This window comes from Anomalospiza imberbis, chromosome 3 (assembly GCF_031753505.1).
Source record: "Anomalospiza imberbis isolate Cuckoo-Finch-1a 21T00152 chromosome 3, ASM3175350v1, whole genome shotgun sequence".
Lineage (NCBI taxonomy): Eukaryota > Metazoa > Chordata > Aves > Passeriformes > Viduidae > Anomalospiza > Anomalospiza imberbis.
The window spans coordinates 47742877-47814965 of record NC_089683.1 but is presented as its reverse complement, the minus strand read 5'-3'; the positions used below and the strand labels follow the sequence as shown (position 1 = coordinate 47814965).

At 38.0% G+C, this 72089-nt stretch overlaps 1 long non-coding RNA gene across 1 annotated transcript; it reads left to right on the top strand.

Annotated features, from left to right (window-relative positions):
- Nucleotides 1–19524: 19524 nt before the first annotated feature.
- Nucleotides 19525–57920, top strand: LOC137469899 (uncharacterized). The gene is made up of 3 exons (XR_010996770.1): nucleotides 19525–19665; nucleotides 43324–43401; nucleotides 57654–57920. It is a non-coding gene; the product is annotated as an uncharacterized lncRNA (long non-coding RNA).
- Nucleotides 57921–72089: the final 14169 nt, after the last annotated feature.

Genomic DNA, 72089 nt, shown 5'->3' with positions numbered 1-72089 from the left:
CCTCTGAGAGGAGCAACGCTGAGAAAATGTATGTGTGTTAAAAATGTGTAAGTGCTTTACTGTTGTCTAAAATTGAATTAGGTTCCAAGTGATTGAAGGGAAAATAAGACTGTTTGGAAAAGAGCAGTCAGTCATACTAGTTGATGTAAGATCAAAGAGGGAACGTGACAAATTGTGGCCCTCCTTCACCCAAAAATAAAAGGGCACTGTGTTCAAATAAAGTCATTAAAGAAATCTTCAGAATAACATCCAAGGAATTTTCACATGTATAAATCATAGACTCCTAAGAATCAAAGAATATCTCAAGTTAGAAGGGTTTAATACAAATAATTGAGTCCAATTCCTGATCCTCGCAGGACTACCTACAACTAAACCATATGACCAAGAGCATTGTCCAGACACTCCTTGAACTCAGACAGGTTTAGAGGTGTGCCTATTTCCCTGGGGCTCCTGTTCCAATGACTGACAGCCCTGATGCACATCCTGACCATAGAGATGTGCAAATACATCTTTGACAGGGAATTATCTTTGCTACTTGTGAGGAGAGTTGACATGAGTTACCTCATTTCACACTGATGCCTCACAAAGTTTTATTAGCAGAACAGGAAATTCTGTTTGGAAATCATGTCATACAATGAGATTCCTTATGACTAGATTCAATTCAGAATTAAAATGCTTTAGTAAGTGCTTCTATTTACTGAATGAGTCATAAATTACATGTCTGTTTTCAACACTATTTCAAATCAAGAAAATAAGGCAGGGAGCTGTTAAGCCTCTATCTATCCCATTTGACTACCATAATACAGGCCCTAGAACTTAGGTACTGTGATAAACTCATCTTGTAATTACCCTGCTCCTGCGATAGCATTCTTCCACTTTGTAAAATTCTTCAAAATCCAAGCAAAAAAGTAGCAAATATAAAAGTAATAGCTGGCTAGTTTATTTTCTGATGTAACACGTGGGTTTCTGTTATCCAAAATGCACTTATTGAAAGAGGAAAATTAAGAGAAAACACCAACAAATATTCTACAGCTTAATGGCCAAGAGTCTTTCCTGAGAGAAAAGTTAATAAGACCCAGATGCCATAAAATGTCTTCTTCAGTCTTGTTTTTTCCTACAGCATTTTTTTTCCAGAAATGTGGTGTATTAGCTTGCTTAGTTGGAAAGGTAAATAAAACATGTATTACAAAAACAATTTTTTTTTCTTTATTCTTTCCAAATGGCATTATTCTCTCTTTCAATTTTCCTAAGATCAATGAGTTTAAAATCTCTTCTTTGCAAGTTCCTCTTGCTCACAAAATAATTTGATCACAAAATAATTTAGGTAATAATTGACCTCTGGGGGCCATCTAGATGAATATCTTTCATGAAGCAGGACTAACTTTAAAGTTATGTCAAGGAGGTGAGGTCTTATATCATGCCACTCTATCTACTCAAGTTTTTAAAATCTCCAAGAAGAGAATTCTACCTTAATTGTTAGAAAAGACTATTAACTCCTGTTTTCTTTATTCTCATATTTTACATTTATGCCTGATAAAAAGCTGTAGTGAAAAGACAATCTGACTTAAATGTTAATCATCAAGGACAAATTTCTCTTGAAAAGGCTTGGTTCTCCAGACAATGAAGGAATGAGATGTGCTTCATGTTTTGAATTTCAGGATAGCAAGCTTCATCAGCTTCTCTAGGTCATCCTCTGAAGGAGGCTCCCTCTGAGCACCTGAAGAACTTTCCTACTTTTGGATTATGCTTTGATTTTCTATATATGCCAACTGTTCTTCAAAACAAGCTTGCAAGCAAAAATCTGTTTCATTATTCTGAGGTGTTTTGATTGTTTTTATTCTTGTACAGGAATGCTTGTATGACTTCACCACATAGATTCCTTTTATGCTTACCATGTAAATTAAGACTCATTTTGATTTTGAGCCAGGCAAGTTGCTGTTTATTTGTGTGTCACTATATATTCATATGTGCTTCCAGAATTTACACTGTAATCAGTTCCACTGTTTATTTTGAAGTTCATTCTTCCTTCATTGGTTGCATCACTAAGAAAACATAAAAACAAATCTGAACAAATTTTACAGACTCCTGTGAACATTTACAAGAGATAAGTGAGATAGTGGTTTGTCTCTGCCTTACAATTAGAGCTTTATTCTCCAGTTTCTGTTCTTAGACAGATTGTGATTTTAATCTCTGTTATTTTTGCAGAAGATCATATGGACTCTGCAAGACATTTGCTTTCTTTATAAGACATGATACCTCACAGCTTGATGCCCTTGAGTTGTGACTGCCCCTACATTTATTGTGTTTGCTGTTGCTGTCTCTACAGTTTATTTATCCTTGCATTCAGTCTTTCTGACCTTGCATCCACTTTCTATCAATATATCTCAGTCCTTTGACTGTTTGAAAGCATGGTCATTTCTAGTTCCACTTCACTGAAAACATGCACTCATCATTTTAAAAAATCAGGTAAATTTCTGTTGGTGACATTTCCTTCAACAATGTTGCTCTCACAGAACTTGTCTGTAATTAAGCTCTTTGTTAACCATTTTGTTAACACTGCTTAGTTCAGTTGGTTAGATTTGCAGTGTAATTGCCAACAGTAGCAGCTTCCTGTTTTTGCTTTTAGCAAAGCTATGTCTTTCATTTTTGATTTTTTATTTCTGCCTTTTCTCGGTAAAGGGGACCCTAGACATGAATTATCTCTCACAATTTGCTGTTACCTTTTCTGGCCAAGGGGATACATCTTCAATCTTCTTGTAGTTCCTGGTTAGAGCAATTGAGTTACGCTTAACATTATTTCTTCATTGGCTCTTGAATCATTCAAGAGGACTAAACTGCAGGTATAATTTTTCTAGAGATTCCTATTTGGTGTCTGTCATTTTCACTCAGAGGCCCACCCCAAAGACACTGAGACTATCCGCTATGCTCTATGTTTGAGTTCTCATAGATTTCATGTAAATTCTTTTTAGGCTATCTAACATGGTTAGATAGGCTATTTAAGTTCTTTGTGTTCCCATAATACTTTGCTTTTAAATGTAGTAATTTTATTCCATTTTATTATTATTTTGTGTATTTCTATTTTAATCTCTAACCGGTTCTCAAGTTTACATATAGAATAATATACTTTTACTGTCTCAAATTTTCTATACCTTGGTCTTAGAATATGGCTCCTAACAACAAAATCTAGAACTTCTTTTTACCTTCTCTTGACAGTCTGTGCCATCTGTTTCTAGTTTGTTACTTGATTGATGGATTCAACTGATTAAATAAGCTAAACAACCATATTTTTCCAGCTTCCTATTCCTTCATCTTAATGATTTGAATTGACTTGCTGAATTATGAGATGAATACTGGATCCAGGGAAAAGGAGGAGATATAAACCAGTGACAAATTCATTAGTCTGCCTCTGTAATACTGGGGAATTATTGCAAGATGGATCAAATGTACTTATGAAACCAAACATTTCTTAGCTTTTTTAAGTTAGGCACTCTCCCTATCAAAATGTAACAAGCTTTCCTGACCTCTCCTGTACCTTAATTTCTTGCTTCAAAAAATTTGTTGTGCTAAGATTTCTTGATAGTCCCAGTCTTAATATATTGACATCTATGATATCAATAATGATGACAGTTCATAGGTCTTCAAATTCCATATAAACCTGTGCATTTGATTTTATGCACATTTTCCAAAATCTGTGTTTCTCGATACTGCTTAACACAGTGCTAGTGAACTTTGTTAAGTCAACAGATTACCAAAGATCAGTTTTTGTGGGTTACAATCATTTGATATCTTAGAATTCTCTTCTCCTTGGAGCCTTTCCAAATCTCTTTTTCCTCCTGTTATTTAGTTTCTCAAGTCTTTGTGTTAGGTCATTCCTTACTTCCTTTCCATGAATAAATATCCAAGACGAATATTAACAGTTCTTTATATGATGTTCTTGACCATTTTGACTATAGTCCATGTACTGTCATTGTCTGAGTCTTTCACAGATAAAACCTCTCTCTGAAGGTTAACTGTGCTTTCATTTGTTTGGTTTTGTCCTTGTCTAACTCATTATATTACCCCATAATTATAATCTAAGAAACAAAGCTTTATTTTTTAGTTTATCTTACTGTCAACCTGATATCTTTTTTCCCCCGTATAGCTGTCTTTCAAAAAGCATTTTCAAATATGAAACCTTTTATCTCATCTACCATGTGTCATAGTGCGACAGCCATGACATATGAATATTGTCCTTTATTTTAAGAGACTTTTGGCTCTTTTTTAGTTTGGTTTGGTTTGGTTTCGGTTTGGATTTTTTTTAGGGGTTTTTTTGTTTGTTTGTTTTGTGGGAGTTTTTTTGGTTTGTTTTTGTTTTACCAAGACTCTCACCAGAACACTGGCTTAAATTCTGAAGGCATCTGGTCTTTGATGCATGTTCACTCTGGGTCATTTTCCTACCTTATTGATCGCATTACCTTGTGAATTATATTTATAGTCTCTTCGTCAGCTATCCTTATCTTATCTCTGGGAGTTGTCTCTCTGGTTTTAACATGATCTTTTAAAGTTTCAAGCTTGTTAATCTGCTACCAGCCTTTATTTTGGCTATCTTTGATATCCTATGTTATAATTGACTCATGCCTCTTTTGTGTGGTTCTTTCATGCTGCAATACTTGCTTTCTTGCACTTTCTTATTTGCTTTTATGAAAGAGTGGCTAAAGTCGCTGCTGGCTTTTGGTAGTCAGATGTTAGTCCCGTCTCCTGAATCAATAAATACACAGGACTGATTTTAGTGCTTTCATTCTTTTTCAGTGACTTTGTTCAGCACTTTCAGATCTTCAGTGAGCTTATTGACTCCAGCTTCTGATCAATAAAATGTGTTTCCAGGAAATTCTGGAAGTGTTACAGACAACTCTATCACTCTCCACCACATTCCTCCCTCATAAAAATGTCAGATTTTTTGCTATGATTGTTCTCTTTAGCTATTTAATTTTCTTAGGCACCATGGCTATGGTGAAAAGGGCTATTGCTAGGAGACTGTTCTGTGTTTCTTGGCCACACTAACCTGACATGGACCAATAAGATTACCAAATGTCATATTCCCTCATCATATGACAGGAACCAGTATCCACTTGAAACAAATGCCTACGAGCTGAATGTAGCTCTTGGCAGCATTTGATTTTATAAGTGGAAAACCAATTCTTTTTCTCTTTTTATTTATTGTAGTAGCATAGAATATGAAGGTTTTTTTTTTTCTTTTGGCATCCACTGAAGTTTTATGGAAGCCATTGCAATTTAGAATTAATTAATATTTGCATATAGCAAAGTGTTGACAATGACTTTCCAAAACTGTAAATTTAACATTTAGTAGCATCATTTAAGAGAGCAAGAGCTTTCCAAACTACAGTTGAAATTAAATTAACTGTGATATAAATGTTTATAACTTTAGTCACTTACTGAGTGGCTAAGGAAGTTTGTGTTACAACTGGAGACTTCCACATGGATGTTATGAGATACTTCCTCCCCAGTTACCTTGCCAGACATTATGTTATACCTCAGGTATTTCTATTTAAAATGCTCATTATTTTATCTTGCACAATACAAACTACAATTTCGTGTACCAGGACCAGTTTGCTTTAGTGATTTCTTATTTCAAATGTTTTAACAACAGACTACTCCTCTAGTTCACAGCCTGTGAAGTGTTCCAAAGCAAGATGTTTGAGGAAATCATACTCAAGTAACAGCTATCTGCCTCCATCAGACCTTGTGTTCATTTACTAGATCAAAATGATTCAGTTGTCCTACCCATAATTTACATATTTACCCAGCAAACAAATTAGTTTTTAATGTACTCAGAGAGAGCCCTCTAGACTATTTCCTGAAGAACCTCTTGAAATGGCTTTTGCCTGAGCTGTGAAGAGTTCTAAAGTTCCTCCAAATCCTTCCTTTTTTAGAAAAGGGATTTAATCCTTTCTACTGACTGAGGGACTTGTCTTTCCCTATCACATTCCAGGGAGAGAAGCGTGCATCAGATGCTTAGCTTTTTACATCCACATTAGTATTTGAAGAGGTATGAGGCAATAGTTGCTCTGTTAAGGCATTCCCTGATGTCAGTAAACAAGAGTCCACAGTTACACTAAGTGATTAAGTGAGAAGCTGCCAACACTTGTTTGATGAAATTCATAAAGCCATTTCTGAGGCAGTATATGTTGTAGAGATGAGCATGAGCTTCAATCTGGGAAGTACTGATGTATGTGCTTGCATCCATGACAGAGGGACTAATTTAAAAAGTAAAATTTAACTCTTTTATTTCATTCTGGGCAACAAGGGTGGAGGAATGCTTTATTTAGTAAATGACCAGGACATGAACTCTTGAGTTTCATTGTGCATTACAAATATTGGGAGTTTATCTTTCTTCCATTTAAGAAGACCACATATATGATATTGCTGTGATGATGATCTTTCAACATACAAGATGTGTTTTCATCAGTACCTGAGCACTGCTAAAAGTGTTATCAATAGACATTTATGCAAGACTAACTTGTATTTTAAATAAAGCCTGAGCTAGATCCCTTCCTTCCTTCCTTCCTTCCTTCCTTCCTTCCTTCCTTCCTTCCTTCCTTCCTTCCTTCCTTCCTTCCTTCCTTCCTTCCTTCCTTCCTTCCTTCCTTCCTTCCTTCCTTCCTTCCTTCCTTCCTTCCTTCCTTCCTTCCTTCCTTCCTTCCTTCCTTCCTTCCTTCCTTCCTTCCTTCCTTCCTTCCTTCCTTCCTTCCTTCCTTCCTTCCTTCCTTCCTTCCTTCCTTCCTTCCTTCCTTCCTTCCTCCCTTCCTCCCTTCCTCCCTTCCTCCCTTCCTCCCTTCCTCCCTTCCTCCCTTCCTCCCTTCCTCCCTTCCTCCCTTCCTCCCTTCCTCCCTTCCTCCCTTCCTCCCTTCCCTTCCCTTCCCTTCCCTTCCCTTCCCTTCCCTTCCCTTCCCTTCCCTTCCCTTCCCTTCCCTTCCCTTCCCTTCCCTTCCCTTCCCTTCCCTTCCCTTCCCTTCCCTTCCCTTCCCTTCCCTTCCCTTCCCTTCCCTTCCCTTCCCTTCCCTTCCCTTCCCTTCCCTTCCCTTCCCTTCCCTTCCCTTCCCTTCCCTTCCCTTCCCTTCCCTTCCCTTCCCTTCCCTTCCCTTCCCTTCCCTTCCCTTCCCTTCCCTTCCCTTCCCTTCCCTTCCCTTCCCTTCCCTTCCCTTCCCTTCCCTTCCCTTCCCTTCCCTTCCCTTCCCTTCCCTTCCCTTCCCTTCCCTTAATACAAAGTAAGGGAAAAAAATGTTAAAAAGAGTGATTTTAATCAGATAGCCTTTTCTGCAGCCCTCTGTCAGTCAACACTCACTCCACCCTGCCCAGAGAAGGGACCCTGACAAAAAGTGTGTCAGGTACTTCAGATCCTTCAGTATGTGGCAGAGTTAATTAGGTCTTTTCTGTGAATTGCTTGTTTGTCCAGGTGTAGGAAAATGACCCCTTATCGACAACTCACGGCCCTTTAACAGCGGAATGTGCAGATAGACTGCAACAGGGGATTTATCTGGCAGTGCTACTTCCATGGAATGTTTCTTTTCTGCCTGTAAAGCAGATCCTCCCTCCCCACACCCTGCCATCCCTCCACTCGGTACATGTCACTGCAGTCCCCTGAGCCCGTGATTTACTACCTTTTCTGGAAACAGGAAGACTAAATCTATTTTCAAGTATAAAATTATATTCATGTCAGAGTTAGGAAATGAACATTTATTTTTTTCCTAGATCCTTTTTTGTTGTTGTTGTTGCTTTGTTTTCCTCCGGTTTATGTGCAAATTTTCGTAGACTTGCTGTTGTAGGAAAGATACCTTAAGAACATATACAATCAAAGTCAAATGACAAATTTTGTGATGGGTTATACAATTCTAGTATCAAAATCAGAACCCTCTTGCTTCATGTCTGTCCAGGTAAGTCTCCAAGCCAGCCTGGTCTCTGTGCCTATCATTCTGTAGCTAACAATTAAGGTATCAGTGGCATGAAAAGAATTTTATCAGCACAATAGCAGATCTTTATATCACTAGGGATATCTTTAAAAGAGTCTGTTCTAGTGGTCATTACGTGTAAATCTTACATGCAGAATGTTTCACCAGTGATGAATTTGACTGTCCCCTTTGAATGGAGTGGTATTTGTTTGCTTTGCAGAGACAATGACTGATAGACAAATATTTCTGTCTCTTGTCTGGATCAGATGAGTTATCAGAACTATTCAAGTATCGTTGAATAATCAAGGATAAGAATGCTGAAGGATTAAAGACAAGTTGCTGTGGAAATTAGAGAAGACATGAACTGTATGTGACGGAATGAGTCAAGGCCTTTTTAATGTATAGAGTCTTCATTCCTGCTGAGAAGGGAATTTGTCAGTGACAATCTAGAGAGAGGACCATCCTTGAACCTCTCTTGACGTATTTTTCTCTTTCCCTTTTGCTTTCTGCTACTCTCCCCTTGAAGGACTATATAATATTGCTCATGTATAATATGTACCTCTACCTCCAGTATTTGCAAGCTATTTATATGTGCTGCTGCTCAGTAGAATGTGTAGCTGCCCAGTGCTCTTGCATCATGTTAGCAGTTCTGTAGGAGAAAATGAAAGATTTCACTTTGCTTACAAGCTGACATTTGACATATGGTCTGTACATGTTTCATCTTGGTTTTTCAGACATCTGTAGAGGTGTGCACAGAAGCCATTCCCATCGCATGTCTGACAGCTTGCGAATGCACACTGTCTGTGCTGATTGGTTCCTCTCCCCATGTCCTTGGGGGTTTTCTTACACTGGGGGGCCGGGCAGCTCACTCTGGCTACCAGCTTCTTGTCAAATGCAGTTCAAAGCATTGACCATCAGCTGTATACCTTCCTCCTGTATAAAAACTGAAATGCCACCCCCAATAAAAATATGCATTGTTATTTTTTACAGGAAAAACTTAATTGATTTTAACTGTTTAGTTAATTGAATAAACACTAGTGCCTCATCTGTCTTTGGATGCTGACCTTGTCATGGATTACTACTGGCCTAATTTTTAAATTATTCCAAACACACTTCTAATCTCAGTCATCCATGTTAAAATGTGGGATTTGGATGGCAGGAACTTCATTGTCATACATGATTTATGTAGCTGTGTGCTGTTTCTGAAACTCCAAGTTATTGTTGTCCTTTGTCCTTCCTCTGCCCTCACACTCACTGGAAATGGGCAAAATCTCATGACATAGTATGAGAGATGTGACCTGAATAAAAAAAAAAAAATTGTATTGAGAGATATTTTGTCCAGTGTAGTTGTCTCAAGCAGAAATGTCTAAATTCTTGTGGTTCTGAGAAGGAAAATTCATCTATCCAATACTGTCCCAAATCCAAATAGAAAAGGCTCATATTTCATCATTCCATTAACATCTCTACCTAGTGTTATTATTTGCTTATGCCAGATTTTTACACAAAACAGATGAAATGTGACACGTGAAAGTGACTTATTTGGCATTCAGTGTGTCAGATCTTTGGTGTATATAAGAGCTATATACTTCTGGGGAGCTTCAGACCCACCGTGTGCTTGCTGTGGAGTCAGTCACTGCACACACAGTTCACTGCACACACACATCTGGTGTGGAGCTCTAGGCTTTTTCTGTATGCACTGAAAGCTGATGCATCAGTGTGCAGGTGATGTATCCAGAATCTCTTCTGTATAACCTAGAATCCCAGGCCAATATAGGAAACTCGGCTTGGCAGAAGTTCTAAACATAAGAAAGAAAAAGGCAGAAAAAAACAGTGACATAATAGGTCTCATACTCCAAAGAGCTGCCAACCTCATCTCACAATGAATCTCCATTATGGGTCATTTTTCATCCTTCCGTGGGCAAGGACCATGTCTGTATGTAAGTCTAAACTCTGAGCCTGTGTATTTCCATCAGCATCAGGCTGGTTTACTTCTGCTCCTGATATGGCCCCATTCTCTGGCTTTTTATTAACTGATTCTTGGTTGTTGGGGTTTTTTTTTTGTTTGTTTGTTTGATGGGGTTTTTTTTCCTTTTGATTGTATTTTAACAGTCACAGGATAGTAAATGATAATAATAGATTGCTGCACGGATGGGTGTATCAGCATATGTCTGTAGGGGGATGTGAGAGACTGAACTGTAGGACGACCTCCCTGACATTCTCCAAAGCCTTTTTTCTTTTCCCAAGCTTTTTGGGAGGGTTTTTGTCTGAGGGGGGGAATTCATTAGGTATGCTAGAGAAGAGATTTCTTATGTTTGCTTGCAGATCTTTATAGCTTTCATGGAGTGGGATGCGCAGTTCCCATAAATATGTGATAATGATCATTTGGAGTGTGAATGTTAATTTGTGTAATGGGTTCCCAAAATATGGGCCATATGCCTGCTGAGTATGTCTTATTTTAAAATAAATGTGCATACATAATACACACACAGACACATGCTGCCTGCATATGCATCCATAATTTAAAATCTAAAATTATAATTTGTTTCTGAAGGAGACAAAGCAACAGCTCCCCCAGTACACCCGTAGCCATTGAGCAGGAGCCCAGCCGTCAGGATGGTTTTGCGAGCCCTGCCGGAGATCACAGTCCCACACGGACAGCTGCAGCTACAAAGCACCCCAGTGACCTAGATTCAGCTCTAGATTACTGTGTGCTTTGGCCTCTGCCTCCCGTCACTGCACCAGGAGTTTGATTTTGTTGCACCAGCTAACTTGCTTACTGCTCTGACCCATTTTACCATAGCAACCTGGTTTGCTGTACCAGAGGCCAGAAAAAGCACACAGGCGACTTTTTCAGGATTCTAAGATTAAATTCACTCTCTGCTCTTTTTTTTTTTCTTTGCTGCCCTCCTCCCCCCCACAAGAATGTGCTTAGCAGACATGACGAAGAAGAACTAATGCTTTCCAACAGCACTGGAAGCCAAGAAAAGATTTAGGCGAGGTATTACTTATGTACTTCTAATACATTGCTTATCCTGATGAATGTTTTTGACTTATTTTGCTTTCCTTGGCAGAATTAACCAGATTTTTCCCTTGCCCCAGATGTCTTGTTCTTGATTTTCCCTCATTCATCCCCAACCCTTTCTCCCAATATCCTGCCATTTTTGGTTTCATAAATATATTTCATTTTGTCCTATTATTTTGATTTTTTGATAACACAGGAATAAGTGCAATCAGATGTGTGGGACTAAAGCTGCTCTCACTGCAGTATCCTAGCTGTTGTCCATGCATTTCTACAATGGTCTATGTGTTAGAAACAGGAGGAGGTGATTTAAAGACAGCTCTTCTCAGACATTAATTTAGTCTTTTACAGACGTAATAATCTGGGATGCGTTGGGCACAGCATCACCAGCTGGGCAAGGGAGGGGATTGTCCTTCTCTGCTCTGCACTGTGGTGGCCTCACCTGAAGTCCTGTGTGCAGATTTGGATGCCACAATATAAAAAAGATATCAAGCTATTAGAGAATGTACAAAGCAGGGCTACAAAGACGGTGAAGGGCCTTGAGGTGAAGCCATATGAGAAGCAGCTGAGGTCACTTAGTCTGTTCAGCCTGGAGAAGAGGAGACTGAGGGGTGGTTTCATTACGGTCTGCATCTTCCTCATGAGGGGAAGAGGAGGGGCAGACACAGATCTCTTCTCTGTCATGACCAATGACAGGACCTGAAGTTGTGTCATGGAGGTTTAGATTGGATATGAGAAAAAGGTTCTTCACCCAGAGGGTGGTTTGACACCGGAACAGGCTCCCCAGGGACATAGTCACGGCACCAGCCTAACAGAATTTGAGAAGCATTTGGTCAGCATTTTCAGGCACATGGTGGATGTCCTGTGTTGGACTTGATGATCCTTGTGAGTCTTCCAAATCAGAATTGTGATTCTGATTATGACTAAGAAAAAAAAAGATAACCCAAAATGCAATGTATAAGAGTGGTGAGATTTGAGACAATCAGATGATGACGATTTTTAAATATTTTGTCCTTTTTTTAATGTTGTTGAGGTCACACTTTATGTTTGCTAAGCTTGGAGATGTGCACATAGATATAAGAATTGCAAAAAAATATGCAAAATCACAAGAAAATCAAAAGGAGATAAGTGTTAGGAAAGAAATTACTTTCCCCTTCATGTGTCACGTATTTCTGAAATGCTCTTGAAGTACCTGAGCATTTTTGCTAGCCAGCCAAAGGAACTTTGCTCAACACCTCCCAAGCCTGTCTGTGACTGTTCCTGCCCTCATGGGTGCTGGGAATGGTTCAACCAGGCTTCCAGGCTGACAGGCACCAGAAATACATTTCATTTTGCAAAATAATTTGGGAATCTGTTTTGCAAATCACACAGAGTCCCAGATATTCACAAATCACAAAATTCTGGAGTCTGCTTTTTGGCAGTGCTGCTCTGGGTGAGCCTTTGATTTAGATTTCTTTCTGCTGTAGACACATAACTCCTGGTTGTGTTGTCTCATTTATTTTTAGCTTCAAAATCTGTTAAGTGTCTTCATCTTTTGCTAATCAGCACCAGTATTGTAAAAGGCTCAAGCTCCATATCTCTCCCAGCTGACTAGTAAAAAAGGGAATAAAAGTGGTACTATGTAAGGCTCTCAAAAAACAGTGCAAGGTGCCAAAGTGGTTCTGCTGAAATTGAAAAGTACATCTCTCAACATTCCTCCTTCAGAAGAATTGTCCTTATCTCCAGGTACGTAGATATTTGAGCTGTTTGAGCTGAGCACCTTTTCAAACATTTTTGGTTTTCATACAGGTGGGAACTTTCTGAGACAGCTAATGGCCAATGACTTGAACTGTGACTAGCAAGAAGCTGGTAACCAGTGATCCTTCTAACCCCACACGTAAGAAATATCTTCAAAGACATGGTCAGAAAGAGCAAATCAGCACAGACTAAGGGATATTGTGTGTTTGTGAGGCCTGCCCACATAGCTCTCCTTCCCAGTGTGTTTTAACACCATAACTGGGCTTACCTCAGTCGTGTCTTGTACCATATGCTCAGTGGGGGACAGAAGTTGAATTCTGTGTAAATGCATTTCTGAAAAGGTTTCAAATTGTAATTGCAAGATTGTACGTGAACAAACCACTCTGGAGAGGGGAGAGGGGCAAAGAGGACTACATCAATGTCTGTTACACTCAGAAAGTTTCAGACTTGTAATCAAAAGGCTTCTAATAAATCACACCACTGGTGTCTTTTAACCCTGCAAAAACATCCAAGAACCTCAAACCTTCTACCTTATTGACAACCCCTCCCCAAAGAAAATAAAAAAAATTTTTGAAAAAAACCCTTAATAGCTGCCACTTACCCACCTCAGCATCTGGGTATTTGACAGGATTTCCACTTACTTGGACTAAAAGTCATCTGCTAGTCCTTATGAAGAGGTTGTAGATCTGGCTTTTGCTGCAGAGAGGTCTGACAGATGCCTGGGCCAGAAGACTGCTCTTGGTGGGCAACACTTATGCCTAGACTAGCTGTAAACTTTCCTCCTCTCTCATGTCCTTTGACAGACCAAACTATCAGTAGCCTTGCCACAATAGTGTGGCAAGGCTACTTGTAATCGCCATTATTGTAATACTTGCTTTCAGGTGAGTAAATATCTCTCTTCCTTTATTAGTGGAAAAAAATTTAAATTCTCCAAACCTAGTCTTAATTAAGTCAAATTAATGAAGTAAATTTGCAGCAGGGTTTCAATATAAATAGAAAAGATGCTGTGTTGACAGTCATTGTTGTGCTCATGGAACAGTAATTCTAAGTTTGTCCTCCAGGCTGGCCTAACCTGCATGGTGAATATGGAAGTAAACAAGGAAGTAATTACAATGCACAAGACATGACAAATTCAAAGAAAAAACTTACCCTTCTCAAAGGTTTCAGAGACCCAAAAAAACATAGTTTTCTTGATAAATTCTATCTTCTAAACACTGGTACTGAACACAATTTTCTGGGCTTCCTGAAGAATTTAAAAATTTTTATATGTAAAGAGAGAGAGTCACTCTCATATATCCACTGTTATATGCCCTTCAGTTATTTCGTAGACTGCATGGGAGTCATTAACTTGTGGATGGACTTACCTTAGTGAACTGATCATTTCTTATTGCTTCCTGAGGCTCTAATGTTCTTAATCATGGGGATTATTATACTCCTTGCAAGATGAAGAGCCATCAGAGGTGCAATTTGCCAAATGTGGGGTTTAAAGTAAGAAATGGTGTGTAGCCTGAGCAAAATGACAATGGTCCTTTGCACTGTAGGCTTTGTCACTGTGCAGAACCATGAAAACCACCCAAAATTAGGTTTTTACAGGCCTAAGTGTTGTCTTTTCTGTCATTTCTCATGTAAAACCGTTACCAACTGAACAAGGGATATTCCAGACCCTATGACCTAATGGTCCATGTATCAAGTAGAGGGAAGAAGGAGGAGTGGAATATTTGGAGTGATGGTATTTGTCATCCCAAGCCATTGCTACATGTGATGGGGCCCTGATCTTCAGGAGGTGGCTGAAAACCTGCCCCTGGGAAGCAGTGAATTAATTCCTTGGTTTGCTTTGCTTATGTGTGTAACTTTTGCTTTCGCTATTAAACTGCCTTCGTTTCAACCCATGAGTTCTCTGCCCTTTGCCCTTCTGATTCCATCCCCAATCCTGCTGGTGGGGACATGAGTAAGCACCTGTGTGGGGCTTGGCTGTTGACTGGGGTGAAACCTTGACAACCATAAACTGCAGATGCTGTTTTACAGATCCTAATTTTAGTGTTCTCACATACCACAGAAAAAAAACCAGCAATCTGCATTCTCCAGTACACATCACCTTTGATCTGGCACAGTCTTTTAATCGATGTATACTTCTATATTCCTACTCATCATTCCAACTCATCTTTAGAAGCCATTGTGTTTAACTTACTATTTTGCATGCTTCCAAAGCACCTAGAAGTTCTAGCTGAGGTTCAAGAATGTACAAATGAAGTTTTCCATTTTTCTGTTATATATTGGTGAAAGATAGGAAGTCCTTTTTTTATTTTTTTTTCTGAATGCATAGCTACAGATATGTAAATGGTAGCTAGAAACAGAACAGAAACAGTTTATTTAGTTAGAAAAAAACAGAAAGTACTAGAGAGCTATGGAAAGATGGAAGCATGTAAAGCAGAAGTAATGAAGCTGGCACAAGAGAACTTGCAAGAGAGCTGGGAGGGGATGGAAATACAGGTCTCAAGAGCATGGGTAGGAAGTTCCTCAGCTGGGAACAGTGAAGCCAGATTTGGAAGACAGCGCTAGTGTCCAGTGTTTATGAAGACATGCAGCTGCTTCTGCTTTGGATGAAACTTTTTTGCAGCTGCTGGCTCTGCTTAGGAATGTCCTCTGCCTTTGGGGCCATATGATACACATCAGTGTTGGAAAGAGATGGAGCACTAGCAAGCCTTTAATTCCATCCTAAACTGTGCTGTCACACAGGATGAAGAGAAGCATTTTGTGCTTGAATAATAATTTAAACTATGTATTTTTATAATTCTTTAAGTAATTAAAGATTCCTCAGGTTTTTTATTTGTGCCCACTCACTTTTCCGAAAATATTTTCACTTTAGGTAGGACTGTAAACAGGTACATTTAAAATCACATAGAAACAAGAGTTTCCTTGATTAATATTAATGCAGCAGGAACTAAAACAAAAGGAGAAAAAGAAGAATTAAGGTAATTTTCAAAGACAGTGCTTTTGGATAAGTGATAAAATATCACTTCATTTTTATGTCAGATAATGGTGTTTGGGACCTGGATGGTCTTACCAAAAGAGGAGAATGTGGTGAGAAAAGGAGTCTGCAAGACTGAGACTTGAAGTGCTGGGTTTGCTTTAGTTGCCTCTCCTGAGAGGATGTGAGAGATGGAGATTGTGACATGCTGTGCTTTTCCCTCACCTCTGGGTTACTGATAGCAGTAAGATTGATTCTGCTTTTCTTAGGAGACAGAAGTTCACATCTCTTTTGAGCAGGTTTTGATCTGTGCAGACACTCCAGTAATATTTGGATTAAATCTCAGTAGCACTCTTCTGAGTATCTCTGTTCTTTGTGTAATAGGTGCAACAAGAAGGGTACTTTGAATGATGCATTACATTAATTAAAAGAAGAATGGACTTAAAGGCAAGAGACAGAGGATACAGAAAGCAACTGAAGTGAAAAGAAGAATGGCAGAACTGAACCAGCATATGTGCTCCACAAAGGAAGCAAGGATTTTGTTTTTCTTGGAGTCAAGTTTGTGTTGATGAAGGAAATGCAACTGAATTTGAGTTCAAGAATGTCTGCTCACCGATTAGCCCTTCGTGGTATGCATACCTTTCCAGATTCAGCACCACTGAGTGTACTGCTAAATACTGAATGCCTGTGAAAAATGTCTTGACATCTGATTAGGAAGAAGATTCCCGTTTTCACAGTGTTGTGCCATATTATTCATAGGGTTGTGAACTAGCAGCATAATGGGCTTTAAAGTTTATTTTTTGTGTTGTAGGAAATTATCTATGGTCAAACAAATGCTTCTGATTTTACAAGTGTATGATATTATACCATTTAAGGCTTTTCAGATATTGTGATATGAGCCTTATATGAAAATTCTTATAGAGAAAAACAAAAATAACAATAATTTTAATTTTTAATAGTTCTGTACATATAGCATAATAAGCAGTCTAGTCAAATAAGACCATATTGAAGGTATTAGACTCCTGTAAAGCAGATGAAGCTGTGCTACCTGAAAAGTGAAAAAAAATTTAGTGTCATAGTTATAATGTCCAGTGCTTTCTAGTAGGAGAAATATTCGCAAGAAAAATAAAATATTCAATATGTGACAGAAATACAAGAACATCAACAGGCAAATTATATTCGTATGCCTACAGTCAAAGGTTCCAACATTTTGTGACAATATTATTTAACTGCTTTGGATATTTTTCCCCATCACACCATCTTTAGAGTTTTCAAATTCAAGCAGATATATAACTGTGGTGCTTAAAAGTGCATGAAGTTGTTCACAATAAGTAGACATTTCATTTTTATTAAAGCTTATGTGCACATTAGCAAGTGTGCAGTCCTGTCCAAATGGGTGCATGAAATGAACAGAGAGCTGAACACCAGGCATCTGCGCTACGCATTTTTGCAGCGGGAGTTACTTAGAACTAGCTGTGTCTAATCCTGTGGATCAATTTTCATTGTAATTTACAAAACAGGAGAGGAAATCCTGAAGAAAACCTTTTGTCTCAGCTTCATCCAACCCCAAATTTAGTTCAGATACTCCGAGTCTGCTGTGATACAAACAAACAATTCATTGTAGCTCAGGACGCACAAGCTATGCCTTTAAAAAATGCACTAACATGCTAATGTAGATTGATCCTGTTTTACTGAGCATTAGAAAATTTGTTTCACATGACACAAGAGTCAAAGTTTAATTTCTGTCAGTTAAATTCTTAAAGCTCAGATAAGAAAATTCCATCCCACTGTAGGTATAACAAAGCTGTCATGCATACAGGGCACGTAAGACAAGTTCCAGATAATAGTATTGATGGCTGCAGTCCCAAGAAAGCTAGATATGCCTTCTAAAGGTGAAGATGTGCCATGTTCTGAATAATCTGGTCTCATTTACAGTGTTCTGATTTGTTTTTTGTGGTAATTGCGGTGAGGCTAGAGGTCTGGTCTCCAGACAACTGCAGTTTAATGATGTTTGGTTGCCAGTGAGTTATCTTCAAAACTCTACTTAGCACAGAAAAGGATATAAAAAGATGATTTTTTTTTTCCATTTTGTGAGAAAGAAATCATAGAATAATTTATGTTTGAATGGATCTCAGGAAGTCATCTGGACTAGATGCCAACCCTCATATCCACTTGTTGACCTTGCCTCTGATTCCAGCTCACGAGTTTGCTCTCTGTCCCTCAGCCATTCCATAGTTTTGCCTTTTCAAATAACTTCTCTGTTCGTGTTTCATGATTTTCCAGTATCATTTTACATTGCTTATGAAACATTTTGTCTCCAGCTCTTCACTACTGCAGGTACAGTCAATGATAGCAAAAAGCAAAGAGCTTCTGACAGTGTGCTGGAGATGCACATAAGCCAAGTCATTACCCTCTTTTTCTGCTATGCTTGGAGAGTAAAAAACAGGAGAGACATTGAAATTCTCAGCAGAGAAGAAAAAAATCAGAAAACACAAAATCTTGATGTATATGTAATTAGAATGCAATGTAACTTTCCATTTTTTGCCAGAAAGTAAAGTCTGTTGCTGGATACTTGTGGAATTATTTGAAATAATGTGAAAGGAATGAAACAAAGAAAAAAAATATGGCTTCAATAGAAGAAAAGGGACTGAATAAAGTTTAGGGAATAAGATTATGCATTTTGGGTGCCTCTCTAAATATAATTCCAGGGAGATTAATATATATACATATGGAATATCTAAGTTTATATATTAGTAAATAGCTGTTCATCAGAGTAGTTCTGTCAGAAAAGTGTGACTTTCTTAACAATTTTTTATTATTCCAAATTTTCATCACCATTGTCTGGGTAGACATTAGGGAAGAGGGTGCAAAAATATTCTTACATCCTTTCTGTATACACATGACAGTATCATATATGCTCAAAAGAGGTTGCAGGGATGTGGGGAATCGTTCTAGTTTTCTTATGAAAAATCCTGATCTTCCTGAAGTTAGTAGAATTCAAGGAATCAGAAATTCATTCATTTACATCGTGATACATTGAGGTGTTTATATAATGTTGCCTTATCAGTTTTTGGAGGTATTCTTATAAATACACATTATGAGTGGTCTTTCAAAACAAAGCTTCTGTTTTATATCAAAGCCTTGAGATTTAAAAAAAATTCTTCTCTTTACATCTTTTATGCTGAAGTAAACGGTGAAACAGCAGAAATTATTTCATAGCTCCATTATAACTGGAGTGGGATTGCTCCAGCATATTGCCTTCATGAATGAGGCTGGGCTTCATTGTTTAAATGTCTATATGGAAAAATGTGTCTTTTCCCAGGGTATCTCATCCCCAATAACAAATACATCTTCCATTTATAGCAAATTAGCAGTTCTGTAATAAAAAGAAGCTTGTATACCAAGGACTTTGTGTTTATTCTCCAGTTTTCAGTAGTTCTTCACGTTTGTTTTGAAGCCAGACTCTGGGAATGGGACACTGAAATCTTCAAGTCAAATGCATGCTAAAACAGGACAGCCTGCATAACAAATTAGACATGAAAAATACATGGCTATCCCTTTCCTTAAGAGGCAATTAAACCACTTTCGTGGATAAATAGCCTGTAATTGTTATGGCAGTCAGGAAGAAGATCCAGTAAGGAGTTTATGTAGCTAAAAATGAAACAGGAATCAAGTAATCTCTAAGGAGAAAGACGGGAGGAGAGCTAAACACAACTTCTGCCTCAGCGACCATTTCCCTTCCAGACATTTTTTTTTCCTTTTACATGAAAATTGAAAAGTGTTCATGGCTTTAGCAACAGGCTTGTGGTTGTTTTGTGTGTGTATGTGTGTGTGTGTGTGTGTGTGTGTGTGCGTCTTTTCATATGATAATGAGAGATTCTATGGCAACCATTGAAAATGAAGGCCTGGAAACAAAAGCTGAAGCAGCAGAGGATCAGTGCATATTCACTGTGTCTGCAAGAATAACGTTAGGCAGAGACTCCCTCTTCAGAAAGGTATCTGATGGCAGCCTCTAAAAGGGACTTTGTTTTAACTCAGGCACAGTTAACTCACTCGACAGTTACTGACAGGATTCCATTACTTCCAAGTTTCACTATAGGTTGTTTTTGTTTGGTTGGTTTTTTTCCCACAAAAAAAAACATATCTATGGTAGATATGCAGTTAATAAGTGGTTAATGCTGGTCTCATCATACTTCAGGGGTGAACAACAGAAATGAGAGACAGAAAAGAAGAGGTTTAGCAGCCAAATGCTGCTAACTTCCTCATGACTCTTTACAGTCTCAGAAAGAATTCACATATAAATAGTATAAGCAGGATTGAGTCTCTATAGGACTGATGTAATGTGAAATCAATGCTTAATTGCAGGTTATGAGTAATTACTTATATTTTGGTCCAAAAAAGGGTTTGTCATCTGAGCAAATGGAGATATGAAATATCAAGCCCAGTTGTTTGCAGAACAGCAAATTACTGTTTTGGTGATTGTGCTTTCCCACAAAGATAAAGCATCAATCTATGTTGTGTCATGTAAAGTGATAGTGCAGACATGAAATAGCCTGTAGGACAAGTTACTATAAGTGTTCCTATTATTGACTGCAGGAAGAATATAATTTCATTCAAGCCTGACTTTGGAATAAAGCAAAACAGAAATATTTAAAGTGAGAACTGATGAAAAGTACAAAATAAGTTTAAGAGCAAATGAAAAAAAAAAACCAACATTTCTATTTGCTCTGTAATGTCACTATTTTTGTGCTACTTAGTTTAGAAACCATCACAATGCAGAGATACACTGAACTGATGATTACAGGTGATCTTGCTATTCTTGTTTCAAACATTTTCTTTTTCCTTAACTATATTACATTTTTTTAGTAAATTATTTTATTAAAAAAGTCAAATAAAATTTAGTAAAAATTATAACCAGGAAAAATCTTGCTAATAAACGTGATAATGCATCCTCTGCTTAAAGTGATACTGTGACTTCATTAGCATGAGTTTCCAACAGAATTCTGTATTACCAGAATAGTGGACAAATTGAACACCCAGTTCTTCATTTTTGCTCCTAGATGACTAACAGTCATAATATCTCATATGAGATTTAGAATGATATGCCAGCTGTTGAAAAGTATTGGTATAGATAATTTTCCTGTCACTGGTTTTTCAAAACTACTGTATTTACAAATAAATTAATAAACTCACAATGAATGAGTTCCAGGCTTCCAAATCAAAGACAGTGTAGGATTAGTTTCAGATTCATTGATAAATTCTTTTGGAAGCTTCAGGCCAACTTACAAAGATTCCAGGTGAAAAGATAAGAGTTGAAAAGGAAGGATGAAATGATAAAGAACAGTTCTCTAAATAACAAGGTTCTATTATCAAGGAAGGATGGTTCACACTGCAGATTTATTTCTCAGATCTTACCAGTTTATCTAAATATTTATTTTCCTCATACTGATATGCTCTTAGACTTTCATTTGAGTCCTGTAAATAGGTACAACATACACTCTTTTGCTCTTGTTTGTGTGATTGTGTCTTTTTTGTTCTGGATGCAAGTTCACTCCCGTCTGTTACCCTTTCATGGAAAGTTGATCACATAGCACTGTAAAAGCACACGGGCTCCAGCGACCCAGGCTTCCTTGCATGCCTCAACACCCTGAGCTCACACTCCAAATATCTCCTTTACACTCAAGATGTGTTTTGTTTTGCCAGGTAGTGGAAGCAAGCAAACAAACATGTATGTTTTATAAAGTTTCCAGAATAGCTTCTAATTCTATTTTTAACACAAAAAATGTATAGACTTAGTCAAACCACAAAACTTTCCACATTTTCCTGAGTAATTTTTCTGCTCAATCTCAAGTTTCTAACTCTAAGTTTCTTTGAACCTAGGGAAAGTCTCTAGCTGTTCAATCTTCTCCTTTCCACACTAGCCTTCTTCAGACATTGAATTCTCTCCCTCTTCCTGATCTTTCCTGTTGACAGGGGATCTGAAGATGTTGAAGAATTCAATATAAAATAATTGCACCAGATAGAAACAGCAGGAGCAAAACACCGTGAGACTGATGACTAGCTGTAAAATATTGTGTTTTTTTCTTCAAAGAAGTCTTTAATAGCAGCTTGTTCCACTGCTGCTAGGAACAGCAGCACAAAGGAAATTCCACTTTTTCTTTCTTCCTTTTTTCATGTCAGATACTGGATTTCCCCAAATAAATTTCTGAAATACAAAAGCAGAAATGATGAGTGAGGGCTTATGAAGAATTCTGACACAAATATGAAAAAAATATTGTTGCTCCTTTATTAACAAAGAGTATATTGTGTGCCCTGTGCCTCTGATTCCCCAACAGATTTGGACTTAAAATGCTTAGTTAAACTTCTAAGTTAAAATAGAAGGTCCAAAATATTTCACTGCAATTTAGTAGAAGACTACTGCTCCTCCACCAGTAACAGCAGATGTGGACACAGTCATGTCACAAAACATTTTAATTCCGGACTTGCTCTTTGTTCAGTGGGAGTAGATTTCATTTCTGCTGAGTTAAATGAAGCTTATGAAACAATGTGGATTTGATATAATTTTCATGTAACTTTGATGAATATGGTAAAACCAGTCATGCCATGTCTGGTCTGTGGTAACTGGATGTGAACATAGAAGTCTCAACTCAAGTCCCTGAACAAAGAAAGATGTCTACTGTCACTGGGGATATTCAATGATACATGGAATTATATTCTTCTTGGGCTCTATTTCTTGGCCCATGTCGTGGTTTGACATGGAAGTGATTTTTTTCAGGAAGTTGGGTCAAACCAATCAGTGGTCAAGTTTGGATATTGGCACCTGAAGTGACCACTGAAGATAGGGATACGCCTCTGAGAACACAGGGGGTTAAAAGCAAGAACTCCCAAGAGCTCGCTCTCTTTGGTTCCGGTCAAGGTGCTGTGCAGACCTCCCCTGCCCAGCCATGGGGCTGGGTGGGGGAGGGGAAGCCATGCGGCCTGGTCGAGGTGAGCTGAGGGGTAGAAGGACTGGAACTGAGCCAGCTCCTGTGGACGGAAGGGTGGAGAGAAGCAGAGATGCCTTTGTCATCCCCCCCCCAGAGGGAAGAGACAGACAGTCCGGACGGCACCTGTAACTTTGCCGGCACAGAAGAGAAGGGGTGGGGGGGGAAGGCGTCCAGCCTTGGCCTTGGGAATCAGCTGCTGGGCAGAGATATCAGCTGTCCAGGGAGTCTGAACTTTTAACCCTTTCCTGAGAAATGAAGGCTTTGTAAAATATTACTCCTCCTTGATTTGAAGTAGAAGAGAGATAGTCTGGGATCCAAGATGATAGAAGAGGAAATTGTTGAGTTAGAAGGAGATGATGGAGTGGCTTGTGGCTGGACTTTTCTTGTTAGCCATAGACTGAAACAAATTCTCCTGACAGAAGCTGCACTTAGGGGGGTGCGTAGGTGAGCCAAGAGAAGCCCTCTGTCTTCGAGAAAGAAGAAGAGGAGAAGAAGACCTCTGTTCTTGGACCCTCAGCCCCAGGGGAAAATAGGGGGGACTGTAGTCCCAAGATGAGAAACTGAACTGTTGTCTCTTTTTATCCATGGCAAAGCATCCTTAAAGGAGCCCTATGAGCAGTCTGTCCATGCACGGTAGTGAGAGCACTGTGACATGGAAAGGAGAGTGTCACACTGGCAGATTTTCTCTGGGTGGTTGCCATGTGTGATATGGAAACACAAGGGTGGCAGTTGTGTTTCCTGGGGGGTCTGTGGCACAGGAAAGACTCCTGTCTCCCTTGAAGGACTGAGTATTTGATTATCTGAAGGGTAGCAACTTGATCAGGATCCTGGGTGTTGTCTCACTGTTGGGTTTGTTTGGAAATTAGATGGAAGAAGGAAGGGTGTTTTGGAAGGTCTTCATCCAGGATTTAATGTTTGTAGTTTTTATAGTAGTAGTAGTTTAATAAAGTTCTTTTCTTTGTTATTAAGCTTGGGCCTGCTTTGCTCTGTTCCTGATCACATCTCACAGCAATTATTTAGAAAAGTACATTTTCATAGGGGCGCTGGCATCGTGCCAGTGTCAAACCGTGACAGCCCAAAAGCATGTGTTTTCTTTGCCAGTCTGCAGCTTCTGGCAATAAACCTTGGAAATGGTATAGTGTGTCTCAGAGAGAACTAGATGCCTTACTTTTCAGTAATTTATATTGAAACAGATCAAAAACTATCAGAGAACATTCCTGGGAACTGCAACTCAGTCCTCTGTAGTGCTAAAATCTTGCCACAGCAAAAGGCATGGTTTGGGCTCACACCGGTAATATTCCCAAAATAAAATTTGGGCATAATTTTGCAATTAGTAGCAGCCGAAAGCAATTCCAATAAGTGTTTGGACATCATCACTTTATTTTGGAAGGTAATAGGGTTTAATTTAATTTGAAAAGGAATTTTGCTGGGCTAAATTCCCTAAATTCCTGGGAAGAGGCAATATGTGAAGCAGCTTATTGAATCTTGCCTTCAGTTTTGGGCCCCACATTGCCAGGAAGATATTGAGGTGTTGGAGTGTGTCCAGAGAAGGGCAACAGAGCTGGGAAAGAAGTGGGAGCACAAGTCTCACATGAAGCATATGTGGAGCTGGATTTGTACATCTGGAGAAAAAGAAGATTGGGGGAACTTTATCCCTCTCTCCCAAGTACCTGAGAAAAATCTGTAGTGAGATGGGGGATCAGTGCCTTTTCCCATGTAACAAGAGATATGACAAGAACAGACTCAGGTTGTGACAGAGAAGGTTTTGATTGGGCATTAGGAAAAATTTCTTCATGAAGAGGGTTGACAAGCATTGAAACAGTGCCCAGAGAAGTGATGGAGTCATCATCCCTGTAAGAATTTAAAAGATGTATAGCTGTGCCTCTTGGGGACATGGGGGACTTGTCAATGCTGGGTTAATTGTTGAACTCAGTGTTCTTAAAGGTCTTCCAACCTCAATGATTCTATGATTCTATGAAGAGGAGAGACAAGGGAAAATCCAACATATAGGGGAATAACAAAACTGAGAAGCATTTCTATTTAGAAAAAAGTGACAAAAGAATAATGAAGAGAAAAGGAGAAGTAAAACTACTGTATTCAAGTGTTACAATGGTTAGTCTCTGCTTACTTTATGCTAGATATTGCCATCAGGCATTCTGTCGTGGGGGAAGATAAGACACTAACATTAAAGAAACAGAACCTGATACTCTTCAAGAGAGCAACATCCCTGTTCATAAGAGAAAATCTATTCTTCTCACATAAGAAGTTTAGAGGCCAAGAGCTGATTCAAATGTATTAATGATGATAAAAATCATTAAAATAATATTACGATGATACAGAAAAGTAATTTTTTAATGAAAGACAGTGTAAACAATATAAACCAACCACCATAAAAACATTGAAAAAATGCTGAAAACAACACCCCTAGCATATAAATGTAGCATATTATCACATGCTTTATGCTTTCTTTTAAAACAGCAAAACAATGCCTCTTGGACCAGATGAAAGATAAGGAGTGAAAGAGGCACTTCTAGTGCTCTGGCATGATATTTAAAGGTTGAAAACATTTTGGCTTTGACCCTTTCTGTGTGAGTCATTTGAGACCCTCTGTATCACTGTACCTTGCATATCAGGGCAAAGAGGCAGAAGGTCATAAAAATGCATTGTGACCTTTATTACAGGCAATGTGGTTGGAAACACTGTCCCTAATCCTTTACTGAATGAAAGCTTTCTAGCCAAAACCTGTCTATTAACCTAGTAATGTTAGTCTGAAAGTCTTAAAAAAAAAAACAAACCTATTAGATAATTATATCTTCTGGGTAATAGAAATAAAAAAAAAATCACTTTTCCCCCTTAAGCTGTGTGTTTTTATTTAATGTATTAAATGTGCCATGTCTATAGGCATCTTGGACTAGTATTCAAAATTCCCATAAGTTAAAGCATCAGCTTTGGGAGGATTTATTGCTCAGGTAAATTAACCTGTTGAGTTTTTGGTTTTTTCTCCCAGCATTCAGAGGGATATACAGGCTGAAATAAAAGTACTGATGTGCGTATACCTAACTTTCATTGGCATTGTATTCTGTGAAACCATAGTCTATTATTAAAAAAACCCCTAAAAAAAAAACCCCAAAAAAACCCAAAAAACAACGATAAAAAAATGTTTAAATGGCAAAAAATTGTGCCCAAAGATACAGACTCAGATTTATGTTTTCACAGAACTGGATTTTGTCTTCACATGATACATCATTTAATAAAAATGTGTGCATGTGCTTAACTTCAGGAACGAAAGTATTTCTCTTCAGGCAGGAATTTTCAGTCATTCAATGTTAAGTATGTGTTTAAATGCTCTGCTGCATGAGGTCCATCAGGATGTTTTCTTGAAAGCACCTTTTGACACAGATTTAATTATAGACACCTTATTCTAGAAGAGGAATGGGGAAATTTTCTGCTACAGTAAAATGGCACTGACTTTCCTGTGATAAATCCCTGTCCTATTGAAAATTGCAGCTGATTCTATAATCTTAGATGCTTCAGTTTTTCACTTCATATGTCATGGACTGAATAGGTGTAAAGGCAAAGCAGAGAAAATAGAAATCTTACGGCTCTGCTTTAGCCCATTTCTCTGTGCCTGTGAATCCCAGTTAATTATATAATGGAAAGAAATAGAAATTGCATGATAAATATTTGCAAGGTCTGAATCTGTTTCACTATTTCACTAGTTTTTCATTGGCTTCCCATCAGTAAGTAAAAACTGATGTACCCTCTTGACAAAAATCACATTACATTAACGTCAGTATGAGGAGACATTTGTAGAAAGGTGTACAGAACATTTTGTTACCTTGCACACTGCTGCTGGTATCACCAACAAGCGTGCTGCAGGTAGAGGTGATAACAGTAAGTATCAGAAAAAAAAAAACAACAAAAAACAGGTTAAGTATCAGGTCCCTGCTTGAGTTTGCAGTGCTAGTGTATAAAAAATTCTTTGCCAGCAAACATGGTATGGCTGTTGCTAAGAATAAAATGTGAATCTATGAAAGTAGCTCTGACTCCTCACAGCAATATTGTAACACTGACACTGTCCACAGAGCATGTGAGAGAAAAGTTGTTTCCTGTGAATGCTCATGCTAGCGAAGTGTTTGGAAAAAGAAGCATGAGCATAAAAAAGCCAATTAGTTTTTTTAATTCAGGTTAATACTTTGCAGACCCTTTTCCTCCTAGAGTTTTCACAGCTCCAAATAACACTGTTCTAATGACAAGGTTTCACATTTTTATGCTCTTGTAATTGATCTCTCCAGTACACATGCTATGACAGAAAAGTTCCCTGTGGATTATTTTTTATCTCTTAAATCTATTTCTGGAACCTGAAAAGCACCCCCCAGCCATTACATACCTTTTTTAGAAATGGAAGTTTTGAATTTCGTCATCACCTTTTAATGATCAGCCCTTTGGAGAAAGAGGTTTTGGAAGATGGCCATTATAAAATATACTACAAATACAATTCTAGCTTGTTGTATAGATTGGAATGGGGGCATTCTGTTAGAAGAAACATGTTGCCAGGTTTTACTGATCATCTCTTTAAACATATATTCACTTCTTTTCACATTTCCTGGCACTGAAACTGTTATGCAGACAATGCAGGAGACATTTCAGATTTGAGGTGATCAGTTATTCTGATTGTCAGTAGGTGGGGAGACTCCGTGTAGTGAAAACTGCTTTGTAGCACCAAAGCTAGAGATTCATATAAAACAAAACAAAAATAAAAATATATGCTAGTTTTGTCTGGGGTAGAGTTAATTTTCTTTGTAGTAATCGGTATGCGTTTATGTTTGGGATTTGTTCTGAAAACAATGTTGATAATGTAGAGATGTTCCTCTTGGCGCTGAGCAGGGCTTACACAGCATCAAGGCCTCTTCAGACATCACCCCACCAGAGAGGGGGCTGCTCAAGAAGCTGGGGGGGGGACACAGCTGGGACAGCTGACCCCAACTGACCACAGGGACATTTCATTCCATATGGCATCATACTCAGCACTTAAAGCTGGAGGAAGAACAAGGAACAGGGATGTGCAGAGTTACGATGTTTGTCTTCCTAAGTCATGGTTACACGTGTTGGAGCCCTCCTTTCCTGGGGATGACTGAATACCTGCCTGCCCATGTGAAGTGGTGAATGAATTCTTTGATTTGTTTTGCTTGTGTGTGTGTGGCTTTTGCTTCACCTGTTAAACTGTCCTTATCTCAACACACAAATATTTTTCACTTTTACTATTCCAATTCTCTCTCTGATCCCACTGCTGAGGGTGTGAGTGAGCAGCTGTGTGTTTCTTAGCTGCCAGTTGGGGTTAAACCACAACAAAATACAGTAACTGAATGTGAAAAGAAAGAAACAAACTCTAAAGAAAGTGAAGAGAACTGTGAGACCATGGCCATAACTAACTCAATCTCCACTGACATCAGCAGCTCTGGGGTTTTTAAAATTGATTTTAATGAGATTTGGACTGGATGGCAGAGGGTAAACATGTAGAACTCTGAATTAGGTTGATACATAATTGTGTAATAGGCAATTGTATGTAATTGCCATATCCAGTTAGGTTGACTCTGTGTCTAGAAGACAGAAAGTGACCAGACTGCCAGGAGTAGAAGCAAAACTCGAACTGCAAAGAACTTGTAGAAGTTTACTGAAAGTTTGTCTCGATAGAACAGGAGATTTTTGGCAGGTTCCACTTTACTTGCATGCCAAACAAGTATAGAAAGCTATTACTCAATGTGAACAAATCCTAATTTTGTTCTAAATAATGTAATGAATAGCATTTAATGCTGAATATGTCCTAAAGGGACTTGCCTAGCTTAAATTAAAGTGCTTCTATTACCAGGCATTTCTAATATTCAGGAAAGTTATTCCTTGATAAGAAAGTATTGATTGCTGTGTCTTTTGTTACCTGAGTCTTCCCTAAAATGCAAATAGTGAGCAGAAAATGTAAACATTGTACTGGCTCTGTTTTAACAAGGTGCATCTTTGGCCTGTTTAGCTCTCATGAATTGGAAGGCAGATCTTTAAGGAATACATTGTAAATTATTCTTTGAAACTTTTCCAAAATATTTTGTCTTATCTAGAAGTAAGTCTATTTCTTTGGTTTACCTGGGCATAAAGGGTTGCTATTATCTACTAATTATAATCCACTGATTGCAACATAGAGTTTTGAGTTCAATTTTATGTTATTTGTCATTAGTCACTTCCCAGGTACTATGAAATAATTTTATATTGGTAGTAAGGATATACAGAAAACCAATTTCAATTATTCAGAGGGATTTTTATTATGAATGTTTTTTAATGGAAGATGTCAGATTAGGGAATTTTATTGACAGGATTCAGTCAGCTAGTATTAGCCTAATTAATGTCTGCTGGTGTATGTCTGAGTATGTACGTGTACTTCAGTGAACATTTGCATGTCCAGGGAGGTTTTCATTGGAGTCTAGACATGCTCACATCCCTCCAAAAGAGAGAAGTCTGGCAAAGAAGCCCTCGTAGCTGTGTTTTTAGCACTTCCTGGTCCCAGTATTAACCTTCATGGGCAGCTTATACGAACCCCATCCTTTTCACTGGGGAGCTGAGATGACCATTTGCTCCTATCTCTCACAGGTGTAGTAACTCATAGGTGCTGTTTCAGCACTCTTCCTTCTAACCATGAGAGGCGCTGGACCGGACAGAAGTGTAATATATCTTGACATTTGTTCTTTAACTTAGCTCAGCCTCACAGAAGCTTGGCATGGGGTTTGCTGTAGTAAACAGACCACATTTCCTTCAAACACTTTCGTTTCTGCAATCCTGGGTGTGTGATGTGCTGCCCTGAAGGAAGCTTGCTGCTGTTGCCGTGCTTCCAATTGAACTGCCATGGCAAAACACCTTCTGCCAGAGAGGCTTCAGGGAGGGTTAGGTAATAGGCCTGGGTTAGTGAAACAGCCACTTTTAAAAAGATGTGCAATTAGGCCGTTCAGATGCTGCTTCAAAGCTGGGGAACTTTCTCAATAATGGGGAGATGGGAATATCATGCAGGAAAATTTCGGTGACCTGTATAGCAGGTAAGACAGAAATTTGCATTATGGTAGACAGGGTCATGCACTGAAGGATTACTAAGGCTCTGTGTGTCTGCAGGGGGCAAATAAGGGAAGAAGAGAAAATGGGTGCATTAGTCAGCTGCAGGATGGCTATAAAAGAGCCTTGGAAAGAGTCAATGGCAATCATAGAATGAAAACTGGACAAAATCTTTCCAGTTGAGGTAAGAAAGTATGACTACACCATGCAGGACTCTGAGGAAGTAATAATCTAAGTATTCTACATGGCTTTAGTCGGCCAAGCTCCAGCAGAATAAATTGAAATGAGAATGTGTGTAAAGAGGAAATAATGTATCAGGCAAGTGGAATACCCATGTTGCGGTCAAAGTCCAAAGTAACACAATTTAACTAAGTGAATTCTTCCTATCAGAAGGTTAAAGTGTGAAAAAAGTAGGGAAGAAAGAACAATTTAAGGTAAATGACAATGCGGGCACAAGACCAAGTATGTATAAATGTGCAAGAATTCCTTGCATTTTGGTGGAGAAGCAGCTGAACTGACCCCAGCAATACTGCACACCAAATGAGCTCAAACCAAACTTGAGCATTCCTGCACAACACATCAACAAGTGTCTGTGGGATTCCTTCCCATGTTCTGCTCAAAAAACAGTTTTCATGAGCTCAAGAATCAATCAAATTAATACATGGGGGACAAAAAATCCCAGTGAGGTCTATTAAACAGCTTTCAGCTGAAGAGGTTGACAAGCTGGGAACAAGTAAGGAAGTCCTTGAGCTAAGAAGATATGAAAGTCTCAGGGGTTGTTGCCACATGCTTATCCCATTGTTATTTTCTTCCATGGACATTCATTATTGATAGCACTTTTCAGTGTGTTTTCAGTAGTTTCTCATAAAGCAGAAAACTAATCAAAGAGAGAAACAATGGACTTAAAACCAGCCCTCTGTCAATCTTTCCCCCACCAAAAACCACCAAAGAATCCATATCCCCCTAGGCTATTTTCTTTCTACTAAACATAAATGCATGGGATTTTTGGCATGATCTTTCCTGCCTGTAGCCTGGAGAAAACAGAAGTATCCATCAACATAGTAGACAGTGACTTCAGTGTGAAAGGATAGGCTGTTTTTAAACTTGTGATAAGAAGAGCAGAAAACAGTAGACTTTGTCATTTGAGAAAGCATAGTTCAGAGGGCCTCTGAGATGCAGCGGAATAGGACAAGATGAAGGAGTATTATGAAATTGCCACTTTTTGAGGACTGAAAATTGAAAGCTGTAGCAGAAATTATTTTGGTGCCTTTGCTGCAGAAGTGACTGCTGCAACACCACAATTGAGTGTGTTCATGGATGAGATTTGTGCACGTGAAAGGGTAGCTGGGAGTCAGTTCAGTAACATGAGCAGGTGATCAGTCTCTGTAACAAATCTTCCCTGTCTCCTCCCCTAGGGGATACCTATCCATTTCTGTATAACCTGTAGTTCTTGTTCAAGAATAGAGTACAGAATTGAATCTTTCAGGAGTTTTTGGGGAGGGTTTGTATTTTTTTTTTCTCCGTCTCTATTTCTATTTTTTTTTACTCTAGTAAGGCAGGGGTAATTATTTATTTCTGTACTACATCAAAGTGGGGCACTCATATTTCTGTCTCCCAAGTACTCTGCTCCAGCAGTGATTGGCTAATACTATCTGCACCACAAAAAGGTGAAGAGAAAAGAAGTTTTACAGGAACAGTTGGAGAACAACCTGCTTCCAGAAAAAAAAGCTCCTCTTTTCTCTCTGTAACTGGAAAAATCTTTTCTGCAATTTATATTATACTGTTCACTACTGTATTTTTAGATATTCTAGTTATTTATGCAATAAATATTCTTTCTTATTGGAAATTATTTACATTAACATTAGACAAAAGTGTAGCAAGATTACCCACACCTTGCTCACTGCTTATTAGTTATGAATGTTTTTCACTGCTTGTTGCAAGGGCACATTCCACTATATGAGTTAAGGAGAAGAAAATTCTGGTCTCTCTGGTCTCCACTGCCTCAACCTCTGTCCACTCCCATAAGGCTTTTTATTTCTTCTCAGGGTGCCCTGACCATCATAACTTTGTTAATTTTTTTATACCTAAACACTGATCATGTCTTGTCTACAGCTGCAGTAATTTCTGGTGTGAAAAGCTACAGTCAAGTCCAAGTCAGGTAGCACCACTTCCTTAATGCAGTAGCATCTCTTTTAATCATTGCTTTTGTCCCTTCTGTGCTTTGCAATTATCATTCATAGTCATGTTAAGCTGACTTTCACTACTGATAGAAAAAATATCTTCACTGCCTGTTGTCAAACCCAGGTCCATTTTAATAACTTGAGGCAGCAGATGTGAAATTTTGCCCACAGCTGAACTGTGAGAACAGGGAGCATTCTGGCTGCATCCTGACTTCATGCCAGGATCCCTGTCCTCCCTAAAAAGGAAACCTGGAAGCCATGGACCCAGATCTGAGGCTGGGAGGAAACAGCGCCCTGGGGAGTACACAACTCTTCCCAGCCCATGAGGTGTTCAAGCAGCACGAAAGGCTTCAGCCCTGGCATCAGGTTCCTTCTTCCCTTATGCTGATGGATAAAACCTGCCTGCACTCCAACTGCATCTAGAATGCTCCTATTCAGAGGACATTGCAAAACTGAGGGCAAGAATCCAATGGATTGCATAAGGCTTGCAGCAGAATTTCTGGTCTTTACTGTGGGATGTCATTTATTACTTGTTCTTCATGTTGTTATTACAGGAATCATAAGATATGTTTGAAAACATATATTAACAATTTTGTTACATGGTTTTGATTTTGATAATTAACTCCTTTTAACTTCGCTGGTTTAATTCCATTAACTTTTCTTTGGAGATTTTTTTCATCAGTAAACTTTCTGTAACAGAAGTTCTTCAGATAACGTATTTTTTTAATCAAGCTACTATGGTTACTGACTATTCTGATAAAGACTTAGTATCCTGAGTGTGTAAACCTATTATTATTCAGAAAATTTCAAGAAAATATATTTTACCTTAATTATAATGCAGATATATTGATTTATGAACAATTGCTTAAAATTTTTAAGTTTCTATGATATGATATTGTTCTCTTAATAAATAACTTTAATAAACATGTCCAGATTTCAGTAAACATCAGAGCTTCCATTTAAAGATATTCTCTGCTCTTGGGTTCTTTATTAAAAAATAATTTTCTTTCTTTTGTATGACAGCTTTAATTACAATTACTTTTGAAAAAAATATATTGCAGGCAGGTTCCATGCTGCCTCACCCATGTTTGTTTCTGCAAATCACAAAGTGGAAGGGCTTATGGATTTCATTTTTTCTTCTTTTTTTTCAACATATATTAATTTCCAGTCATAGAGTATCATGTATTGTCTCCAGAGTACAATACAAGATGGTGTCTTTTTTATATAGTTTGCAATATCATCCATTATTAGACTCATTCAATTAAAAGTTGCTTTACTTATGCAGGAATTATGTCTATTAAGTAATTATACACGATGTTCATAAATAGCAAAATGTTATGAAAAGTCACATTTTTTTTCTCTAAATTTATTTCACCTGTGAAAAACTGACCTCAGACTCTGATGTTTCTTTTTCTTTTGTTTGTTTTGTATCTATTAATGTCTTCCTCCTCCTTTTATTTTCCTAGCAACACTGGCTCAAGAATGACTACTGAAATTGAATATAAATATGAAAAACACATCTATTAGGTTTAAACATAAATTACCTCATTCTATCCCTGGCCTGTGATTCCTTTTCCTTTAGCCTGCTCTGTTTCTCTGAATGCATTCATTTTTGGAACAGTTAATTTCCATACCAGATTCTCATTTAGAATGTAAGAGCTTTCAAACAAAATAACTTCCATACTCAGACATTAGCAGCAAAGCGCATCTGGATGGCACAGCCAAATGAGAGATGTGCAGCAGCACAAGTCCAGACCACAGTTTTTAGAGAAAAATTAATTGATTCTTCTCTCCTGTCTCCAATCTGAGCAGGGCAGCTGTATTTTCCCTTGCACTGCGGATGTGTGACACAGTGCAAAGGTTGACACAATGCTGGGAAAGCAGAAGAAAAGTGAATGGGACTATAAAACTCCCTCTTTTGGCTCAGTGGGGAGTCTTCAGAGTTTACTTCAGCAGGGAGGAACTCATTTTGAGTTTTCCTTAAACAAAGCAGCACAGTAAGAGGAGCAAAACTGCCTCCTCTCTCTTTGTGTGCATCTGTTTCTACTTTAATCACTCTTAGCAGGAATATTGTATGGTTTCTCATCCCTTGAATATAAACAAATCTGGTACTCTCTTCCTCGAGGATTTTAAGCAGTTCTCCAATATTTTTCTATTAATGTCTGCATGTGTCAGTCCATGATTCAACTGGTCCCCCAAAACACGCGTGCACATAGGCACACATACACTTTCAGCAGATAATCACAGGAGTAATCAAAAGCTACCAGAAACTAAGTTACCCTGTCCAAATAGCTATATGCACTTTCCTAATTTGCACTTACACCCTTTTATGGCAATGACATTTTATTGCACCATCACATCTCTAGTATCTATGGCCCTAAGTTGCCCTTCCACTAATCTACAGTCTCTGTTATCACAGATAAAAAATCTTTTGTGTCTTGAGAAACATATACAGCAGTCAGTCTCAAAGGATACCTATTATTTCATTAGGACTTTTCATTAGTGTGCTTTATTTTTTTTAGTTTTGTTCATGTTCTAAAACATCATGACCATTTATAAAACTAATCTCTGAAAAAAATAGGTTTAGCTTGGAAATCTGTACTGAAAACAGTATACGAGTGGTCATGCGTGTACTTTTCCAGTGCAAGTAGATACATTTTACTTTCAGAATTCCTAGTCCAGTTTACTGAGTCTTGTTGGATTAGCCAAGCGAAAGAACCATGTTGTCACTACAGAAGGCGTCGATTTGTTGAACCATTCAACCAGGATCCTAGCCCTAAAAGCATAGTGAGAAGCAGATTAGGCCTCCCAAAGCTTTAAGCTGCTGTCCTCAATAAGCAAGGAGGTCACTACATGTCTGCCACAGATCATAATTAGCCCTCAAACATGACTTCATTAGCTACCTACAGTGTAACTGCTAAGTTCACCACAAGTTGGAAGTCACTCAAAGAGCAATGATGCTAACAGGAACGAACTAAATTATAATCACCAGTTAATGTGACAGTGGTCTACAGTGATTATTTTGCTGTTAAAAAAAAAAACACCCCAAAAAAACCCCCAAAAAATCCCAAAAAGTCGGCAAGCAAGCAACCAAAAAACACCCAAAAAACCCAATCCCACCAAGGGAAAAAAAAAACAAAAACAAAAACAAAAAAAACCAACAAACAAACAAACAAAAAAACCACAAACCACCACATTTGTGAGAAATCAAATGCATGGACCAAGTGTCTCTCAGGACTCCTCATGCCCAGTTACCCACATGCTCAAGCGCTTAGTTGTCTCAGTGTTAACAGTGACAAACATTGCCACTGAAGTATCGCTGAAAAATTTAGGGTAAAGCAAGAACTTCTTTGACAATGTCTGCCATCAATGAAATGTTTCTTCTCACCAAAGTATTGCTCATATTGTTTCTCTTTGTCTCTGAATTACAACAGTTGTGGACTTTGTGTGGGCACAAATGATGTAGATACAGGGCCCAGAAAAGGGCTTGACTGTCTGTGCTCTTTGATTGCTAGCACCCTCCCCTGCAGTTTTGATCTGCATCAAGCAGCACTCCACGGGCAGTGCTCTGGCATGAACAGGAAATAAATCAAGGGATGTTTCAATGGACAGTGTGATGCAGGTGAGACCAGGGCAACCGTGTCCTGGCACCAACCTTATGGGCCAGGAAACAGTCCCTCAATCTCTTTGCTTGGTAGTATATTTGCAGAAAAAGCATACTCTGAGAGTGTAGGTTTCAGCATGAGCTAATCATCAGGTCATTTGAAGAGGTTACCTTTTGTTCATCAAAGCAGCTGGGACACAGTGAAACTGAAAGCCTTGGCATGGATCTGACTCTACTGCTGCCCTTGGTGCCCTGCTCCCCACCTGCCCAGGCTCCCTGTCACTCTCAGCTCCTCTTCTTCTCTCTGCAACTGGGCAGGAGACTAATTTGGCTGAAACTGGAGAGGCACAGATGGTACCAAGGTACTGTCTCCAAACATACCAGCTGCTGTAAACCTTGGAGTTTTTGTCAGCATCCCCAAAATGGCTCTGTTAATAGTCTGTGCAAAGGAAAGAGAAAGAGAGGTGAGACAGACTGATTTCTCAAGTTCTTAGTATTAAGGCAGTGAAACTTTTTTCACCTTTGTTTTTAAAAATAGGGAGTTAGTAGATTCCCAAGTTCCCTGCAGTTCTCCTCTGAGTTACAGCAGCACATTAAAAGGAGCTTTCTGAAAGGTAACCTTAGAATAAAAGAGGAGCTGGCATTTTCTTGGTGTCAGAATGGGTGGAATGATTCATCAGGAAAGAAAATATGTGGCAAAAAGTGAGACCTTTCTAAGACATCTGGTGTTTGTAAACAATGATACATAATCAGAAAGCAAAAACAAAGCTTTTCCCAGCATTGAAAGCTCATTTATTCCACCAAGTATGGTTACTGCTCCCTTCCCTATTCCTTGTATTCTCTGTTTCAGAGGAACAATAGTTTCTATAACATTCAGAGTTTAGCCTGAGAGATGAAAAAATTAATTTTGTACAAAATTAATACTGACTTTAGAAGAAAGCAAAACTAAATCATCTACATTTTGATTTTGACTCAAGAAAGCAAGAGTTTTTAAAATTCTTACCGTAACCTCTCACATATTAAATATAAAATAAAAGATCAGATAAGGAATGTAGTTGTCTTAGGGCACACAAGGCTTATATTTTCTCATACTGTCCATGTCTTTGCTCTTGTCTACATTCCTGAGGTATATCATGGGTCATAGATCCAAAAGTTGCTTCTACTGTTATTATAAGTAGATTGCAAAACCTCGTATAAAAAGTAAAGAATGTATGATATGCATAGTTTACTTCTACTACATATGCATCTAATCAGCTAAGCATATATTTTTATATTTCCTGGAATATACAATTAAAATGTAACTTTATTTTAGCAGGAAAAAAAAAACAAGCAAACAGTAAAACTCATTCTCCACCCTGGTTATGAGCATATTTTCTTTCTGTGAAAATATAAGCAACATGAAAAGGTAGTATTTTAATATCTCATTTTTGTCATACTCAAATAGCAGAAATATTGCTTTCCCCTTCCCTACTAATGATGAAACACTCATTTCATAAGTATGCAAAATCTCAAGAAATTCAGTATTTTCTTTGTAATAATTGATTTGACAATCCTTTTTAAATACAAACTACTTTATCTATCCATGCATGCATGCATCCATCTTTTTGCTATGTTTTATTTCTTAGTTCTATATTTTGTGTAGCTTCCAAAAATATGGAAGACCCAAATGAACAATTTTGTTTATAAATTGTCTCCAGGAAAGCTTTCTACTAGAATTTCATATCAAGGCCCAGTAAGAATCTATAAAACTCAGAAGTTCATAGGCATTAGAATACTTGTTATTGATGGGTCTTGGGGTCAGATTCAGCTAATGCTAAGGGATCCTTCTCCTGGGAATGAGTTTCTTCAATTATTTGGCCTTCTTCCCCAGCTAAAAGTTTTATGGGCAAATGTTGTTGCAATATCTATCTCTGAAATTACACCCTGACCATGTTAAAATGATATCATGATCTCAGGCCCTGTAAAGCCCTGTGCTAACCTGCTACACTCACTGATTAGCCTGGGACTGCTGCAGGATATAAATAAAGCTGGCAGTTGGACTAAAAGGCAACTGGTAGGGCCTGAGCAGGCTGAGAAATTTTGGCCTTGGTTATTTGTTTTCTTGCCAACCTTCAACAAGCATGATGCTGCCACTCTGTCCCAGAAACTTTGCTTTAGCCTGGTGTGAGAACAGTCAAGCAACTATTTATCCTTCTTTGAGGAGAAATGGAAGAATGGATAAAGTGTATGGAAAAACAGTGTTCAGACACTTTCAGAGAATAACAGGCTGTTAAAAATGCCTGTTTCCTGGAACCAATATATTTTGTTTTGTAGATGCTCCAACACAGCAGTATAAATACTCACATTTTCCTCTGGTTAGATACCATCAGGAAAGTAAAATTCAAGTGAAAAAAAGTGAAAGTAAAATTTAAGTATTTCTGAAACAGGTATCCTTTTCTTTGGTGGTCTGCCTGCATGTTGCAACTCTCAGCATGGAAAATTGAAAATTAACAAAAGCATTCTATATGCACAAATAAATTCCATGGGCATTTACTTAGCTTTAAAACCCCCAAAATTGATATGTACTCCTAATTCTAACAGGGATGTATGGTAGAAAATTACACAAAAGGGCATAAACACCAGATTGGATGGTCTCTACACTCCCCAGAGATAAACAAGCAAAGACCAAAGCACACAAAAAAAAAAAAAAAGCCAAAAGAAAACACAGGACAGTAATCACAAAATGTCATGTAGATGTGTGTATTTATTTCACAAAATTCAGAAATTGGAAGCACAGGACATTCCACTAGAAACTCTTTCTAAGAGATTTCTAGTATGATTTCCCAAATCCATGAAGTATGGCTAAAATTCTACACACTAGAGGGTTTTTTTGTCTTGTGGTTTACATGACTAGGTATTCTAACAGTCCGTCGTAGATACACACAAACCACAGTGATGAGTCATACAGAGGAAACTAATTCATCATTAATGAATATTAATTCACTTGAGAGTCATCTTAGCAACTGAGACGGGTTAAAATGTGTCAGTGTTGCCAACAAGGAAATACATGAGAAGTAGGCATGGGAGTATTGCCCATATTTAGCTGGCTCTAGAAATTTTTACCAAAGACCTACACTTCTGTGTTAAACATGTCAGATGCAGCCAGCTGGGAATGACAATAACACCTCAAACCTTTCCTCACAATTGAAAGGTAAAATCCAAACAGAATTAGTATCTGTAAATCCCCAAGTGTTTTAACAGCGCTTTCTGTCTTTGATTTGAAATGCATTTTGTGCAATTGATATAGAATGAAGGGGCCAAGATAGATAGACTGTAAAAGCATTCATTTGTCAGCCATGAAGATGGAGTTCAGGATTAGTCTCTAGCATTAAGCTGCACCATCGTTTGGGGTTTTTGGTCATGCAGATGTGAGGTATACATTTCTGATTATGTTTTATAACATTTTAAACTGCCCTCCCTGAAGCATTACAGTATACAAATCTTCCTAGGTCAACCGATATTTTATGGAAAGCAAAACCCTTCATACCTCCACCCTCAAGGATAGATTATTATTTTGGCAGAAAAACTGAAATATTTGTTGTAAGTAAAAAGAAAAAAAAAGAAAAAGAAATTATTTGGCCATGCTGACATGAACAATTTTAAGCTAAGCAAAACACTGTATTTTTCCCAAATGACTTTAGATTGGTCTGTTAATTGCTGCTCAGTTTGGTAAATGTGAATGAAGATGAGAGATTGTGGTGGAGAATAGAAAGTGAAGTTGAAGAGGATGTTATGATCACCAGTTAGGAAAAGGCCAACTGGGTCCACGATTCTGGTGACTGTAAAAACTCTTTTTATTCCCTTTAACCTAATTTTCAGTTTAGCTCTGTTTGTAGCTAATTTAGACCCATTTGGTCTTGGGTCAACTTCATGTCTTAGTTTAAAATATTTGTTTCTAGGCCAGCTATTTTTCCCATCTTGCATGTAACACATGAAAAAATTCCACTAATCTGAATAAGGCTTCCCACTATATGACCATAGATAAACCTTGCTACCTTTTCCATTTCCCATAAAAATAGTTTTTGCTTCACCTGATATTCCAGATCTATATCTGCTCCACTCGAACATAGATGGACAAGAACAACAAAATTTTTTTCTTCCTTTATATCCCAATGTTTATTTCCACCATGCAAGGTTGTTGTGCTTCACCCAGAGGAGACATTTTGCACCATTTAATGGCATATTTTATTACTTGTTAATGCTCCTTAAAATTGTTGCAGGCCTTGAGCTGAACTCACTGTATCAATGCAATTTCAAACTGGTCTCAAAGACTGGGGCTTGGAGCCACAGCTGAGTTGTAAGTGCACAGTCCTCCACAAGGCTAAGGTTGACCAACAGAAATTATGCACTCAGCCTTATATCTCCTGGCTAGCATACAAAAAAAATAACCCATTTGGCCTTTTCATTGTCTAATAGTTAACATTTTTTTAGCCAATTTTGTTGAGTCAACACTCAGACTGGAGTGTCAAAAAATTGTCAACAAGTTACTTTAAACACTTTTAAAAAATTACTTTGTTATGGCTTCCTGGTGTGTGGGTTCACAATACAGTAAACTTTTTGTGTGCAAGTGTAGCCTAAATTTGGTGGTTAACCAGAGGGTACTGGGCTTCTTGTTCCTGTGTTTAGATTTCCTCTGGTGCCTAAGCTGGCCAGCTGCCTCTGAATTTTCCTGAAGTAATTTCTCTGATCATGGTGTGTCTTGGTCATCCTCTGCACAGGAAAACACAAAAACCCACTGTTTTGCAAAAAAAAACTGTGCTGCTGTCTGAGGCAATGGCTTTTCAGGTAGTTGACTATCTCAGATTCACAGAAAGTAACTGGATTTGTCTGGGTGGTGAGATTCAGTTTCCACAGAGAAATTTATAAAGACTTATTTTAATTTTTTTTTTTTCTGTTTTAATTCAGAGAAGGTGCACTTAGAATTTTATATAATGCCTCTAATGCCACCACATACAGGGGACAATTAAGGTGATCCTGGTAGGAAATACAGCAAGAGAGAAGTTGCACTACAGCAATTCCTCGCCTCTTCTTTGCCCGGAGACTGCTACATTAACGTCCAAAACATATCTGAGTTTTCGTGTACAATAGAGAGCTCTTCACAGAAAAAGCTGTTCACAACTGAGGTCTGATGTGGAGGGAATAGCAGTTTGAGATTCACTTATTTCAGAATACTCCAAAAGAATATTTTATATTAATTTGTCACCAAAACAAAGACATAGCACTTCAAGGATTGTGGAAAAAGAAACTTTATTTTTTCCTATATAATTTTATTGTTGTCTCGTGAGAATTTCTATGGCCAAATCCTGTATGGAAGGTTAGTACAGAATGCTAGTCCAGAGTTTATTGGACTAATAATGTGTATAACAAATTGATAATTCTCCTCTAACTGCCAATACCCGAATACATGCAGAAAAGGTAGCCAAACTACCTTCTTCATAAAATACATGAAACTAATAAGAAATCATAATTGAAAAAATACCTTATTTAAAAAATAGTAAAATAAAGTCTACAAGAGAGAAAATTTATCTAATTTTCATGAAGAAACAATTTTTTTCTTCTTCGATAAGATTGAAGAATTCAGGTGTATAAGCAGAGATTTCAGAGAGACATTAATTCTATCAATATTTTGTAGCAATATCTTTATTTCATCTTTCCATGGTGAGAAGACTGCCATGAATACTTTCAACTGGGTTGCCTGTGAAGAGGCATCTACTGAGATTTTTGCGGCCACAGAGTCCAATCTCCTAGGACAAGCAGTTCTTCTGGCAATTGTGTAGTTGCTCTGGGAGTATGCTGAGGCCTATCTTGTACCACCTCTTTTCTGAAGGACAATATGGAAGAAATGATCTGGGGAAAGGCTGGATTGATCTATACCCGCTTTGCTGTGATTTGCAGAGCCAGCATACAGATGAATGAGGGAAGAAGTGAAAATAAAAGTCCCATGAAACAAGGGAAAGTGAAGGGAAGGAATGTGTAATCCAGTCTTTATAATGGGCCAGCACAGCTTAATAACAAGCAGGGATGTAATGCTAAACAAACCACACAGCACTTTTTTTTTTTCCTTCTTCTTTTTACCAAGGCATTTGAAAAGAGAAAGAAAAAATTTCAGGCTTTAACAGGGATCTCTGAAAACACCTTGCTTCTCATGAGAGGCCGTCACAGCCCTCCCACACCCTTTGCTGTCCAAATAAACATTGCAAGGGAATGTTCTTTACATTCCCTGTTGAGCATGTATAGAAAAGATTGCTCTGGCACAGCCTGCTCTCTGTTGACAACAATGTTTCCTGTTATTGTGAAGGACTCACAGGCCTGCCTCCAGTCCAGATCTGGGGAGCGGTGGTGTCACAGATGTTTTTTCAGGTGTAAAATTCCTGTTGGCCACACAGGCCGTTCACACAGGATAAAATGGATGTCTTCAGCTTGGCTCAGTGTGTCTGTTTGCTCAGTACTGCGCTGAACCAGCTACTCTTTGAGGCAGTGATGAAACTAGGGAATGTGGAAGGGAGTTTAAAACCCTTCCTGTTGCATATAGGAAATGTTCTGAAAACCTTAGATTTCACTTTTTGTGTTTTTTGTGGGTCAGCTAGGGCAGGGGGGGAGAAGAACAGGGAATTGTGAGTTCAAGGACTACATGATAGGAAAGACTTTCTTTTCGCTGGAAGGATGTGGTTGAACTTTCTCCCTGAAGAAGATTTATCCTGTTGTGATTTCAAGGACCCTTGAAAAAGCCAGACTTAGAGAGCCACCCACACAAGACAGCAGCATAGCAGCTGCATAACAACACTATCATGGTTAATGACTGCAAATACAGTGTAGTATTATGGAAAGGTCACTGTGAAAGGGTATCCTGCTGTGCTGGAGCTTATGCAGGTGCTGTGGGTGTATCCATAATCGTATCATATCACTGGTGGCAGGGAAATTTTAGATACCAGCCTTCTCCTTATTAACCTGGAGAGAACTCTGCATTCCATAAACTTATTTAACCCAGACATGAGTGGTTTTACAGTACAGTAGCTACTTCACTGAGTAGAAAACTCATTTCACTGTCACTTTGATGTGCTGTCAAAATGAGTTTTTTTTTTCTTTCCAGTACAAAATCATTCTTACTTTATGAACACTTTGTTTGTATTAGATATGCAAGAATATTCCTCCTTAAAATGATTGTTTTGATGAAATGTAGACTTGCCTGATATTACTTTTCCAGTAAAATGTGGAAAGGAAAACTGTGGTCTTCTGTAAAAGTGAAAAACCGTTGCTGAACTGTGTTTGTTTAAAAGGAAAGTTGCAAGGCCTGCAACCTGCTATTGCAATGAGGGCATTCTAAGAGTTCAGATGATCCATTTCTTCATTCTTTCACTCAATTGTTTCTTCACAATGGTTCTTCAGTTTTTGGAGACAATCCTGAAGCTGACAAAACAGCCAATACTTTGTATTAATAATCAGTTGTTAAATATTTCACGTGGGAAAATAAATGGTTATTAGGCATGTATCTAAAACATTATCAACTCTTCTTTGCTGTTCAACATATTTGCATCAATTTTTGGTGAATTCGTAAGAGCAGAGGCCTAAGATCAGTGAGAAACCCCAGAAAAAATATGCAGCAGTGCTGAAGAGAATCATAATATTTTCCAAATATTCCCCATGTTTATCTCTCATTTTAAAATTTCAACACATTCTGAGTGATACTATAGGTGTGGAAAAGAGGTAATGATGACAGTGCAGTTGCACTTTTACTTTTTTTTTTTTTCACCCCAGAGAAAAAACAACACAGAAGGAATAAAATCCTTGGTTTTTTATCTGATGTATCAGGACAGCCACCACTAAGCTCTTCAGGTAAAATATTTCTCAGCTCATACCAATGCATACATAGATACACACAAATATACATGGGTGTGTGTACACTTATTTATGAACAACCATCACTAAAAGGGGGCTTTTGTCTCCTTCAGTGATAACAAATGAAAATACTAGATCTGATTGAGTTGGTCAGACAATGAAACACTTTGTTTTTATGCACCACCTTTCATGCAAGCATATCATGAAATTCTTCAAAGCCAGTTTATCTACACATTCCTGAATGGTGCAACTAAAGTGCTCAGCTTTACAGGAAGCATCTGTACATGTTGCAGGGCAGGGGTGAAGATGGAAACAATGGCCAAGTTTCAGGAGAATGATTGACTGCTAGAAAACTGGGAAGTTCATGCAGTGGGATGAACACTTTTTTTTAGGCAGTTGGAGAGGCTCTGCCCACTGAGCAGATGACTCCTGGAAGGAATTTGAAGAGAATTAGTGGGAATGGCTATTTCAGATGGCAGAAGGAATCAAAATAGAAAGCCAGTTCCTTAGGCCTGGACTGTCTCCTTTCAAGTCTGAAACATATTTCCTTTCTGTCTTGAATCTTTTGTATCCAAGAGCTTTTATCCTGCTTTGGTAATAACCCAGAAGGAAGGCTCCAGGGGAAAGAAACTGGGGTGAGCTCTGCTTGTGACCCTTTCATCACTCAGGCTGATGTGGATAGGACTTGCAAACTTTCTGCCTACTGTTGATTCATAATGTTTGGATATTTCTTCAGCACACCCCAATTTAGCCCCCAAACTCCCTGCCTGCTCTCTGGCAGCAGTATTCAACCTGGTACAGGATCCTCCAGTTTGTAAACAGGCCCTGGCCGAGTACTGGCTATCAGCAAAAAAAAAGGAACATGTGACAAATCTTTGATAGATTTTAGAAGTAGATTGGAGTTGAACTTGGACAAACTGACATTATTTCTGTTTTGGGCACAAGAAGACTCTCATTCACCCGATAAATATCAGAAAAATTGGCTTGATTTGACAAAATCATCATGTGGAACAGAATAAATTTAAATTATAGAAGTTTGTACTTCAATTCTTTTCCTTATAAGGTCTCTTGCTATTAATAGGCAAAACTACACACACAGTGTATGTTTAATAGATGTAATTTTAAGAAATTATGAAAATCTCCAGTTTCCACTTGAAAATTATAAGTACAGCAAGAATCTGAACTACAGATTTTATTAATGCTGACAAGTTTAATCATTACATATAAAATGCAATTTTGAATTACATGGTGGAAATCCCTTTGGTTTCACTCAGGCAAAGTTCTTATACTGATCTTGCTATTTCCTATTTTTTTCTCTCTTTTGGGCTGTGATGCCCCTTTTTTCCTCTCATCTCTTTTGTAGAGTTTTTCTTCAGCTTCATCTTATTTTCTAATGCATTATTGTTAGTAGTTCTTTCAGGGGATTTGGGGCATGGCTGTTCCATTTGTAGTAAAAAAACACCCCAACACTTCAGTATTTGTGTAAAAAGGGGAATTTTCTGTTTGCATAAACAGAAGTTATGATACTAATAAGATTTCAGAATCAACAAAAATCAACATCTGTAATTAAGAACATAAACATAGAAACAGATTTCAGGATGGGTCATAAGTGGTCTTCACATCTTGCTGTGGGTCAAAAAATCAAAGAAAAGCAAAGTTGAGTGAAGTTGGTGTAAGGGCCTTTGGTCTGCTGTGCTTCCTTGTGTGCTGGGTTAGGTGCTCAGGAATACAGGTGGCAGCTGAGACATTCTTTCACTCTCAGAGGCTGTGCTTAGCTACAGGCAAAAAACAAGGGACCTGGCTGTGTATAGCTTTATGAACTCAGAACAGGCAAGTAATGACTTACTGGTGCTTATTGGGTCAAGGAACTTGGGGCATGATAAATTGAATTTCCAGTTATCTATTCAAAAACAGATGGTCACATTTCAAAACACTTTGTTGCCAGCATGCTAACTTAAAAGGTCACACAGTGCTCTCAGCTGAATTTTTCTATTGTTTGAGGTTTCTGCTTGCAGGCTGAGCGCAATATCCTGCCCATTTTTTTAGCCTGTGGTGATACTAGTTACTGCAATCTGACATAAGTATGGCCTGCCACCCCCAACTGGATTTTCTCTTTACTCTTTAGGGTAGGCATGAGATTTGTGCAGCTGCTTGGTGATGTGACTCACCCTACAAATACTAGTTCTGGTACAGATGATGATGGTGGGAATAGGCAAGCTGGCAGAATATGGGTTTATCTTTTCTGTCAGCAGGCAACAGCTACATCAGTTCACAATATCTGATAGAAAACATTGAAGTAAAATCATCTTCAGATTCATGGATGAATTTGAAATATTCTGTAGCTTGGGTGCAACTCCCATGTGTTTGTTGTATTGCTGCCAAGTATAATTAAATCTGTAGAAGAAATTTCACATAATGAAATGCTAAATCAGACAAACCAAACTGTGACATCCTTAAAAAAACTATACCTGAGTCTCGTGGCAAAGGCTCTTCACACTGGCAAATAATTGAATGCTAAATGGAAGGATTTGGAGAAGCTTCAAGTTTATTGTTCTCCTTGGTTTGTCTGCCAAGGCAGCAATGAAAGTAATTAATTGTTCAGTCACATCTAAACCCAAGTAGCAAGGAAAAAAGGATAATAGAGGGTAATAAATCTGTTTATATGTACCGTCTGATTGTAGCCTACCACATTTCTAATATCTTAAAATATTTATATCGTAACACAGACGATAGAGATACAGAGACTCTTCTGCAGTCATCTGTTTCAAACACCATTTCTCATCGTTCATTTATACTCCACCACATCAGTTTTCAGTTTTTTACCTTTTCATATTCATCTAGATAGTTCTTCTTTCTTTTTTTTTTTTTTTTTAATATAACCACGCTATCATTCTTCATCACATGATTTTTCCAGTTCTGTCCAAAACGCTTAAGTTTGCACCACTGGCCAGCTTTTAAGGGTTGCTTCTCAGTCTTTTCAGTTAATGAAGGGCCAGGCATTCAAAAGGGAAGAAGAGTCTCCTGGTGACACTAAGCTACAGTTTCTGAGTTTGTCTTATATCAGCCACTTCCTCTCCAAGGGATATGCATACACAGATTATGAAGGAAAAGGTATTTAAACTGTAACCTCCAAAGAATTAACTGTGAGACTGTGATCTGAAAGAATTAGCTCATTTTAATCAAAGGGCATTTTTGTTGCATGATCAGTGGCACTACTTTTTCTCTTTCTCACACAGACTTGCTAGATCCTTTTTAGTAGGTACTGTTCCATATACCCAAGTGGTAGTGAATACCACAAGAAGCAACTGTGGCAACACAAATTGCTTCAATTTTCTCCTGGCTCCCAATACAGGTGTTTTTGGGTGTTGTTGCTGGTGGTGGTGCAGTTAGTTATTTTTGTAGTTGTAGTGGTTTTTTGTTTATTTGGGGTTTTGGGTTTTTCTGGTTTTTGTTTGTTTGTTTTGTTTTGTTTTGTTTTTTAAAACTACGTCTTCCAGTAGCTGTAGGAATATAAAAAGGTAAAAGACACTTTCTAAAGCTGAGAAAGGCTGGGAAATTTCTAAACCTTCTCATGGGAAGCTGGGAAGTTAAGAACCAAGTGAATACATTTATATTTGTCATAAGGAACAAGAAAGAACAAGAATTTATTGATAGTTCAAGATGTGAAAAGTCCTAGATATGTGTTTTGCAAAGACAGAAAAAGTTTCCATCTTAAATAATGAATTATTGTCTATTGTTTGAGGTTCATAGAAGTCCTTTTGTTAACGTTAAACCCACGTGAGTCCTTTTCTAATTGGTTAGAGTATAATGACTTTACACCTTTTCTTTTATGATTTGGTTCAGAGAATATGTAGAAAAAGGCTTTGCATGGGCTGCCATCTTGTCTCTGATCTGGAGTTGCATGGATGTTGTTATTTTCCTGTGTCTCTTGCTTTTTGCTTGTATGATACAGACAGATAATAAATCCTGAGTCTCCAACCAGTCAGGGTCCCATCCCATTTGTGAGACACGGACCGATCCGGCAGAAGCAGCAATCATAATATTGCCTATTTGAGGCAGTATTGCCTATAATCAGTGGTTCTAGGAGTAATTGTTCAACTATACTGAGCACTGTTGCGATGCCACCTGTCAACACGCTCCAAGAGAGTACTGTAGGCTTGCACCTCATGCCACCATGTACAAGCCTGCTAAGGCTCTGCAGTGCTCTCCAGCACAGGGTGTCTGCTCCCTTCTGTGCTCTGTGACAGCACAGATGAAGCTGGTCTGGGTTTTATGCAGCTAATGGACCTTCTTCAGGTGTCTGTCCAAAGCAGATTTGTGTCTGTGCACACATGTATGTGATACAGACTGAACCTACAGATGATATCTAAGAAGCTGCTGAAGAGAGTGACGAAACCACCCATTTCTCCCCTTTTTCTCCTCAAGCAAACCTCAGAAACTTTGGAATGAACTCACAAAGAAATAAGCTAGATCTCAGAAATTAGTCATTCTCTTTATTCTCCACAAGATGATTGGGGATGAACACAGTGAAACAAGTCCACTGAGATACTTCTAATATCTTACCAATTACTTCAGGGAATACTTTTGTTGTCTGATGATCCCCATGTTTTTCCAGGGAAACCTATGCCTCATAGATGTTGCTTTTTCCTTGCCTATATATTTCATTGCAATTATTTTTTTAAATGTCTTGAACAAATTACTGAAAGAATAAATATGTGTTTCAGATTCCTTTAGAACTCAAATCATGTCATTATTGTCCTTGTAATACACCTTGAATTCTTTTCCTGAGCAATATTTTGAATCTTGTCTACAAGTTTAAAAGATAGAAGTAGCTTTGCTTTCTTGAAGAGCTGTCTTTTTGCATAAATTCTATGGTAATATCTTCTTTTTCTACAATGACTTCTGTGTTGATTAAACAAACAAGTTACAATTTAGAAGTATTTTTTTTCAGGTGTCTACTCATTAATCAGTGGTTAAGAAATACCTCTCAAGGCTGATGTCTGAAGACAGCTGTAGTCAAATAAGGATTTTGATTAACTTCCTTTTTTTTTTTTTTTTTTTTTTTTAGTTTGAACAATACATTCTTTTATCCCATTTGGGTCTTGCAATGCCTGGAGTTTAAAACTACTATTGAATAGGCTATTATTATTTTGGAAAACACCAGGAGCATGATTGCTTCTTGTGAAGCTATTTATATTTGTGTATGGCATATGAAAAATGGAATTTTAATGTAAATGAGTAGAGAATTATGGTATATAATTGTAGTATTTTCCATGATGCCCAGTTTTCAAAATTATGATGTCCCGAGGTGCAAAGGAATGTAAAATCATGCTCTTGATTAGGAATTCTTTGCCTTTTCAAAAGAAGTTTCAACTGGTAATTTCTTTTTGTTTCAATTACGGTATTCTCTAGTTGGCGCAATTTAGTGTAGCCTGACCTGAGTCAGAAGCATTAGAAAATCTTTGTCTTTGGAATTGCAGTTATCAGCTTGTACACTTGGGCAGTTATTTCCTGCAAGTTTGCTTGTTTTGCTCTGCAGCAAGTAGACAGTACATATGAAAAACTGAATGTGATGGAAATGCATGATCAAGCTGCATGCTTATTACAGATTTTGGGAAGGGAATCCTTTTGTGTACTTTGATTTACAGATGTTGTCTCTGAGTAAAGCATTTTTGTCTTCATATTTATTTGTTTCAGTATTTTCTACTTTTATGTGAAGACATTCTGTGGTAGAGATGTTGTGCTAGTACTACTGTACTAGCAGTATGCTCAGCTTTGTACAATACTCAACAACAGACAATCACTGCCCTGGAGAGCTTAAAGTCTAAAAATACCTCAGGTAATGCTTCAGCTTTTTTCAGCCTTTTAATGTTCTCAAGATTTTCTTACTGTTTTGTCTCATCTTAATAAAACTCAGTTTTAAACTGTCAACCAAAGAAAATCAGCTTGGTTTCTCTTTGAAAATAAAAAAGGTAAAAGGTAAATTACTCATTTTTAGGTATGAAAATAGTGTGGGTTCAATGCAACATTCACTGCAAAGTAGGATCCTGTTGTTATGGACCCCTCTAGCTAACCTTAATCTTGCCTACCTGCTCCCAGTAGTGCCAGCAAAGCCCTATTTACAAAGACCTCTGGCTGTACTACCTGTCTTCTCTCTGGCTGTAGAGAGCAGTTAAATTGTAGCAAACTGCTGGAGCTCTGATTGCGAATGAGGTCATCTGGGTAAGACATCCTGATGCTTTCATGACTATATGTGAGTATTGTGAAGCAGTGAGAGGTATGTTTTTCTAGTGAGTCTCATTTCAAAGCTATGCTGTGGGGTTTTTTCCTCATCAGGACTGTCAGAATCAAGGTGAAGATGAGTGTGATCTGCTAGTTTTATACTAGGCAAGGGAAGGATGGCATGAGATGACATCATGTGCTAATGGAAAAGGACTAAAGACAAGTGAGGAAAAAAAAACTTTAGCAGAAAGGCTTTGCAGTCCACTGTATACTGTCTCTTTTTTCTGTGGATATTTTTGTAAGTGTTTCTGTCTCTGTGGTTTCTCCTTTCTAAGAACAACATCAGTCAGCACTGAATTGTGGTATCTCAGATTCTTTCTAGGGATTAAGCTGCAGGTTTAATTCTTGGGCTGGCATAAGGACCATCTGTTCAGTGTAGTTTGCAAGCAGAGTGGAGATATGTGTGTTGTGAACATACAGAACACACTGTAAGAAGAGAAGGCAGAGAACAGACTAACATCTTGTTATTTTCAGATTTATTGTTAATTCTGTTGTGCTGGAAAGAGAGTGCTTCTAAAGGATGAAGCCATCAGGTCCTGTTCTATACATGGTGAGTTATGGGAGGACAGTTTCAGGCTCCTCATCAGAGGGATTGAACTGCGTGAGGCTTACAGAGTTGGTGAGAGATGGAGACATTCTCTGTCCCAAATCTGCTAGTATACTGTGGTGGCTACAGTAGCTTAATGGTTTTGAGAAAGGGAGCACTTTACTCTGTATTCACACCTTTGGATTTCCCATCTCCTCAGCACATACCTTGTACTGACTTCCTCTTCAGCTCCATTCCCATCCCATTATATCACTGTATATAAAAAAAATTCTCTTTGCTATCCCATCTGGCATGAAAATTATGCCATAAATCACTGCAGGAGCCCTGCACACTTTTGTGTTTTTCAGATTAAGCCCTACACCCATATTACCCCCACCTGACTAGGGCTGCTTCTGTTTCATAAATCAAAGCCAGTTCTCAGCTTTGACATGTTCCTGGTTTACTGAACTAGTTCTCACTAGTTCTCATGCCTTCTCCTACAATTCAGCCTCCATCTCCTCCATCATACATAGGGATGGTCCTCACCTTAATTTATTTTCTTACTCCTTTCAAGGATGTAAAGTTGCTACTTTGATTTAGAAAGAGTATATTGTGTCTCTTTGCAGGAAGAGAGAAAGTACAATAGGAAGGCTCAGATCCAAGAGAAGATTGAAGAGTTAGAAAGACAAAAGAAGGAGGTATAGAAAGGGTCACTAGCTACTCTGTCATATAGAGTTGCCCTCTCTTCCCATTCCAGCTCCATCTGATGTTAACACCAAAGATAGTATATTGGAGATTCATAAGAGAGATTCTTCAGAAATTCATTACTGACCTTAAGGTATACCTCATCTTCCTTAGCTACTGCCCTTACTGATCTTCTATCTGCAGTCCTTCACTCTTCATTGGAGCCCTATTCATTATCTCTGTGAAAGGGTTAGTAAATGCTAGGAGCTGGATTAATGTTTAGGGCTTGAAACACAAAGGAACTCATTGAGAAAGAAAAATATAGAAGTTTGTAAACAATTGTGATCTATTTTCAACATCGATTTGGTATGTTTAGGAGGAGGACATGTGATGGAAATCCTTACCAGATACAGCTGTGCATTTGAATCACTAAGAGTCCTGATCCAAAACTTCAAGAAGGCTAAAATGAGACAACTATAAAATATATCTCTTTGTCATATACTACTTGCATGGACCTTCTTCTGACTGCAGATCTAGATTAGCTGATCTTTTGTTATTCCCTCAGTCATGAATGATAAACATTCTTCTGTGTGCTGCTGCTGCTCATAAGCATCTGAGCCATCCTTGTGGGGAGGAAGACACACATGGGGAAAGGAGAAGCTGATAAACAGGCATGGGAAGACTTCACAGCGATCCCAAGCCATGACTGTAACTCATAAATCAGAATCTTGCTTCTAGTGAGCACATCAAAATATAAAGAAGCAGATGTATTTTTAGAGCAGTTCAGGTACAGAGAAATGAGAAACATCTTGGTACCATCAGCTTTTTCTCTCTGTTCCTCACAGCTCTGGCCCTGTCAGGTCTGCTGCCCCATGAGCAGGCTATAGTGTCTTTCAGTCAAATTAACCTGATGAACAATTTGTGTTCCTTAATACATTTCACCAGATTGTGCAGGTTTAATCAGATCAAGCATGAATGCATGATCCCAATTCTGCAAAGTTAACTGTAAAGCATGATGTACGTGCTGACTTTATTCATTTAGACTGGTTTGCACCAGCTTCAGGACAGCAGACCATTTCTAACCCAATATGAAGATAGAACAGCACATACAGACAGTACTGGAGGTAACATGAGGTCTGCTTGGACAAAATTACCTATCTAGCATTGTCTGAACCGAGCTGAAGTGGCAGAGTGTTTGTACTGGTGTAATGCTCTGTGCTATGCAGCCACAGAGTTTTTAGCTTGATGTTAGTTTTCAAATGCTTTTAAAAAACCACTGCATGCTTTCAGACTTGATTTATCATCTCATGGTGCTATAGCATTCAAAAGTACCGAATGCAGGTATTTGCTAGTACTGTTCTTTTTCGCTGATGCAGTGTAAAAGAATTCCTTTTTGGCAATCAGCATAACTGGATTTGCCCATTAAAAGTCAGCCTACAAGCAAAGTGGTCCGATACTCCTGGATGTTTCTATTTCTTTTTCCAGAAAAATGCAATTGAGCCTAAGCAAATGTTACATAAGCATGAAAGATGCTATTACTTTACATTTGTGTTAATAAAGTTTCAGGTATGCTATGGATGTCTTCTACTAGTAGTTGTAAGACACAAACTGTAAGATTTTTTTCAACTATAATTATTAATTTACAGAAAGAATGACAGAATGAGAAACAAGGGATGGTAATAATGTTCCATCTCTATTTTTTGGAAAATTTTATTTTACACAGTCCTATTTCCCTCCAGACTCTTAATTTTTGGTGGGTGATAATCAGGTTATAGCCCAGACAGAACAACATTAGTACTTTCCATGCTTTCTCTGTACCGCTTTTACATGAAAGGAAGGAATTGTGGCATTTCAGAATGACAACTTCCCAATGAATTGCATATGAGAACTTTTTATTTAGAATAAGTCATTATAAACATATTGCAGCATCAAGATGTATTTTTGGAGAAAGACTCTTTGCTTCTTAACTTTGTCTTTGCAATAAAAGCATTCTGTTGTCATGTGTTCTCATATTCATTCACCTTCTACTGTATTTCTCAGCTATACCATAATTTTTTTTAATGCAAGAAGTCTCCAGAGTGAATATGGAATAACCCATAGGCAAATAAATGTCTTGTTCATAAAATTTTGGTACCTGAATAAAGGCAAACAATAAAGATTTTATGGAATAAGCAACCTGATCTGTAGAAAAAGATTTTTAGGTTCCTTGAGAACAACTACTCTCTTACAAAAAGTAGAGTTGCATTGTCTGGACTAACACTCTAGGACCTTATCCTTCTGTCCTTGGGGCACCTAGACCTGGACTTACATTTCTACTGCTGAACAAAGAGGAAAAACTATTTACAAGTACTGAGTACAAGTTATCAATCAGCCCTGTACCACATGTGGCCCTTATAAACCCAAGGCATCTCATGTTTGAGTTTATTGTGTCTGAAATAAAATGTGTGGTCTTGCATCCCAGGAAAATGATGTTGTAGCAAGAAACTGCTGTGCATCTACTCCCTGTCATGTGGGAGGATATGTAGGATATGTGGGAGCACTGGGGAAAATAAACAGGTGAAAAGTCCATTGGGTTAGGATTGCAGGAGAGCAGGATATCTGGCATGCCATACTGGTCCATTCTATAGAACTTTTGTTGCCTGCTTTGTACCTGGGCACTATCTGGAAGACCTGTAGCTCATCCCTGTGTCATCCTACTCTCTCAGTTTGACAGTAAAACAGCATTTGGGGCTAGTGGCCAAGAATGTGCCAAAACCAGCAGGACCAGACAAGGCTTGATTAATTTTCCAGAGAAGAGATTATCTGAGTGCCTAATCATAAATAAAAAACTTTATATCTCAGCAAGTGAGATGGATATTAGATGAAGGAGGGTCTGGTGCCAGATTTAAGAATAGCACTTAATTGCTTCCTTAACATTTACATCAAAGCTCATGTGTCTGAAAGACTTTGAGACTCACTTCTCCCAAATTTCTGTCTGTGTGGCTAATGCATCACAGTACTCAGCATGCACTCTGCATAATAGAAATCACATTTTTAGATATCATTTGGTATCTAAAAAATTCCTTAGTAGTACGACTTTGGTCCATGAAAGCACTTTAATATAGGATGTGAACACCAGCAATTTATAGCCTATCTTAGAAAGCTTAGGTAGGTTGTCCTAGATTACTCTTCAACCTTATCTCTCAGTTTTGCAAAGAATGTTTTTAGGAATGTTTTTCTTCTGATGTTTCTATTCACAGCAATTAAAGCATTTCATACTCTTTAAAGTTCTGTTGTGACTGTCTTTTGTAGATGTGTGAATGGAAGAAGAGACAGTCTCAGAAAACTGAAGCTAGCCCTGCCCACTAAATTAATTGATTTTTTTTCTGATATATAGCCTGCAGACAATTTTAATAGCTTTTAATCCAATCTGGTCACCCCATCACATGCAGATTTTATGTTTCGATGCTATTGAGGGAGGCATAACTCCCAATTTTTTCCTTAATCCTCCATGACAGTGCAGCAAGGGACAGAGGTGGGACTAGCAATCCACAGCCACTCCATCCATTTGTACCCAGAGAGAGATGGGATGATTCTGCTGATTCATCCAGAGGGGCTTTGTAAAGCCTTCTTTCTCCTAACAAGCCTTTCCATTTGACAACTTCTCACCTATACGCTAATGCTTTTGGGAGTTAGGTGTGAAACCAAGAGGAGAAATACACCTGTTTGCATAGTGATTTTTTCTAAAGTTAATAGTGGGAAGTATTATGTAACATGACTTTTGCAAACAACTGGAAGTTTAGCTTGGCAAATGGCAAGCAGCCTTTGCACAATATTGTTCCCTGCATGTGGAAATTCCCAGCATGACTGATTTGAAAGTTTAACAAAACTGTCACCTTGCTGGAAAAAAGTATCACAGGCAAACTGAAATTAAGTTTTTCAAGCACTAGGTGCTTGGATATTAATCTAACAATACTGAGGAATTTAAGTTGCTCATTCCAAAAAGGGGAGAATAAAAGAGAAGAAAACTTTCCTTTTCGTGTTCCTAGCATCTTTGTTTCAGGAGAATGCTGCAGTGGTGAGTTTAGCTCCTTTATACATCAAAGGGTAGCTGTAACCCATTCTGGAAGTGGGTTAACATGTGATAATTAAGTGACTTTAAATATTCATTGTCCTATTTAAAAGTAATATTGGCAAAGAAAGACATCTCTAATAAGAGATAAAATTACATTATAAACATTATTCCATTAAAAATGGGGTTATTCAAGTGTTTCTTTGAAGCCAAATGAGAAATGATCCAGTGTCTGAGTACATTCCCAGGGTGCTATGAGGAAGCTGAATTCTTTTCATAATTTTTTGGCAAGCTTCTTCCAAAGCACACAGCACACAGACTTAAAATGTATTTTTCCTGTTGTGTGTCTGTGTTTATGGGTGAATACCATATGGACTTTGGTCTGAGCTTTGCTCATCTGAAAAACTCGGTGAGAAGACCCCATGTTTCAGTTAACTGTTTCCCATTAAGCAGACAAGATATGTTCATCTAAAGGAACCAAAAATTACCCTTATTTTAAGGTAAACAAGACATTTTGTTTCCTCAGGGTGTGGAGTAATTTCATTTTTGTTATTCACATTTGGATAAAAAGGACAGATTAGGTATCATTACTGTTAACTTCAGCTTTTCTCAGGGAAATAAAGACAGGATTTGAAAAGGAAGTATTTATATAATATAAGCTGACCCTGAAGGCAGTGATCAACTTAAAGATTTGTCCTATAGTAGCATATTGATGTGAATGTTGAAATGAGGTGGGTGTGCTTGATTGACACAGGGTCAGGGAGGGCTGTGCTCTGAGAAGGGATTCTCAAAACTGATAAAATGGATAGAAAGTTATTATAAAATTGCTCTCTTTTACAGCTTAATTTACCAGTGGTTAAGGGGAAAATGGGAACTTTTATGTATATTGTATTGCATGAATGTGACTCTGTACCATGTTCTATCTCATGCAGAGCAGTGACTGCAAACTTTCCCATAGGAAACAGACATCAGTAATAATACATTGTTTGGTTAATATAGGAAATGAGTGAATTCTGCTATTGAGTTTTTTTCAGGTCCTTTTTTTTTTTTTCTGGAAATGTTGCTTAAGGCCCAATTCTGCTGTTCTTGTGCCAAAAGACATTTAACCAAATGAATGTTGAATTTAGTTCTCTGTCCTTATTCAATTGTTTTTTGAGTTAAATATTCATTGACTTCAACAAGAGATTTTTGCTAAGAGCTGAATTAAACTAAGTAGAAACATCAGGACCTAGCTAAGATACTGACTTCTCTCACGTCCTTAGAGCTCAGCATACTGGAATTCATTAACTCCCATAAAATGCAATGCTAAAAGTTGATGTGTTATTGAGTAATGGTAAATGGACAGTAACATACATGCATTAGATTACTTGTTTCCAATTCTACAATGCATAGCAGGAGGCTGTTTCCCCATGTAGCTTTTGGACATTACTTATGATTGCAAAACTGTGATGGTTAAAAACTATTGGCATGGAATTTGTAAAACTCTCAGTGCTCTAAGTGTCTTGATCTAGGCAGGTGGTGAAAGAACACAAAACTTGTTGATCAATATGATTTTCAGAGTCATGCCTTTTATCTTGATACAACTTGTAATTCAGTGATTAAGTATGAGGAAGGAAACTAGGAAAGGTTAGAGAGGGTTGTGTTTTAAATTCAATAGGGAGCTAGTGAAATGGAGGAGAAATTCCACTGCTAAAATTACCAACCCATTTCTATACTGAGATGGACTTGGCATAAGACTAGCTGTAGTAAAAAACATGAGAAGCAGAATCTGAATGTCAGACTCCTTCAAAGTTTAAAGTAAGGCAGTTTCAAGAATATTCTCCTCTACTCCACATGCATGTTTCCAACTGATCAAATGGCCACTGACAGCAAAGAATTTTGCTGTACTACTTACCAAGCCGACTTGTAGAAGTGTCAGGGCAGCAATAAAAACATTGACAGCAAGATTTTACACCAAGAAAAGTCTCCTTATGTAGGGAAATTCTTCACTGGCTTGCAGAATTAGTTCCACACATTATGCTCCTGTTCCATCTTAATTTCAGTTAAGGGTAATGTGAAATCTGAGTTTTCTAAGGAGAACAGTATTAGAAGATATAGGGCCTCTTTGCCAAATTTTCTGCTGGTCTATTTGTTGATGGCTGTATAGACTACCTCAACAGAAAAGTATTGTTTCTTCACAATGAAAAAGTAATTTGAATTGCTCTCCACTCCAGTTGCAAAACTCTCAGAAATTTGGTCTCTTTCTAGAAATAGATTGTTAAGGCTACATAATTTGCAGGAATATTTTATTTTTTTCATGAATGGATTCTACTAATTAAATAAGATTTCTGTTCTTTGTGCTTTTTTCATGGGTTTGTGTACCTTTTCTGCTTGTTTTGCTTGAGACTGTTAGCACATAGAGACTAGGAAAATAAGATTGTATATTGACCTAAGCAGATTCACTCCTAAACAAACTATTCCTCAAAGATTTCCAGAAGGCACCAGCAGCTCTTTAAGAAGTAACAGCCTACAACAATGTTATTTTTCACAGTTAAGCTGACTTTGGTCTAAAGCTGTGCAAACAAGCCTCTGAATCCTTGTCGTTTCCAGGGACTGGTTTTGGGTGTGTGCTGTTCTATAAATCAAAAGGATTTGAAACAATGCAAGAGAAAATGTTTAAAGAAAACAAATACAAAAGGAAACATTTTTCTCTTCTCCCTCCTGCAGATCAGGGTACCTTCCAAAGAAGTCAAAGGCATTACAGGGATGCAAAATTTGAGTATGAAAGGGGAAACTCAAAAGTTCCTGGTCCAAATCCCGTTGAGTTAGTGCCAAACTTGTCCTTGACCAGAGTGAGTTTTTGTTGAGATCCCATGCTCTGATTTTGGCAGTCAGGATGGCTACCACATCACAGTCCACTTCAGTTTGAAGCAGGTAAGACCCAAACTGGAGCAAAGAAAGTTAAAAATAAAAGACCCCAGATCAATGTAGACCCTGCCAGACTCCCTTATAAAGAGTTTGTGACTCTTTGTGAAACCATATGTAACACTGGCATTGTATAAAAAGCCCAAATGGCTTAAAGGCTTTGGAGTAGCATTGATGTGAAAGGCCCTGAAGCAACAGGACACTTATTAATGCCCTGCCAGTATTGCAAGATAATACTTCCAAGGTGTTCTAAACCAGGCAGCTTACATTGGGTCTTACTCTGCTGCTGGTGTCAGTGGCAAAACCCCTGGAGACCTCAATGGTGAGACAACCCAGGCAGTGGTGATTAAGGAAATTAATTTGCTCTGATGGGAGCAGAACTAACTCTGAACAGTCCCATTTCCTGAGGCTGATATCTTCCTGTTGTCAAAATCTATACTTGTGTTCCTGATATCCAAACGTAGTAATAAAAGTTCTGCCTGCCCAAGCAACCTAAACAGCAGAGTGCAGCTGGAGGTGAAATCTCTGTCTATGAGAACACCCGTAACAAACAATTTTTTTTTTCCTACCAGGAGCTACTTAGATGGAAAGATAAATAAATGGCAAATTTGCTCTCACTGTTCTTTTTAAATAGAATGAAGGTGATCATTTTAGAAAGAAAACAAAAGAAAACTAATAATGAAAGCCCAGCAGTCATTTAAACAGCTCTAATTTTATTGGGTTTAAACAATAAAAGTATAAGGAAAGATAAGGCTGGATCAGGTGGCCTTAATTGCTGATTCAAGTTGGGGTTTTTGGTTTTTTTCCCCTCCAAGCATGTACTGACATTCATATGTTATCTAAAAGGAATATAAGAAGCATCTTAGTCCATTGTCATTATTAATCATTGAATAGCCTGTCTATAAGAAAAATTATTTTTCTGAAAAATTGGTGCAAGCTTATCCTTTACATTCAAGTCAATGACAGTGTTATTCACTGAAAAGTTGTCCCAATGCAGCCATCCAATATCCCTGAGATCTGTGAGGGAACAGATTTTCTCCCTAAGGCTTTCTTTTGTAACTTTTTGATTAGCCTGTAATCTTCCAGGAAACTTTGCCCTCGGTCATCTCCAGCACATGCAGGGCATGCAGGGCTCAACAGCATAAAATCATAGTGCTGATATGCTCCATCACAGACCTCACAGTGTTTCAGAACCTTTGAACTGAATAAAATGCACAGAAAATCATAACTGTCTAATGGCCTGATGATAATAAAGAGGTCCCAGGAGAGACCCAGGACCAAGTGCTGTGGAATGTGAATGCAGCCAATGGCCTTCCCCTTTGGGTGAAAGAGTATATCGCAGGGTAAATATTTGCCTATTCCAAGTGTATGTCAGGCACAGCTAAAAGGATTTTGTGTATGAGATAATTAACATGATCAAGTCTTCAGTATATTTTTCAGGGCTCCTGATTATAACAACTGATGCAAACAGTCAGAAGAGTAACAATCTGTGAGGTTCAGCAGATCTCAGTCTTTTGGAAATTTAATATGGTAATTTCCTATTTACTAAGAACAAGGTGCCAGGTCACTGCAAGTTTAGATTGGGACATTAAGTATGACATACTATCACCTTTTCAAAAACTGCATCTCTCTGACAGTTTCTATTTTCATCTCCAAACTACAAGAGTGACACTGTGAATGCTGAAAACATAGGAAAGACATTTACTTTGGTTTCCGTGTAAGAGAAAAAGAGGCCTTTTGGAATTATATTTGCAGTCAAAGAAGCAGAATGTTTTGTCCATCAGATCTCCTCAGAGGTTTCTTCTCCAGTAATATATTTATCCTGCTGGGTGTTTTTTTTTTTTTTTTGGGGGGGGGGTGTTTATTTTTGAGTCATATTTCAGTATGATATAATTTTTAAGGCAGGCCAGGGAAAGACAGAAATGTCCTGGTTCATTGGAACATTTCCATAGGGAGATGTCTGTAGTCCTGTCAAAATAAGACACTCTCATAAGTCCCATTCTGCAAGCAAGAACAAGTGCTTATCATATTCTGAACTGTGAAGATGATAAACTCATTTGCTAGTGTTTGTTAATCTTACATCATTGCATGGCAATTCTAATAAATGTTCCCTCATCTTTCTGTCACATCTTATTGCTTACATCCTGAGGTGCAGGAGAGTGTGTATTATTTTTCATTGGGCTGCAGACATACCCCTATAGAAATGCCTCTGCATAATCATTGGATTAGATGATCGTGAAGATTTTTTCCAACTGAAATAATTCTTTGATTCCAACAGCTGCAGAGAAACTGTATATGAGATATTTTCTCAAATCATTGATAAGCACAAAGAACCCTGATTTCCAGAAGTACTGCTGTGGGACATCTTTAGTCACTGAAAACCTGATTCCACAAAGCAAGGAAACCATCTCAGTCCTTCAATGTGATGGTGGATTTTCCTTGGAAACTTTTAGGAGCCCCTGAGGGTCTCTTCCACCACACTAATGATGCAGTTCAGCTGCACCTGCAACCTATTAAGATTGTTCTTTCTAATCCTGACGTCAGGCCACCAACAGTAAATCTGATCAAAGTTCCTTACCCCCACACAGCTAAATACATTTTAGAGACTGAATAGAGCTCACTTTTTCATGGTGTATGATGAAAAGCTAAAAAAAACCTAGCCATGGGGGGTGTTCACCAGTCAGGCATATTCTTAAAAAAAATTAAATGCTGATAAATTATTTTTCTGGATTTCAGTATGCCATTTCATAACACACTGTCCCCTTTTTTTTTTTTATATTTGCATAATGAAAAGCTGAAGCAATCAAAAAGTTTTAGGCTGAAAAATGTATGTCTTTTTCAAAGCAGAAAAGCAAACCCAATGTCTTCTTGAGCTGTTAAAACTAAATCTTGTATATTCAGAACTTGTTTACGTGCTTCATATCTTCAAGCCAGAAAGCATAACCCACAAAGCCGGACTTGTCCCCATGACCCACTGACTTTTTGACATCTTGAGGTCATGCATCCAAAGCATGCACAAGCAGGAAACGCAAGGCTTCTTCCAACCACATCCTGGTGCGTCTGTAGTGTAAATTAGAGCTGTGAGAGCTCTGGGAAAATTCATCTGGCAAGCATGCTATGTTTCTTTTCCTTTTTCATATAAATTGTGCTAAAGGGTTTGAGCTTAGTCTGAATCTAATTAAAATTAATGAGAATTAAATGTAAGGGAAAAAAACAGAGATCACCCAAAAATAATTTGTGGTAGGGATGGAAAGCCTGTATATTGAGCAGCAGGAACCTCCTGTACCTCAGGACTGATGTAAGTGATAAGATGCAAGAGAAAGATGAGGGAACATTTATTAGAATTGCAATGCAGTGATGTAAGAGTAACACACACTAGCAAATCAGCTGATCATCTAAATCACTCAGGATAAGATATGCACACATTTTTGCTTGTGGAATGGGACTTATGAGACTGTTTGGTGGTTTTTTTTTGATGGAACTACAGACTTCTCAATTTCCAGTCCAAATAGAGACCATCTTCTCTTCTTTTACTTATCTACTAATTTACTTATCTAGCAACTGCTTTAATTCTCTGCCAGTTATATCCCTGTCATGTCAGCCAAAGCTGGAAGGAATTACTCAGATGTCACTGATCCCTGCCGAGAACCTACTATTGAAGTGTCTCAGATTGCTCTTAAAAATAATCATCTTTTATGAGGCCTATGTGAACAAGAAGCAAACAAGAAAAATGAGACGTAAAAGAAAAAGCAGAAAGTGCAAAGGGATTCTGTCAGCATTTGGCTTCAGGATAGAGTCAGCTGAGATTCAAAGAAATTAAATTAACTTATCCTATATGATTCTTATCCCTGGTCCAGTTTAAAAATTAATAATATGAAGTTTCAAGGTGATTATCTGAAGATGAGCCTACTGAACATGGTGCCACATGGCTGAGTGTCAAATAAATAACATGGAAGAACCGGGGCAATATGATATTTAAAGAAAGGAGGATTGCTGAGATTCTTTCCCACATAAATGGAACAAAATCAGATAGGAACATATTTCCTGCACTGGCATAATTTCTGAATGGCACAAAAGAGTTGTTGATACAATTGAGATAACAATGAAATGGATTGGGAAAAGAATTATCTTACCTACATCAAACAGGAAAGGAATACACAGAGGCTGTAAATTCAAAAAATTCCCCCAAGAAATAGCTTGGGAAGAAGGACTTATGCAACAGCATTTTTAGTTTTGTTTACAAAGCAAGAGCAGGTGCAAGTCCAGTTTGACAAATACAATAAAAATTCTGCATGTTTGCAAATTCTAAGTACTTCAGTACCAAAGCACCCAACTGTTCAGGCCTTGAAGATTTCAGCTGGATAGATATTCACATTTATGATCTATTAATATGGAATGAAGGTTGTCAGCAATACAGAAGACTAATACTAACATCCAATGAAGCATGAAATCTCCAGCTAACAAGAGCAAGATGTCAAACTGGACAGAAGGAAGTGAAGCTAAGAGAATAGTAAAAATGCAATAAGTAATAAGTAAGTAATAATGAATAAGGCTGATGCATGGTATTAATAAGATAAAGATTATCTCAGCCTTGGTACATCCCATAACAGCCAACCTATTTTGACCACTCAGTAGCGCAGCAAATGTTGCTGGAATCTACTTACCTCTTTCTAACTATTCAGAATGAGGGACTTCCACTAATAAGACAATGTTGCAAGCTCACATTCTGAGTTCATTGTCTGATTTGATGTAATACAGAAAAGTTCCATCAACTGCAAATTAGCAATGCCATTACTAGACCAAGATGGTTTTTTATGATTTAGCTTTGTTTTATTTTTCAAAAGATTGATGAAAAAGGTCTGACTGACGTCATTCAAGACATGCTGCAAATACTGAAATTTTAATATGAAAATTTTATAATGCAGCTCTGCCCAGATGTTATTTATTAGAAATAGTCTTGTTTTCTTCATTTGTGTATTTTTATTTGGCAACTCTTATAATCTTTCCTGTAAGTAGAAAATAAAACTTCCATGCCTTTAAATCATAGAAGTCTGAAATAGCTGCACTCAGTGCAGTGCAGAGGGTTTACACAGTACATGAAAGGGTGCCTGTAAATGTGAGCTGAGCGAGAAGCCCTCTGTGCACAGTCTCCCCAGAGCAAGACAGCAAGTGTGTCAGTGACAGTACAGAAAAAAATTTCCATAACTGTGTCTGAAGCTCTCACAAGTCTAACATAACAGTACCTGTAGATTACAGTGCTCAAGAAATTTGAAGGCAAAAAAAGGTCATGCAAATGGAACAATAATTAAAGACTTCTGAATAAGGTTTCTGTTTCTCCTTAACAGATGAATTAAACCAACTTTATCTCAAGGCAGAAAGGCTTTGCCTGCAAGAAAGTTTTGCTTGGGACAAATAAATGAATAATGAGAAAAGCTTTGTTAGGTGATTTGTTTAATCTACAGGGGTTATAAAGGGTATATCAAACTAATAATTGAAATTCTGAGTGGTCACTGGTTTTACTTCTGTCTTCATATTAGAGAATAAGTTAGGAAGCTGCTTCTCTCATAGCACATTTGAACTGCTATCAGTCACTGCTAGACTGGCCTGTGTATTTCAGAAAAGGCAGTACTATGAGGTGCATTTTTTTCCTACTCACTGTAAGCAGCTGAACCTGAGACTTTTTAAAATGACATTGAAGAGATATAAGCATCAAGCATGGTACTGTGGAATGCCAGGAAACACGAATTGAAGACCGACTGCCTATAAAACCTAAACAAATGTTTCCATCAGTGAAATGGATAAACACTTTCAGAAACATGATGCAATTAACAGTTGCTGATGAATGTACAATGGTTTACCACAATTCTTCTCAAATCAATACTTAGAATTTTCTTGCAATTTTGGGAGTCAGGTCACATATCTTCTTGGCAGATAGTGTGTGGGTATCTTAGCAATGATTGCATTTCCTGAAGCGTACCATGCACTCACTGCAACATAGCACAAGTGTGAAAGGGTGTTATTATCATGTTTAAATCAGTAACTCCTGTGGGTAGAACCATTATAAAAATGAGCCATTTAACACTTTGCAACATTACTACACATCCAGCTTCGCTGTGCAGTTAGTTTCTCTACTACAATGCACCATTATTGCTGGTTTGGGCAGAAGCTGTACTTCTAGTCGTTGAACATGTTTGATTATGTGTACATTTCTGTCTTCCGTAGCATGTTGCAAAATGCTTAGCCGTTTCATCTGTTGCAACTGTTTGCAGAGCTGCCTTATCAGCCAGGTAAGAAATAATCCTCCATACCAAATGATTATTGATTTCAGGCCAAAGAAAAATATAATAAAACTCCCTAAAATAACTGTTTTACTCCTTTTTTGTTGGATCAGCTGACTTTCTTTAATGCTTCATTTCCACTAGGGTTGAACACTTACAGTTGGTGCCACAGTTTCTGGCTCAAATGTGATTAAAAAAAAAAAAATATTTATATTTCTGTGTCTTCCCAGAACTCATTTAGCTTGCATTTTTCTTCCCTTGCCTTTCCCTTTTCCTTTGAAAGTATAGTTATTTGTACTTCTGTACTGGCAGTTCTCTCCAGGACCCTCATTCTCAGATTCAATGCCAAAAGTGTATGTGATGTGTTTAAGGACATATACACCACATTCTTCCTTTCCACTTGCACTCATGGCAATCCTTGTAGTTTATGACGACAGGATGAATGCTTACCAGTCTGTACCCTTGGGCACATCAGTCTTCCTCCAGCAGCTCGACCCAAATACTGGCATGAGAAGGTTCAGCAGAATTGGTCTTACTGCTGGTAAACCTGCTCACCTTGCTGAAAAGCATGTTGTTCTCCAAAGGGAGTGTTGATGTGCGCAATTTTTTTTGGTCCTCCTATGTCATGCCAAAGGTAAGGTAACAAAGAAAAAGTCTGACAAAAAGGCCAGTTGAGACCTGTATCAACTACCTACAAAGAAAATTATGGTGTTTGATCCACTGTTTTCATCTTGGGATGTATCACTGTGAAAGGAGTATTGCTATGGAAGAATAGCAGAGCTGTATTTCCCCTCTTTATTAAGGACATGAAGGAAAAGGATAGGAGACTACTTCACAGCAGGTCAGCTAGCACAGCTGAGGATCTTCATCAGGAGACAAACCTTGCAGAAGGCATCAGGATCAAAAAGAACTATATCTGTTTTATTTTATCGAGTTAAAACAGTTTTGTAGGATCCTGACTCCTGGATCCCATGTGATTACAGATGCCTCAGGAAAGGCTGAGGGACGTGGGTCTGTTCAGCCTTGAGAAGAGGTGACTGAGAGGGGACCTCATCAGTGTCCATCAGTATCTGAAGGGGGATATCAAGAGAATGGAGCCAGGCTCTCCTTTGTGGTGCCAAGCAACAGGACAAGAGGCAATGAGCAGAAAATCATGCAAAGGAAGTTTCACCTGAACATGAGTCAGAACTTCTTTACTGCACAGGTGGCCCAGCAAAGGAAGATGCTGCCCAAAATGGTTGTGAAATCTCTCTCACTGGAGATATCCAAGAACAACCTGGACACAATCCTGTGCTGTGTGCTCTAGGATCACCCTGCTTGAGCAGGGGGGTTGGATCAGATGATCCACTGTGGCCTCTTCCTGCCTGGTCCATCCTGTGATTCTCTTGCCAGTGAAATAACTGTGTCAGTGAGTCACAAGAACAAGTTTATTTCTCCCACTTCATGCCCCTTCAGACACACTTCTGGTCATACAGAGATACGTCTCTTGAAGATTAATGTCCTCCTTCACAATGGAGGAAGGATGGCTGCAGCCACAGTACACCACACCTCTTCAAGATTTGCACTTTAACAGGAAAAGATAGTGGCCCAGCAGAGAGGTGTGAGGAACAGTGAAGTGTCCTAGTGGGAGAAGATTCCTGGGCTGTGTACCTGCACTCAGTTCTGTGCCAGAGTCAAAGTGGGACTGTTCCTGAGTTCAGAATTTCAACCTACATTAGAAACAAAGGATTTCAATTTTCCTTTAGGTAAATCCTACCCTTAATGAGTATGGATGTGACCCTTTTATGGAGAAAAAAGTTTTTGTTGAGCTGAGCTTTCAAAGTGATTAAACTGAATTGCTTTTCTAAAAATAACAAAAGCAAAACCAAACAAAACCAAAAAAAGCTAAAATTTTGAAAGCAGATAAGATTCTGCCTTCAGAAATTAAAATAGTTCATAAATGTATTTACAGATATTAGAAAAGAATGCCCAATAGATGGAAGAGTCTTCTTCAACATAAAGCTACTATTTTTTTTTCCTTTTAACTTGGCTAATATTTTTTCTAAGTGAATATTCTTTGGGGCCAAAACAAAATGTTACAAAATTCAGACCCATAATCAAAAATAAGTTATTTATACTCTTTCATGATTCCTTCCTCAAGTCTGACTGGCATGATATTTTGAGCTCACAACATTACCAGGTGGAAAAATATTGCAGCAATACATATTACCTCTCAGATAATTTCTTCATTTTCTAGTATCCCCTCTTTCCCCACAATCCTAGTGCTCTTTCTTAGGTCCTCCCAAAATAATTGTCTTCTGTTTTCTTTTTTGCTGACAGTTTCCATTTAAAAGACCTTGGTTTCTGCCCCTTTGTATTCATTACAGAATATAAATCAGAAGATCTCTGATTAGCTTACTTCCTTGTTTTTTTTTTTTTTTTTTTTTAGTCAGGATGATGTCAGTACAGCTGAGGGAATGAAGATTATTGGTTACATTGTGGGCTCTCTGCTAGCCAAGTCAAAAGAAGCTCAGTGTTCAAAAGAGTGGAAACTTGATGTAAACAACTATAATTTATATTGCTTGGAATCGTGGAGAAAGAAAATCTGCATGCTAGATGTGAATGTGTTTTGTTATCAGGCATGGGTCTAGCCCAAGGAAGAAGTAAAACTTAGTTAAAATGTCACAGCTCCCCTTTTGTTCTGCAGGAACCAACCTCCGGTGTACTTAGTGACTCATTTGTTGAAAGGTGTGTTTGGCAATACTCTCAGAACTATTACTTAAAACATTGACATGGAAGAGGTTCAGTCTCTTTCCTGATAAAACAACTTATTTAACATTCACAAGACTCACAAACCCTCACAAGGATTTAATGTTGCCACAAAGACTGGTGCTTCAGTGGAGTGCATGGTGACATTCAGGTTCCTATGAAAGATAGATTTAGAGTATTCTCAATGCTTTTTCTTATCCATCTTTTATGGTTTGTTTTATGCAGCAGATATATTTAACATTAGACAAAAGAGTGATAGTATTTAACAGCAAGGCTAACCTTTATCATCTGACAAGTCCAATTTGCTGTTTAGAGTCAAAATCTCATTCCATTAAGAAAAGTCACATCAAATCATATCCTCACTGCTCTGTTTATTTATAGAGAAAGCATGTTCTCACCTTATTTCTCAAGCCATTCTGATCTGTTTATTTTAAAATGAAGTACTCTCACAATGAAGAAACATAGATTGCATTTTCCCAAACATTAAATAATATTTCTTTCCTCTTAGAGCAGCACCAACTGTTGGCACTCCAAACCAGATTTAAATTGGAGAGACTTAGCCTTGCCTGTATCATTTCAGGGTCTTACCCAGGGCCATGAGAAAGACAGTTTCTTTTTGTATTTCCCCCCAAATCTCGGTGCCAGCCCCTCACACTGAGGGAGGGGTGGTTTTTGCAGGGCTGGGGGCCAGATGATCATGGTACCTGAGACACGCCTCTGTGTAACACACCAGATGTGGGCCTCTGTGCAGTAGTGGGGTCTCCTCTATTGTCCAGCCACAGTGGGCTGAGGAACAGCTGTGAACAGCTTTCTCTGCCTAGAAATGTCACTGTGGCCTGCATACCCATTTCCTGGTAAAAAAACGAGCAGTCTGCACAGACAGGCAAATAAACCAAAACAAACCTGTGACACTGAGTTACAGCAAACCTTCTGACATGAGGCAGTTTATTTAACTCACCTTGAAGTGATGAGGTGTTGCAGTGAGTTTTCACACCTGCATTCTGAAAGGATCCAATGCCCTCTGGTCAGGGCTGTGCTCCTGTGCTCTGTTCAGAGGTTTTACGCTAAATATGTTAGGGGCTGAATGGTACTTTCTCTGACTGCAGGTCTTCAAAGCTGCATTTCATCTCTAAATGTCTGAGATTCTGTGAACATTTTAGTAAAGAGGTAACAATAAAATAATATTCAGTGGCCTTTTGATTTGTGGGTAGTTATTAGAACTCTTGTTATTTGGAATCATAATGAAAAGGATATTAAACTAGCTTGAATAAGAACAAATTGAAAGCAATTGTTCCACTTTGAGACCCAAATCTGAAGATTTCTGAAAATGGCCTATTTTTCTCAGCCACCTCTATAAATGGAGTTTAATGTAGCTGATGTGTGACAGGTTCTTGAAAGTTTAGAAGATACTTTGGGGCTACAGGAATCTCTGCATGATTCAGCTCAGGGAGCATCAAGTATTTTCTTTTAGTTTAAGAGTACAAGAAATTAGAAGACTTCTTTTACCAGAACTAATTGTATAATCTGTACTGACTGGCTTTTCATTTTTGAGTCTCAAGTGGGTAGAATTTGTTTTGTAGAATGCCACAGTTTTTGTCTGGCTTTTATTAATAAAAGCACATTTAGAGTAATTGATTCATTTAATAAAGTAGAAGTATTTTTTTCATTAGCTGTAGACAAAATTAATGTTGAGGACCCTATTATATGAATAATAGGTAGCAAAAGATTAAAATTCGAGATGCATGGTTATTCACAGACATGCATTGTTTGGAAATACAGAGTCAAACGTTTTTCGTTCTCCTGTCTTACACATATTACCAAAATGCCACAAGCCTTTAATTCTTAGCATGGAGAAGAAAGGTCATAGGACTTGAGCTAAGTCCCAGTTTACAGTGAGGATTGTGTAATCATTTCCTATCAGGCAAACAAGAAAGTTAGCACAGAAGCAATCAGGCAAAAAAGAAAGAGAAACCACCTCTTACTCAAGTTCTGAATTTTAAAGCAAATCTGTATACGTATTCAAGGCCAGATTGCATGAGGCTTTGAGCAAGCGGGTCTAGTGTAAGATGTCTGTGCCCATGCCAGGGGGCTGGAGCTAGATGGTGTTTAAGGTCCTTTCCAACTCAAACCATTCTATGGTGTTATAATAATTACTCAAAAAAAAAAAAAAAAAAACATAGAATCATTAGAAAATCTCTTGAGTCATTGGGTCCAGCCATTAGTATAGCACCTGACACATTCTGTGTGGTTATTCCTGACTACAGTGCATAACAGAGCAGGAAAATTTCACTTTTTTGTACAAGCTTTCATATAAACTCCTCAACAGACGAACACAACTGAGAATTGGGGATGTGAAGGGCTGAGGACTTTCCCAGTTGAAGGATGCCAGCTTCTCTAGGCTACCATTTTGGAAAGGCCTTAGCTTGGTATGGAAATGAAAAAATTACTAACATACTGCTCAAAACCAATCATCTGTAGGAATACCTACATGACTCTGACAGGGTGGGCAGTCTGAACTGCTCCTTGCAGCAAGGGAAATGATCAGTCCCTGCAGGGCAAGGACAAGGCATGCAGGCAGGCCAGGGGAAGATGAGCATTTTCTGCCTCTGCCTCTGATGGAAACCAATTTTGTAACTTTTGCCTTCCTCTGGCACCAGGCTGACACTCCCCCTGGGTACACGGACTTGCATGGCAAGAACTGTCTGGTTCTGGACATAAAGTTCTGGACAAGGGCTCTTAAGCCCCACCATTAATTGGTTAAGCTGTTGAAAATGTGTTTGTTGGAGATTAAAAGCTTAACTACCTGTGTTGCCAAGAAAGCTATCATGTGTTTTCCAAATTAAACATAAACATTCACCTTGCTGTAAATGGTGTGGTCAATTATGTTAAATCCTGCAAATAGCTTTTCTGTAAACAAGTATTTTGTTAGCGAAATTAGAGGTCATCACTGCTGATGCATAGGGATAGAATTAATTCTGATAAAATCAAAATTTAGCCATAAGTTTCATTCTCTCATTAAATTTTAAAATCAGTACTTGTGCAAATTGAAGCAACTCCTCTTTAGTAATATCTGTGTTTTCTCAGTCACTAAGATTTCTACAAATTTCAGTGTACCAGGACAAATCATTTAACCTAAGGAATGAGAAGACAATTAATAGAAGGAGCACATGATGCCACATCAATAAATTAAAAACACATTATGAAAAACACACAAAGTAGAGTGCAACTTTTCTTTCTTTTTCCATCTATAGTTCCTTCCAAAAAAATAAATAGAAAAATGGTGGCTGAAAAATGCAATTACAATATTTATTGTACCTCATCATACCAGCTGCATACCAGCATACCAACACTTTGGTTTTCTGCCCCAGAGATATATACAGTGAAACTAATATATAAATATACATTAATATATAAACTAATATATAAACTAACATATTAAAATTAATTTACATAAATATATAATAACTAATATATATTAGTTTATATAAATAGATAAACTAATATATAAATATACGGTGAAATTCACTAAATTACTATCTAGCACAGCATTGGTCAAAATACTATATTAAGCTTTGATTTTCAGCTAAATGTTGGAAAACTTTTAAAAATGTTTAACAGAAGAGTTAATTTCTCTGGTAACTGTGCAGTTTAGAGAAGTTATCAAGCCACTGGATCTTAAATGAAAGACTCAAATTTCTGCGTTGAGTTTCTCAGACTGGCACTTAAGGATACGACTTTCTTATTGATCTAACCATCCACTCATCAAATCCATCTCTCTCCAATGTGTAGAGAAGGATGTTGTGGACGACCGTGTCAAAGGCTTTACAGGAGTCCAGACAAATGACACCTGTAACTCTTATCTGCTGCTGGAGTCTCTCCAGCACAGAAAGCCTCTAGGCTGGTCAGGCAGGTCTTGCCCTTGGTGAAACCATGATGGCTGTCCCAAATCTCTTCCCTGCCCTTCACATGCCTTAAAACAGCTGTGAGGAGAATCTGTTCCATGATCTTTCCAGACACAGAGGGGAGGCTGACAGGTTGGTAGCTGCCCCCTTCTATGGGTACAATATTTCCCCTTTTCCAGTCACTTGGGTTTTCACCTGACTGCCATGACTTATCACAGAGAGTGACTTGGCAACTAGATAAGCCAATTATCTCAGGACTCTGTGATGCATCTCATCAGGCCTCATAGACTTATGCACTGAAGAATTTTAATATGGCAGTTGATTCTAAGTGATTTAGGAGTTCCCCAAAAATACCTTTGAGCCACTAGGCCTTTTTGCTAATAGATGCCAAAAACAGTCTGGAGCCTAATTTGTGCACATCTCAGTCTGTCTACACATACGAAATTCTAAAGTAAAAGCTTTCTGCCACCTTCTTTCTGCCAGTCCTGGTTTTATCTTTTTTACATGCTTGTGCTATTGCCATTTGCTACACTCAATGTTTCCACATTTGCTCAACCCCCTCTATGCCAGTGTCTGCTGAGAAAAGGATTAGCATTCCAATCTAGTCCAAAGAGTTAGAGTAAACAAAAAAAAATAGTTAGCATTGTCACTAGCTTCTTGATGATCTTTTGACATGCTTGGAATAGTTTACTTAGGCCATGTAGATAAGTAAATAGCCTACCAGGTAGTGCATGATGCTTGAGTGTGCAACAAAAAGAAATAATTGATTGTACTTCTGATTAAAGGCAATGAGAAAATATCACTGAGAAAGCAGTGTGAGATTTAAGAAAATTATTTCATGTTAAAAAAGATGGGGTGTGCATTCCAGAACAATTTTATATTTTGGATGCAAAAATATTAAATTTTCTTTGTATACTTACTAGATGTTGCCTATGGCTTGTTGTCATTGCTAAATCAAACTTAACAATACATCTTTTTCATGCTGGAAGAGTAAGTAGGAGATTAGTTTATAAGAAATAAATTGCACTAAGCTATAAGAGAAATCATAGTGTTTCCAACATGTTACACACTGGAGAGAGATTGTTTTATGTAGCTTTTAGTGTACATAGGAGCGTACATAATGTGTTTTCCTAAGGAGCTCATAATACATTTTATTTGGTTTTCTCATGAATTGAAAAACAGGTCTTTGGTGCTATGTATTGCAATCTTTCAGTTTGGAGTTTATTAGTTTGGTTTTTGTTTGTTTTTTTTTTTCTAATAATCTTTCAACAGAAAAATCTCTGCTCTTATAGGATATACTAACCTGTGCC